Source organism: Semicossyphus pulcher, unplaced genomic scaffold (assembly GCF_022749685.1).
Source record: "Semicossyphus pulcher isolate SPU_LCO1_2020_fin unplaced genomic scaffold, fSemPul1.0.p SCAF_1, whole genome shotgun sequence".
NCBI classification, from domain to species: domain Eukaryota; kingdom Metazoa; phylum Chordata; class Actinopteri; order Labriformes; family Labridae; genus Semicossyphus; species Semicossyphus pulcher.
In genome coordinates, this window is record NW_027211603.1 from 28,029,302 (window position 1) to 28,080,911 (window position 51,610).

The following is a 51,610-nucleotide window of genomic DNA, read 5'->3' on the forward strand; positions in this document are numbered from 1 at the left end:
ACACTTCCTGGGGGCTTCGCTGGAGCTAAAGGACAGTTAGCTTAACATAGCATACAGACCAAAGCCTGGCTCCGTCCAAAGCTAACTAAATCTGCCATACCTGTGCCTCTGAAGCTTCTTTAGAGGTTTTTGTATGAACTAAACACACAAGAAACATTATGTTGGTTAGTAAGTTTTCGCTCTCTCGCCACGAGTAAGACGAACAGATCGATACCAGTGTGAAGCTAACACCAGCAGGTGGTTAGCTTATCTTTAAATTAGCATCAGAAAGGAAAGGGCTACACTCATAATATGTGTAGCTGTATTATATTTCAGCTGTTTGATTTGCAAACTGTAACTGTTTCCACTTTAGATCCTAGGCTTTGCTAACTGGAGGCTAGTGGTGGCTAACAGACAGACATAGTGGTATTTTCTTTCTTTAGTAAACTAGCAGCAAGACAGATAATAACCACATCTCCCAAAAACTGTTTATGGCACCAACTTTTATTTATTTATTTTATTTGGGTTGTTTTCTTTTCTTTTTGATAAAAAGTTTTGATTGTCTGGGCTTGAAACAGACGAATATTTAATACTGCATGTTATTTCTCAGCAGCAGACAACATCAGATCTACTTGATGTCTTACAATCTTTCTTTGATTATATTTTTATGAACATATTAAAGCAGTAGTCTACATGTTTTTTATACTTCAACTTGAGTTGTTTAATTGTACAGTTTAAAAAATACATCAGGCATTTATGTTTTTGTGCAACAGTTAAGGATTGGGTCTGTTACACTCATGTATCTTATGAATTAGTGTCTGAAGACGCCTCAGAGTAGAGGGTAGCTACAGAGATCCGACTGGAGGGCTGGATCCTGCAGACAGGTGCAGGGAAGCTCACAGTGCGGGCCCAGGCTCTTTGTACCAACGGCCTGCAGGCAAACTGTCAGCGGCAGCAGAGCTTCCACGGACAGACTCAGGAACAGGAAGAGATGTAGACGATAAAGTTCATCGTTTGAAGTGGTTCAGCTCAGAGGCACAGCTCAGACATAAAGGCACACGGTGCATCTTTCTCACTCTGTAGCGTGCACACACATCCCTCACACACACCTCGGCTGTGTAAGGCTGCCAGACGGTGCTCACAGTGGTGAAGAGAATCCGTGGTCCAATTTCCGTGATCATAATCCTCGTATCTCTCCGGTTGACTGTCCGTGGCAGTGAGAGAGTGTAATCGAGGCTGCTTTCCCACTACATCCCACACGCAGGGTTAGGAATTATTTACAAGTTGGTTATTGTGTGTGGGAGGTCAAAGGTCAGGTATTGAGCATGAGATCTCCTTGTCCGGAGCCCCACTCCCCTAATTCCACTTCCCCGCTGGAGTGAGGAGGACTGTCCAGAGAGATGCCTCTCCGCTCCCCGAACACCTTCTCCTGCAGTTCAATGATGTCGTTGCGGATGTCGGCCATCATCAGCAACAGGAAGTCGAAGGAGCCGGGCGGTCCCTGAGGACAGAGGACAAAGTGAGGAATTGATTGAGATGCCGTGTGTGTCATTTTTCACTCAGTGTGGCGGTCAATAAACTGGGTTTACCTCTGGGGTTGTGAAGCACGATAAACAATGAAAATAAAAAGCTCTATTATACTGATAGGAAATCGGTATGCACCATCTCTAGTACTATGTCTATGAAAGCAAAAGTCGCTTGTTGATTTGAATGAAAATCTTTCCACACTGTCTCAATTAAAAAGTTCTAAATAAAACTTAGATTACAGATACATGATGCAAATGAAGATCTGTTTCTGGCTTCAACAGATATTTGATAAGGTGGCTAGCTTCTGTAACAAACTGTGTCTGTAACAAAAAGACCAAGTTCAGCTTTCTTTACATGTAAATACAATGTACATCTCGCACTCTCTACAGGTGTTTATTCACCTGCATTGTCATTTACATTATAAGACGAGGACAGATGTGAGACCAGAGAGAGGTTAGCTAAAGTATAACAAGCTCAAGAATTAGTATATGCTTACTGGGCATATGGTATTTAAAAAAATGTGACCGTAGCATATTCAGAGCATTTTAGCGTAAAAGTATTGAAAGAGTTCTTACAGGAATGTGAATTGTATGCGTTTTAATTAGAAATAAACTTACAGGTGGGCCTCTTGGACCTGGAGCTCCTCTGTCGCCCTGCAGATGAGACACAGCAGAAGATATTATCACACTGCAGCTTTAGTGGATTCACTCGGTAAGGCAGGGCAAGTTTATTTATATAGTACATTACAGGTACAAGAAAATTCAAAGTGCTTTACACAAGACAACAAACGCATCATAACAAAGGGCAAAAGAAACATAAAACAAGACATTAAAAAGCAAGGTGAAGATAAAATACTAACAGTTAAAACAGAAGCTAAAATATAATAAGACAGTTTCAAAGTGTCACTGTGTCAGTAGATCACAAATGTATTCTGGCTTTGGACCATTCAGTGCTTTGTGAGTAAAAGGTGTCTTAATTAAATGTAGACACTAGGGGGCAACAATGAAGCAACACACACAAACAAAAAGACATAAATTCAAAGAAAATATCAGGGAAATAAAGAAATGCAATAATGACCTTTAGTCCATCTCGTCCTGGTGCCCCCGGAGGCCCCTGTGTGAATCATTAGACACAGAGATGAGACGGTTTGTCAAGCTAATATAATGAAAATCATTTATGATGCAGACCTGAGGACTATGTTTTTGTTTGCTTCTATGCTTCTATGCTTCTATGAAGAGTATGTTATTAGGATTTTGTTGTAGATTAAATAAACATGCACACCATAAACGCATGCTGTGTTGTTTTAAATGAAGACAGAAGTCCTCCTCCATCTTTTCGCTGTAACTGAAGGTGATGGTTGACAGCTGACTGTGGATAGTGTTTCCAGTGGCACCAAAGCAATATTCTCATGACTTGCTGACCTTCAGATTTTCAGACGCGTACTTGATGTCTTGAAGTCGAGTCTCCAGTAAGAACTAAACTGGAAAACCTAATGTGTGCACACTCTATGTGATATCTCCTCGGTTAAAGAGTAGTGTTATTGTCTTACCACGGCCCCCCTGCGGCCTCTTTTGATGTGCTTCAGGTCAGGCTCTGGACCCATGGGTCCCATGTCTCCCCGTGGACCCCGAGGCCCAGGAGGGCCCCTCTCCCCTGGCTCCCCTCTCTTTCCTGGTTCTCCTGGGTGTCCTGGCACAGATATATGGATATAGTGATCATGACAACTATTCAATTTTTTCAGCTTTTCTATGCCAGTGTCATACAAATTCTTCTTGCAGCACTTAAACATTGGCCATTTTCTGTTGTTGATTCTTTTTCATATCGCCATTACCTGGGACCCCTGGAGCTCCTTGAGGACCGGGTAAACCAGGAAGACAAGGGCTGTCAGGACTTTTTCCCTGCCTCCCCAGAGACGGCTTGTCACTGCTGTTGGCCAGGCCGGGTACCTACACACATGAAGAGGAAAGACTTATTAGGACAAGATGCCTCTTCCTGTCTGGAATCTTGGGAAACATGATCAAGTTCTGGTTCACACTGTTTCATGTTACCTGGTTGGGTGACTGTGTGTTGCCCAGCCTCAGTTTTATCTGCAGCAGACTGTTTTTCATGTTCATAAAATCCTGACAGGTGAACGAGCAGGTACCAGCACTCATCAGGGTGTCTGACTTCCCCGACGAACTCACTGCAGGACAACACATACATTAAATCATTACCTAAAAATATCTAATAAATTCAAATGCATTTTATCCTGCATCTTAACCAATGAACTAAAGGACACTGATTGTGACTTAAAGCTCAGTACAAACACAGAAACTCACAGTTGTGTACGGGGATGCAGGAGCGTTGGTCGGATGCGAGTATGTAGCCACTGTGACAGCGGCACAGGAAGCTGCCCGCTGTGTTCACGCACTCGTGGTCACACATGCTGCTGCCTGCGTGCTCACACTCATCTATGTCTGCATGTGAGTGTGTTTATGCGAGAGAAAGAGGGAGAGAAAAGAAGTTACATTTTAACAAGAAAAATTTAAATCAAACTTTGGAGGTTGTTTTTTTGTCCTTGCTTCTCTGCATGAGTCTTTTAATATTGATTCTCATATTGTGAAAGCTATTAATGATAAGCCTGTTGTGACTCTGGAAGTTTAATTGTGCAACAAGGATGCAGATTCCCTAAAGTCTCCTGAATTGCTCTGTACCAAAGAAGGAAGCTGCTTTGCAACACAAAACAGGAAGAGGGCGCTGTCTCTCCAGTTCACAAAAACCCTTTACAACATGTTGGTACTGTTTAAAGAAGCCATGTGTTTGAAGAACAGGTTGCAGTATACATGTTGGTCAGTGTAAGGGATGAAGGACTATAGTGGGATGATAGAAGACACGACAGTCTAGAGTATTTAACCAGGCGATGAGAGAGGAGTGAACTGACCCAGACAGTAGGGAGATTTGTGGTTGCGGTGTCTCTCCCGGTCGAAGCGATAGCCGGGGTAACACGTGCAGACGACTCGTCCAAAGTTATCAGTGCACTGCTGCTCGCAGGGCGACGCTGCACACACATCCATGCCTAAAGAGAGAGAGAGAGAGGGAGCATCAGAAAAGATGAGCATGTTAGAGTTGTTCATGATGACTGTCTGAAAAAACATCACTGTTATCACACAGGAGCGCTATCATCATTGTCTTATACACATAAGGTCCAAATCCACAACATACATTTTACACACAGGTGCAGGGTCAAACCACACCCTTATTTCTGCATCTTTTAAAAAAGCAACCAATTGCACTATGGGATTCCAGAAGTACATCCATCGAGCATGTAAAAGTGTAGCTTTCAATCTGTGAATTTGGACACTTGGGTCAATACAGTACACTGCATCTGCAGTGAGTATGGCCTAATATGATAACTGAACCTATAATGACCATGTCTAAGACATGGCATTGTCTTCTGATAGATATCTGATCTATCCTTTATTGAAATCCTCTGGCTCTGAATATGTTTAGTGAATAAACACTATATCTTTCTTTCTTTTATATATATATCTGTTAAATACTTGATACTGATTGGTTAATTACAGCATTCTGAGGTCTAATATTTCTCAATAACAGCCCGTTGTTATGAAGAACAGATTGTTGCTATGGACGCGGCTCTAATCACACAATCCAGAGGACTAACTGTAATCATATCAATCGACCGAAAGAAGTCAGTTTACAGAGGGGGATCCATAAAACTGAAGACAGCACATGAAGTAAACATTAGAACACCGTACGGGATACGGCGGTGTTTAACGACGGTGAATGGAAAAGAAGATGTAAACAGACTCTGACAGTGACGAGACAGAAAACATCAATCAGGTGCCCCGCTGTTTCATGCGGAAATGTTCAACTTGTCAACTTACTTGTGAGTAATAACAGCTAGCTTAGCTCATTTTAATGTGAGTAATAACAGCTAGCTTAGCTCATTTTAATGTGAGTAAAAACAGCTAGCTTAGCTCATTTTAATGTGAGTAATAACAGCTAGCCAAGCTGATTTTAATGTGAGTAAAAACAGCTAGCTTAGCTCATTTTAATGTGAGTAATAACAGCTAGCTTAGCTCATTTTAATGTGAGTAAAAACAGCTAGCTTAGCTCATTTTAATGTGAGTAATAACAGCTAGCCAAGCTGATTTTAATGTGAGTAAAAACAGCTAGCTTAGCTACAGATCACATTCACCCATTCACACACACATTTACACACTGATGGCAGAGGCTGCTACGTAAAGTGCCCAACTGTAGGCCTATGCAATTTTTATTTATTGTGATTTGTGGTTCAACAGTGTTTTAATTTTGTTGCATGTAATGTAATTTATAGGTATGTTTTTAAAGCTTTTATATTTATATACATATTTAATATTCACATATATTACCTGACCATAGCAGCCACCATTGCTGAATATGATACAAGTATAAATAAAATCATCTGTTAAATATATATAAATAAAAAATTATACATCAATCTCATAAACAGTGTAACATCAGCCTGTGACGTAAACAGTGTTGATCCTTATATGAGCAGTTTAATGGAACTAACTGGTGTACGGTTACAGATGCATCAGCTAATATTCAGCTTAAAGAAGCTGTTCAGTGAGTTACAGTGTCCTCTAGTGGCTGATGTGAAACACTGCTGTTCTATTGAGACAGGCACTAAACCTGTTTGTCCACACTGTGCACCAGAGGTCAAGATCAGGATTATGCAAGTCCAATTATCAGATTTTTTCTGAACAGATATCAACAAACTGCAGCAGTCGTCTTTGCCAAAAATGGACAGTTTATCTTTTGGCTGTTAAGTTGTTTGTTCCAGTGTGTTGAAATGTGCTGGATGACTCCTTAAACCTAATGAGGCCAAACTAAAAGTCTGTCAACAACAAAATGTGCAAATAAAGGAATGTGATCTCCAGGTTCTGTGCTGTCATTGCTTTAAATGATCAACTGTATTAAAGCACATGAGTCAGATATGAGAGCATATAAGGATAGTCTGAATGGTTTACCTACTTTCAGGTATGCACTGGCCCATCACAAACCTGAACCCTTCACAGCATTTCCTCCTGGAAAACAAACAAGAAATCAAGTCAGTGTCAACATTTTAACATCCCCAGCTCTTCAGCTACCTGTAATCTGAGTTATCATTAAGACGTCATTGCAGAGGTTTAGTGTGATGGACAAAACTGGACCAAAACACCATCATCCAGGATTAAAGGGATAGCTCAGATTTTTTCGAAGTAGGGTTGTATGAGGTACTTATCAATAGTAAGTGTACGACATACAGTTGATAACAGTCAGCACGGCCCCTGTGAGGAGAAGCCGGCCGGAGTTCCTACACGGAAGCTAAGCTAAGCACCGCTGCAGACAGGGTCCCGAGTACCACATAATTTAGCCACTTAAAGAGTCCTACATATAAACAAACATGTCAGCTTAAGTGTTCGCTGTATTTTAGTTTTGTGTCACCACTTCACATGTACGTCAGGCAGCTCTTTCCCTCGGCACTATGTCTCATTCTGCACAACGGCCCTAATACTTGTATCACAACACCTGACAGCAAGTAAAAGAAAATACAACATTATAGTACCATAGTACCAAATGCTTCTACATTATTTCCAGTGTAATGTGGTGATGAATGTAAACATCCAGCAAACTGGTTGATTGACACCTGTGTTCACTTCAGCTGTGGATTTAAGTGTGGAAATCAATGCGCAGCAACTCAACAAACTATTCAGAGGCATGTGTGCAGCTGAAAGCATGAAAATACAGATCAGAGAGATGCAACAAAGTGCAACGATCACACTTATAGTAAGCCCAGGTAGCATTTATTCATTACTACCCTAGATTACGGGATAGTAATTACAGGGTTAAATAGCATTATTTCCTTTTGGATTCTGATATTAATTTCTAGACTTTAGTTTTAATGGATACCGAGTAGCATATCATAAGTATATTAATCTCAGTGTGACGTGACGTGGATTTCAGGGAAGGCAAGTGTTTTGATTTCCGTTTGTAGTCTGAGTAATATTGTCCAATCACATATCAGCAGGCTGCTGCTTATGCAGGAAAAACAGTGCGTGTGGAGAGCAAAAGCAGGTGCAACATAACGCGCCGTAATGACATCCCGGCTCCCATCAGCGGCCATCTGGCATCTCTGTTCTAGATCTAAAACTCAACTTGAGACAAATTCCCTTGATGCTGTGTCGCAAAAGCCGTTCAGCCTTCAGATCAGAATCATCAGAAATGGTCGATCCGACCTCCGTTCAACAAAGGAGCATTTTTAAAGTTGTTAACTAAACCGGGCATGCCTGACATGTTCACCGTTGACCCCAGAGACTCTATCATCGTCAGAAATAGCCGATGGGTCCAGAGATTGCTAGAATATTAAATAAATATAGCCTACATTATATTTATGGAGAGAAAAGAACGGATTAGTAACATTTTGCTTGCTTTGACTGATATTGCATTCTGCTATCACCAAACTTGATCAATTGTAACACGATCATTTCCTATGCAGGTTTGAACCCTGCTTGCACTGTTGATGTTTACTGCATGTTGATGTCTCAGTACTTGCCCTCAGTAACAAGAAGCCAAATGTGAACTAATTGCAGCAAGTTAATACAATCAAAAGCAGATTTCAACTCTGGCTCTCTGAGGGCTCCTGCTCTGCTCTCCTGTTTGTCTCCACAGTAAAAGAGCCCTCTGCCACATCTCAACAAATGTGACAGAGATGCTGCCTGTTGTTCCCTTGCCTGCACTTATAGCATGACCAGATAAACACCTACAAACTATTACTTTCACACTAGTTTACAGTCTCTCTGCTTTTGTGATGTAACAGTTCGGTGCACGATGAGTTTTTGCAACACAGCGTTGTGCAACGATTATTGAGAAACTATTTCTCCTGAAATTGATTTATGGTGTTTGGCGATGACACTCGTCCAGCCATCATGCAACAATCCACCACATGTTACAGACATTACAGTTGGAAAAAACAGAGAGGAAATGGCTCAGAAACTGGAGCAGCACAGCCACGCTACAGATATCACACACACAAACACATGTCAGAAGAAAATGCTAAAGAATACAAGACTCCTGTGCTAAAAGCTGCACGCTGTTACCGGAGGGGTTCAGCATGCTGCGTCCTTCACTTCCCCCTCAAGACAACAAGTTGCTTTTATTCTCCTCCAGCCTCCATGCAGTGTAACTCTAAATCACTCTGAAATCCCCCCACCTCCTCCTGAATGAAAAATAACCTATAAAACTGTGAGGCCGGCCTAAACTGATGAGATCCAGATGAGAGCAGCTTTAATCTGCAGCCTGTAGCTGAGAGTGTTGAGAGGGATGAGGCCGAGCATGGAGCCGAGGTGGAGACAGGAGAGTGAATGCTGTGATGAACATTGTCACACATTCAGTCGGTCGGTCAATCCATCAATCAGTCATCTACGTCGGGTTTATGCACTGCAGATGTAAGACTGTCGAACGGCGGACTTTATACCCTTTGAATGAAAGTCACTAAAAAGTTAATTTGACCTAAAGATTAAAGTGGATCTGGTTCTGATCTGACAGTCACTATTTCTATTAAATGTGAGCCTCTTTATTCAGTGTTTCCTCTTTATTCTCTGGCCACCCTAAACTTCAGGGATTGATAATATGATCAAAGAAAAATGCAAGTTTGAAGCAGAACAGACATCAGAGAGCTGCACCCCTGAGCTTATCACAACTAAATAATTTTTCAACAGTTAGAAAACAAGGGATCCTCTTGTCTGATGATTCACCAGATCACTATCGGTGCGGATATTGACCTTATCATTATTTGTGACGGATCAGCGTTAAATATGGTTTCTTTCATTCTGATTATTTCCGTGCCTCCAGCGTCTCTGGCCTCGTATCACCTCACATCAAAATGATTCAAGTGAGATCTCATGACACGTTAGCCTGACTAAGTGTTCTGAACAAAGCTAATTGATTTCATAGCAGTCTCTATAAAGGAAACAACTGATAAGTGCTGCTAAACTCAGAATTGGGAACTGAAGTGGGATCAAGCAATATTTGTTAATAAAATGCACTCTGTTCTCTTAGTTTAATATGTGCAGGTGAGTAAACAGGACATCATTTGGATTTTCACTTATTTTTGAAGCTTTTCTTTGTTTGTTCAGCCATAGTAGATTACTGTTTACTCGCAACACTTGCAGAGACCGGAAAAGCAGCCGCTTAGCTCCGCCTACCCTCTCTGGCAGACCAACCACTGCTGGGTGATGGACAACGCGTCACTAACTGGGCGCCACTTGTGATTTTTTCCCATGAAAGTCGCCACAGACACCCAGTCTGTAATACTGCAAATGCAAAGGCTTTCATCAGTGGGCCATAGGCTCAGTCACCATTGTGTTACCTCATTCGGCGATAGATAGTGACTTAACAGACATTTATTTAAATGAAAATCTTCCAGATTATTACTTTAAACGGGGTCATTCCCCTACCAATTTCATTCAATGCAAGGGTCCTTTCTGTCTTGATATTGTTAGTCCTGCGTGAATCAACATCTCTGTGATTTAGGGTCAAGTCTTTTGTTTTCTTTAGCCTTTCGTCTGACTTCCCAGTTAAGAATTAAGGAGGCTGTGTTGGCAATTATACACGTTTTGACAGCTCACACACCATGGAGACTAATTCTCAGAAATACAAGATTAAATCCATCAGAGGCTCAGAAGCTCAAAAGAAGATGAGATGGAAGATGGTAGCCTGCAGAACATGTATCTATCTGTTAACATAACTTGATAATGTGTAAGATGCCAGTTTTGTGTCCAAAACTGCAGGCATGAGGGTAATACTAGCTTTCTGCTAATAAGGCTACAAGAGAGGCTACAGCTTTGCTAGCTGCTCTGTGGAGCGCTACACTTAGTAAGCACAGCAGTGGTTTGAGGAAATGCTAGCGTTAGCATGCTAACATGTTGACAATGACATTGTTATCATAATAAGAAATACAGCATAAGAAATAATTTTTATCATGGTTGTCTTTGGAATTCAACGTGTGTAAGAATGCTACGCTCTGCTTATTAGCTCTTAACAAACAACACAGCTGATGCACAGTCGTGTCACAGATGTGTCAACTTGTTAGTGGTTTATGGTCGGGGGTTTCCAAAAGTAAACAAGATTTTTTTATGAAGCTGTAATGAATGTTTGTACAAAATATCAAGAAAAGTGTTGGAAAGTTTGTAAGGAATAGCTCAAATGATTGAAGACATTGCCTCTTGAGCTGCACCGCTAACTTGGCTATAAAACCCAATAGTAGCCCACTTATAGCAAAAACCAAAACATATCAACGATCCACACAGCAGCAAAGAGCTGACCTCACACACATACACATACATCGACAGGCCGCCCCTCAGTCAGACATGCAGCAGCCTCAGCAGCTCTCCCCTGGGTGCTCGTGATGGACAGGACGGGGAGGTGGGGGGCGTCTGGACGAGCAGAGGAGGGCGGAGGGAGAGGTGACCCGTGTGTTTTTGTTTGGGGATGTGAAAGTATGTTGGTCAGTCAGGCAGCAGGCCCAGTCACCATGACACAACCTCTAAAACACACACCATTACACTCAGAGGAATCTGACTTATGTGTGGAGAAGTTTTTCTGCTGGGAATACAAGAGTGTGTCTTTTATCAGTATAGAAGTTGTGGTGGTATTTTCTGGCATGAAAGTGGAGAAAAAATGTAACATGGGAACAAAATATTGGTAACCTACCATCAGAAAAACCATGCACCAGAACAACCTGGGCGTGTGTGTGTTTATGTCTGTGGGAACACATCTGTACATGTGTGTGTGAGTCTGTGTGAGGGCTGGTAAACCATCCAGTAATTGGGCACAGCCTTTTAATGTCAGTCAGGGTTTATTAGTGAAAGCGATCCATGACGCTAGCAAGCTTCCTCTCCGCTTTCATGTCCTCTCTGTGCACTTTACTTCACTCGCCCTGCATCCACTCTGTGATCTGAAACATGTCGATCTATACTCGAGCCTTGCTATCGGCCTCCTGCTTGACAGTGCTCTCCATCGGTTCACTAGTTGTTGACATAATCTCTGTCTCCCTCTCTTCCCTCTTCAGGCTGACATGTTGTTGGCCTCCTCTTGCCCTCTGTCCTTGAAACCTGATGAGGTGTCTGCCTTTTCCATCTTTATTTCATTCAGAGGAATATTTCTCTGTCCTCTGAAGACTTGCCGAGGCCAGGAGGATTATTTCAAGCCATAACTGCAGCACCAAACAGGACTCTGGCAGCAAGTTCTTTACAACCGCTTAAACACAGTTCTCCACTTTTTCTCCTTTTTTAAAACTCTCCATGCTGCATTTGTTGAATCTAAATTGCACTAACGTAACCAAAACACACACAACCTCACCATAAAGGTGCTTTTAGCAGCAGTGGCTGCTGTCTCCATTGTTTGCAATGTAAACAAAGCAACAGCTGTTTTGCTAAGGATGGTGGTAGTGTCAAGGACAGGGAGGGCTACAGCTAGTTTTCTGCACCATTACTTTGCTGCTCCAAGTAATCTTCAGCCCGATCCCAGCTTTCAAATGTAGGCAGTCACGTCAGGGTACTACGATAGAAAACCAAATACATGTTATCTCTTAAACGTTTAAATACCATATTTTTGGCTGACTGTCGGGGTCAACCCTACACACGGGTCTGTATGTGACTGACTGACTGAGTGAGTGAGTGAGTGAGTGACGGTACTTTCACAGCCGTAGAGAGAGAGAGTTGCGACATCAAAATGGTCGGATCATGGAGCATATTGGACCTCCATTGACGGGACTCTCTGTCTATACGGCTCTGGAAACTTTGTTCGGGGAGTAGGCTGCTCCGCTGCTGCTCACCTGCTGTCAAACACGTTGTCATCGGCCTCATAAGGACCGTCCTTTTAACACATTGCCCACAGTGACCTGACGCGGTCAGCCACATACTAGGTTTTGACCTAGTCTTGTTCATACTTAAACCATGACAGAATAATGCATCTACCAACACTTGAAGAAAAATGGTTTAATTGTTTCTATCAGAGATGATTTTATAAAGTCAGTGTCCTTTAGCATATACATCTGCACTGGAGCTGAGTTTAGTGTGAGGAGAATCTAACATTCTTTACAACACTGTGGATGTCTTAAAGGGTCTGGATCTCACACATGTCCACTTCAATACTAGCACAATACATACGCCCAGATTCATGTTTTTCCATTGATCTGATGATGCTCGAGCCCCAGCAAGGAAGAAGATGCTGTCCATGACTGCTACTTAATACAATGCAAACAATGCAGGAATCAAACTTTAATAAAAAACTATCTGTGAATACACAAGGAGTTTTTGTGAGTGGTTGACATGCATTAAGCATTTACTGTATCTCTTAAAGCGCAGGGTGCCTCGACCAACTTGCCACTCCTGCTGCACACAGGCGTTCACCAGTACAGCCACATGAGAGAGTGGATACTGGGAACACTAACTAACTTGCGGGTGTGTTATCATTAACTTCAGTTTGTTATGGGGTGTCCTGTTTGATGCTGCAAAAAATTAGGAGCACCAGACAATGTGCTTGTAGACATTTTTACTTTATTACTTTAAACTTATCATTTCTAAGACTCAAACTGGCACTGTTTGGCCTTAATATGGGGCCAATATGTGATCTGTAAAAGTGTCCACATAATCTGGTGTCTGTGCATCCAGACTTGTAAGTGTGCTAAGTGAGTGAATATGTACATAAATATCTACATGTGGATGAGATTTATAAAAGCACAGTCATCTGAGAGGTGGACCTCTACTGAAGACATTTCTGTTTTTCATCTCTTAATGACCTCAAACTCGTTACCTGAAGGCCTTTTACAGGGAGATGTTTGTACACATGCAGGGATTGAGATTTAGTTTCACCATCCCTATCCAACAATTGCAAAAAAAAAAGACTACAAGATTGGCCCTATAGTGATCCACTTCTTTACAATTATCATAATGTACTTAAAGCCTTGTATGAAACTTAAGACATGAAACAGGTGTTGTGTTGTTGGCAGTTTATCTGATCTGAATTGTCCCTGTGGTCAGTCTATGTGAGGTTAACTCTCAGCCTGTTGCAGATTGTATCTACATCCCTGCATAGGTTAAGCATCAGTGTGGTTCGTCTGGCTTGGGGAGCCTGCATTGAAATTTATAGACTTCGTAATCAGAAGCAGTTTGCACATGTTTCACAGCTGATTGGCTCTGCATTAAGAAAACATGGACGATAGAAAGGTTTTCGACATCCCCTCCTGGCTTCTGTCGAGGATATCATTAACTGTGACAGCTGGCTGCTGTTTCTGACCGTTTGTGTACATAAAGTGTGATAATTTCCAATAAACAGAGAAATGGACTGGACATGGATAGCTCACATGCTCTATTGGCCTGCAGAGGGACAGCATCTGTAGCAAGCAGCGAAACGGTTCTTGATTGTTTTTGGAGGAAATCAGAGGAAAAGGTGAGAAATAGCTGTTTGAGATCCAGACAATCTCCAGACAACCAGGTCCTTATTGTCCGGAGCTTTAACACATGTAGCACGAAGTGGGAGATAGTCTATGTGAGACGCATCCTCAACAGGAAACATCATGTCACGGCATGGTCATGTAGACCTTAAAACAAACTCCTACACGTTGTAGCATCAGAGACTCCCTGATGTGAGAGGTTGATGCTGTGGCAATAAAGCCATTTGAACTGTGTCTTGGAGTTTTTCTTGTGTTTTACCCCAGTGAGAACCAACCAGGATTTCAACGTTGAAATTTAGTTGAAAACAGGGTGAAGTCAGGTCTGAACTTCTAAGAACTGACTAAAATACGACATTACAACATCAACGTGTCAGTTAATTTGTTCATTTGAGCGCTGAAAGGGTGACGAAAGTGATGACTGTACCCAGCGAGCACTTTGCCGTTGACAAGACGTTCAAAACTGGTTCAGAAGTGAACGTTTTTTCACCAACTATTTGAAGATGTTGATCAAATGTTTATGTTTTAGCCTGCTTCTGTCACATCGCACATTCACACACATGTTAAAGGCTATTTTTAAGTCTCATAGCGGCTAAAATGATTATATAAGTGAGCAGTGCTTCACAGTCATCAACGAAAACTTTGCATTCGATTCCACAACAGCTGCATTCAAGCCGAGCACTCAGCCCTGTCGCTACAGCGTTCCCTCGTGAAATGTGTAACCGTCAGGTGTTAATGAACTACGTCAGCCTCCAGGGGTTGTTCTGCCTTCACAGTCAGAGCTGCACAGCCTAATCTCCACCACTGTACTCCCCTGTTGGTACCAGCCCAGAAAGCGCTGTGTTTGATTTTTGTATAAAAATAAAATGTGTTAAAATTACGTCTTTGTGTAGACAGGATTTCACCAACCGCTCGTCAACCTTTCAACGCTAAAATGAACAAACGAACAAACTCTAAACAAAAATGTGCTTCTGACACGTTCGGCACAGCCGTTTTTTTTTTAAAAAGTGTTGAAATTTGGTCTTAGAGGTTCAGACCTGATTTCACCCTGTTTTTCAACCAAATTTCAACACTGAAATCCTGGTTGGTGCTCACTGGGAATGACTAAATCCAAGAGCACCTTAAACAAACATTTCCAGGAAGTGCTCCCTTGTCTGTATTACAAGACAGACTCAATTTGGTTAAGCCAACAGGAAGTGCCTAGAGCGTGCAGGAGGAGGAGGAATCTTCCATAAAGGTAAATGGGTTATCATCACTTCAACATGTATGAGGACCATCTGCTTTACAAAAGCAAGAGTGGAGAACAACATATAGGCAACTGAAAGGAGCAGAAAAGAGTATGAAGTGGAGAAACTCTGCACAATGTGAGTGAGGTCGTGCTCTTGCTCACTGTGAATGTTCCAGCCTGACAGCTGACTCCGACAAGCGGTCTTACTACAAGGGAACTGGCAGGTTAAAGTCTGTTTAAAGTCAGGGTCAACTGATGCAGACATTCACGTCCTCCCATGCTGCCCCGCCAGGCGATGTTGGGACATTTTCCTGGCTGCATTGCTTGTGTGAAAACGGGCTAATGATAGTCACACTTGATGGGCCTCCGACATGGCTCAGTGGTGTGTCTTCAGGATGGCTGATGGTCTATGAACTTCAAACATGTTATAACTACTCCATATTGAGTAAATGAATGGTAAATGGACTGCACTTATATAGTACTTTTCTCATCTTCCAACCACTCAAAGCGCTTTTACATTGCATGTCACATTCACCCCTTCACACACACATTCATACACTGATGTCAAAGGCCTAAGTGCCAATCTCCAGGAGATATAGACATTAATTCACGCTATGCCTTCAGGAGCAATTTGGGGTTTAGTGTCTTGCCCAAGGACACTTCGACATGTGGCTGTAGCCGTCAGGGATCGAACCACCAACGTTCCGATTGAGAGACGGCCAACTCTACCGCTGAGACCCACTGTCACAGCCCATCCAAAGCTTCCAAACTTCCACCCCTGTCCTCCCCTGTTGGTACCAGCTTTCTCCCACCTTGTGTAGATGGCAGCTGACCCAGCAGCAGCGTGCAGGCAGGCTCATGTACGACCTCAGTCTGCTGCTGCTGCAGCTGCTGCCAAAATCAGCACGGCGGCAGGGGAAGAAACACCAGGACAGGATCCAGAGGCAGGCCTGGGCCCGGATCACTTTACACTGAAGATGATGTACTTTAGCAAGGGGGTCTCCTTCCAGGGGGGGAATGCTTGCTGTTTTGGTTTCCCATCCAGCGTTACCGTGATATATGTCTGCATTTGCAGGCCAGAACAGAGCTACAAGGTCGGGATATTCATTACAGCACCCAAAGAAAACCTCAGTACCTCCCCAGGTCCCTGGCCCAGACAGTGCAGGAGTCCTGCGATCAGGGGATAGTATGGATGATGCTTTCCTTGGAAGATGCTGTCATCATGTATTATGAGCTCCACTCACATTACAGTGTTTTCTGCTGGTTCGTAAGTAGAGTTATAAGAGACTTCGGTGTCCCTCTCCTCTGGTGTCCTCTGAAATAAATCCCATCTCCTGCGTGTCGCCTCGGACTGCAAAGATGGGTGGGAGGATGATGAGGGAGGAAATGCCATAAGAAAGAAATGAGGGTGGAGGACACTGGGAGGAGGAGGAGGATGGTTAAAAGACAGGGATGAAGGTTGTTGTCAGCTCAGACTTTCCCTCCTGGGACTGTGGAGGGAGGAACACAGGAAGTGGAGGTCAACGGCCTCTTGACACGCAAGGACAGCAGACCAGCCATGTGTGTGTGTATATGTGTGTGTGTGTACGTCTTGTCATTGTAATGGATGTCTCTTACTGATGTGGCTTAGACGTGTTACAATTACAGCATGCTGAATTCATCAGCCGTGCTGTAACTGATGTATTTGCTCTGAAACCCACACAGTCGCACGCAGTTCAGGAAGTTGGCCGGTCGTGTTGCTTACGATGATGTGATGATGGATCAGGCTGAAACACATTAGGAGACCAACAATAAAACACATTCTTGGAGGGCAGCCATTTTTTATATATATTCTTTGGGAGTCTGAAATGGAGCCTTTTGTTTCTGTATTTCAATGGGTTGCTAATTTTCTGCTGCTGCTCTTAAATGGTGGGAATTTAAGAGACTTTTTTTACAAGGTGTTCTTTCTTTAATCCCTTTGTTTTTTAACTCCCAAGCGAAAGCACATTCGACTTTATAAGAAGGCTAAACTAATAAGTTATGCTCCACCCATTTGTCTCACAAAACAACCAAGAAGTGGAGACTTTTTAAGGTTCGAAACTCCAAAAATTCTCCCATGTTCTCAGAGGTTTCGTCTCCAATTTAAACAAAACCAGCCTCTACGTCAGCCTCCTCCTAAAGGTGTGAAGGTGTTGCACTAAGCCGCACGTACAGCTCTTTAAGTGTTGGCGTGTAATTGCGCGTATTCTTTTGAAACTGGTGTGAGTATACATATGTGGAGGTGTTAGTGTGGCGAGCGTGAGGACCGCCTCTATGTTTATTTGCTCTGCCAGCCCACTTCCAGGGCCCGGGCCTCAGGGGAAACATCAGGACTCGGGCCTAACAGAGGAAGCTTTGACTGGGAGCACAGGAGGTCTGAACCACTTCCACCAGACTAGAAGCTGACCTGCACTCCTCCTCCGCCTCCCCTCTGTTATGCCTCACCTCTCCCACCTCTTGCCTCATCTTTCCATCCTTCTCCTGCCACTCTCCCATCCCGACCTCCCCCTCTTTAAAAACACACTTTAACCTTAGGAGCACAGGATTGTTTTGATACCACAAATGGACATCTGAAGAGCCACACTGCGCTCTTTTATTTCTCTATGACATAACGAATGAACAATTGCTAATTGTGTCTTAAATGCTACCGTAAATGCCCAACGTCCTCCATCCACTGACCCCTTAAAGCCTTTAGGCCTGAAGCTAATGACTGCTGAGGTTTTAGTGTTCTTAGCTTAGCCTAGCATAAATAGTGTAAGTAGTTAGGAACAGCAGGCATGGTGCAATCCAAAGATAAAAATATTTGCGTGTCAGAACTGTTAAGATCACTAATTTACACCTTACTTCTCCTCTGTTAAGTCTGTACACCAAAAGGAACAATTACCGTGAATAATGTTTAGATACTATTTCGACAGATCGGCTGCAAGAGCCGTATTTGTCAACAGAGCTGTCAATCATCCTTGTCTGTGGTTGAGACCTTAACGGATGGAGGCATCCCTTGTTCAAGTCTGGCCAGGGTCCTTCATTGCATCTCTCGCTCCTTCCTGTCATCCTTTTACAGGTGTCATCAAACGAAGGTGTAAAATGCCCTGAAAATAATTTTAAGAAAGTGTTTGGTGGTCAAAAAACACCTTGAGCATCATGACCCTGTGTTACATGTTACTCTTTCCGCACATCCTGTTGAAGGTATATTTTCAAAGTAAAAGTCACTTAAAAATAGGAACAAGAAATACACCTATCTTATCGGGATTCTCATGCTATGGCTACACATTATATCCATATGCCAAGCACTTCATGATGCTAGTATGCAGGTACTGTTTTTTTTTTTTATTGCTGTCAAAATTGGCCAAAAATGACGTTCGATTATTCCTTCTAAAAAAAACCACATAGCTTCACACTATTGTAATATCTATTTTTGCGCAATATGTCCCCAAGAGGGCACACCAATATAACAAGAGTACTGAAATAAAGTGACTACTTCTTTAAAAGAGACCACATCCCTCCCGTGCCTGTTTGTTCATTGTTCCATTATAACAAAACCTCAGACACCACAGACCTGATGGTTGAGAATGATGCAGCATGTCCCCACCTCATAGGGACAATTTGTAAATTACCCTACATCGTTCCTTCATGCATAATTTCCAGCAAACACTGACCAGATGTAACCATACATAGACGAATGATTCATTTTCACACATCATGCCAGAATGTTAAATTGGCTCCTAAGTACTGCGGTCGAAACCAGATGGGTTTGTACGTGCTGTGCCATCTAAAGACTGGAACATTTATGGGTCAACATGTTTATTGTGGCCTCATTTTCTTTTGTTTCAAGAAGATTGAACAAAGAATTTCATGACGGTCTTAATTTGTGTCTCACTGCAGGGATATAATGGCCTGACAGCAAAGAACGGTCAGGTAACACATCGATTCATGGTGAGTTTCCGGCTATATTTCTATGCAGACAAACGGAGTAAATGTTTGAAATGTTGGCAGAAATCAAATATAAATCAGATTACTTTCCACCAGCCGTCTTAACTGATCAGTATTGATCTTACATGTCAGCTAAACACATTTATTTTCCCTCAAATATTTAGCAGATGACATTTTTATGTGCGCAATGTTTCAGGCCAAACATACACATTGATTTACTCCCGACCTACTGATACCAGATGTTAAAGCCTCCTGCCCATATTGTTAGAGTATCTAACCAGACGCCTGAGTTTCCATCTTTATTCACTGCATGATTTTTTGGCATAAATATAAGTGTATGAAAACCCAGCTGTGGACTGGTTGACAACATCAGAATGTGTGAGTGACAGAGAGAGAAGCCGTCAGAAGTAACACTTTACTTGGATGCTTTAAGAGTTGACTATATTCACATAGCAGACACTTTCCTCAGACATCACGCTCAGGATGGGAAGCCGAAATGATGTTAAAATGTCATACTGCAGTGTACCAGGTTTGAAAATCATATAAACATAAGGAATCTGACAGCTGTTTTAATTCCATCGCTGTCCAATTGATCAGTATCTGAAAAGACAATACATTTTGGTGGGAAATAATTATTATATATATTAATTGTATATTTTTAAGGTAAAACAACATGTTTGACAACCCATTAGCTACCATAAGACAGCCTCTTATGACACCGTTTAACCCTTTATACCCTTTAATTACATTAAAGTTTGATGGTTTCACACATGATACAATAGAAAAGGCAAATATTCCTTGCTAACGGTAATGCTAACGAGCTAACATTACTGTTTGATATTGTCACATAATACAATAGGAAAGGCATATATTCCTAGCTAACAGTAATGTTAGCTAGCTTACTGTTTGATAGTTATACACAATAGAAAAGGCAAATATTCCTTGCTGACGGTAATGCTAGCGAGCTAACATTGCTGTTTGATAGTGTCATATAATACAATAGGAAAGGCATAGCTAATGGTTATGCTAGCTAGCTTACTGTTTGATAGTTTAACACAATACAATAGAAAAAGGTTTGTACTCCTATCTAAAACATAGTTAAGAATTTAGCATAGCCTACCTTGTTAGTAGTGGACTCACTAACCTTGCTGTATGTTTCTAAAGGTAATGTTAGCTAGGAATGTACATCTTTCCTTGGGTACATAATATTAATAATGAATAAATAATAATTCAAAAAATTTTACACTGCCAAACCTTAATGTTAGCCAGGAAATGGTTGAATGCTAACATTAGCTTGTCTTATGGTAGTAAATGGGTTGTTATATATGTTGTTTTACCTTGAAAAATGGCTCGATATCCTTCTGGATTTTTAATATTCATTGTCTTTTCTGTTGCTGATCAATTTGGAAGCAGTGAAATGATAACGTGTCAGATTCCGAACTTTTAAATACAACTTGCAAGCTGGCACACAGCAGTACTAACATAACAACATTTGAGCTTCCCACCCTAGGCTTGACATAAGAGGAAAACATGCGTACATGTAAATGGCAATAAAACAAACTTCAACTGAATAACTGTGTAAGAGAAGTAAGTAAGTGATGGTCTGGTGCAGAGATAAGTGAACACAGAGAGGAGGGGAATCAGTCACCATAGTGGGATGGGTATGCACAAGATAAGAGTGAGTGAGAGCAGTGAAGCAGTGAGGTCACAACAGATCGCACATAAATGATGTGTGAGGATGAGTTTTCATGCCAGACAGGAAGGCTGTTTAAAAGAGTGCGTTTTACTAAAGATCCCACCAGAGACTGTAACTGAGGCACAAAGTGATGGCCTGATAAGACTGAGGAGGTCATCCAAGTCTTACAAATGGCCTTGTGATTGCCTTGGGTGATGAAAAATCCTGCAGCAATTGAGAGATTTATATCTGGTGTAAATCTCCAGCTGTTACACTCCACACCTCCTCTAGTCTCCTTTGTTACATGAGACAGAGCATGCAGGGATATGCCCCCCCATATGCTAGGCTTGTCCACTTTAAACAATACTGTTACAACAATGCGGTTACAGTCTGTTATCAATTGGCTTGTGATTTGTTTAGTTGAGGTATTGACAGTGACAGGGCGGCCATGAAAGCGCAGCAAAGAGCTAATCTAGAACAGACTACACAAAAAGAAAAAAACAGCATAGCGCTTGTCTAGAGGGCCGTTCAGGTGCGCACTAATTAGAAAAAGATGGACGCTTTTTTTGGGAGGTTTGACTGTGGCTTTACATCTCTACGAAGACAATTAAACCTCCATTAAACACAGGAAGCGTAACTCAAAGGCCTCGTAAAGGTTTTCTCTGAGAAAATGAAGACAGAGGAGAGCGGTAAGTGCCTCTCAGTGTAATGAAACAGCAAAACTAAACAAAAAAATCTTGTGTCAACTCCAAGTGTGAGAAAAATGAACAGGTTACTGTTCCCACAGCTGGGGGGTTTGTTGATCACCGTCCAAAACATACAAGGAGAAAACGGCAAAGGGAGAAAAGAGAGTGATAGTTTGAATAGGATGTCCCCGTGGACCTCCTGCATGCAGTGCAAACAATCCGTTAGCGGATCGTGTTCGGTCTGAATGAGTTGCCCTAATGTGTAAGTCGGCTATTTGTTTCCACTTGGCGAGAGCTGAGATTTCATCAAGCATTTTAACAGTTTTAGATTAAGGCAAAGAATAACTTTATCCTCCGTGTCAATGATGAGGACTGAGCTGAAGACAGGGCTGTCAGTGCCTCACTTAAATCCTCGGGATGATAAACAGTAGACGGCTGCTAGAGGGAATTTCCTCACCAGAACACACTCACACGCACACACCCTTACTTATATAGCCTACATATCATATATTCACACACATATGTTTACAGTTTACCAAGTGTTGTCCCGCTCAATAAAGTCGGCCTGCATACCTATCACACAAAGCATGATCTCATTTACACACGCAAAAACACACATAAAAGTATACATTGCATGATATTCAATCCAAACGTCTAACAGCATACACATGCGCCCACGCACCAGCATATCCACGTGGATTACTCATACACTTACGTCCAGACAAACCTAGTGATGAAGGCATCTGGTCCCTGTTACCTGCAAAATCTCATCACCTCCTTCTAGTGTTCAGTCAGAGGTCTCCTGCTTTTGACTAAACTGACTTTAGCACTAAATAACACAGTTTATTGTTTGTCCATTTTGTATATATCCAATCACTGGAAGACAAATCACTGGAGCTGCTGTCGAAATGTCAAGCGTTGGAGATATTATTGAGCGATGATGACATGTACAAACATTTTATGGTAAGAGGAAATACCAATAAATATTTTAAGTGAGAAAAACTAGAAAATCCTACTTGCAGTAGGTTTTTTCCTCAGCGACAGCAGCAGTGTTAAAGCTTGTTTTATGGCTTTTAAGAGGGAGACCTCTGACTGCAGATCCCAGAAGGCCCTGTGAACATTCAGTGTAAAGTTCGAGCCACACACCAACATACACACAGAAGAGAGAACATGTGGACCCGCGTACACATGCCTGCTTCTCATCACCTGCTACAGAAAGCAGCCGTCTGTCTTTACAACCAGATACAGATGAATAGCACTGCACTGATGTGATACATTCTGCCTGTCTCTCTGCATCTGTCTATCAGACACAGAGAGAGGAAGAGGCACCGCCTGTTTCCACACCATTTCAATGACCTAAATATAGGCTAACCAGCATGGTAAAACACTTAAATACTGCTGAACAAACATCAAGTTAGCACCCAGCCATTTTTTCGTAGGAATGCACATCTTTGCTAATGTTATTAGTGCTAATGTTAGCTGGTTGTGCCATGGGCTAAAGGCAGTGGGAAATGCTAAATAAAAGCACCCCAAAACTGGGTTACTTACAAATTGAGAGGAATTTGTCTTTTCAAACTGTTTTGTCAGGGTCAGATTCTGTTTATGTTGGAGCCATGCTAACATTGTACTGTTGCTAGCGTAACAATCTGAAAATGTTCTACTAGCTGCCAAACAAAAAAAACAGACAACACAGAAAACAGACACGCTGTTTTAACACAGATATTTTGACATTTTACAATTTTACAATTTAATTTAGCAGACGCCTTTGTCCAAAGCGACGTTTAGTTAATACAACACAAGCAACAATCAAGACAGGAGGGGACAGAGTCAGTAAGAGCCAACAAACAGCTTCATGTGTGATCGGACACTGGTGCTAACAGGAAGTGCACAGGGCCTTTCTTTTTCTTTTTCAACATCATCAACAACATCAACACGGTCGATATAGTCATCATCATCATTATGAATATCCTAATCCAAGTAACAACATCCTCAAGGTCATCATCATCATCAATAGCATCAATATCATTAAGTGCAGAGGTGTTCATGACATGTCAAAGTGAAGTGTAAATATTAAGATTAAATATGGCTGAATTAATCTGCTTCAGTTTCAGGACCCTGTGAGCTAATTGTGCTTGCTAGCTTACGAGATACCACACAGTCACAGCTTAGCCTACTGTCCTTATTTTGTACATAGGCCTACTACAAACTGTACAACATCTATAGGATATTATTTTTGAATGTCAAAAGCCTTATTAATTTTATTTCCTATGCCCTATAGTGCCTTCAAAAATTCCTACAATGGAACGAAAGCAGGATGCTGCTGTTCATTACTTCGGTTAACAATCTGACGATAATGCTCAACATTTAATAGATTATACATTTAAAATTACACAAAATTAGGATAATTAGTAGGTGTTCAAAATCTTAATTTACCCTTAATACAATGTAAACTAGAGACTACAGGTAGGCCTGATGATACAGCCTGAGCAGAGCGCAGCAATAAATGTAATTAGGAACACCTGTGTGATTCCTGCTGTGACATCCCAATCTAAACAAAAGTACAGATGTACTTACAGCTGAAATTCCACAAATATAATTATTCCTCCCTCTGTTATGTTATATTTTTCTCCTGTCTGTCTGAATGCAGCTGTTTTATCTCCCATGTGAGTCTGTGTGTTCCTGTGCGCTGTATACATGCACAGTTATATCAGACTATACAGGCAGCATGTTAGACTAAACAGCCATGCTACACCAGAGGAGAGTCAGAGGCTCTGTATTTCGTTTGCAGGAACATTTCTTGATAGGTGCAAAGACACACTGAAATGACAGATGTGTCTGATTGAAAGAGGACAACAAAGACGGAGAGGAGGTGAGAGAGAAAAGAAGACTGATGAATGAGAAGAGTCACAGGGCGAGTAAAAGAGAGAGAGAGAGAGAGAGGAAACACAGCAGAGGGAAAAGAGAAAAATGCAGGAAAGATGAGCAGGTTGGAAAAAAGAGAAACAGGGAAAGTGACGGTAGTTGATGCAAAAAGACCAGAATGGGGGTTATAATTGTGAGGAGGGAGCGTTAAGTGAAAGTAATGCAGATGTCGACAGAGCAGAGCTGCTGTTCTCCTGCTGGATGTCTGATTCACTGACAGCGGCCCTCAGCCTCTGGCAGCAGTCCGCCACATGTCCTCCTCGAGGTGGGAAGCCAATTACAGGAGAGAGAAAACAGTCAGCAGCTTCCCTCTCTGCTCTGATTTCCCTTCTCGCTCTTTGTAAAGACCTTTACGTGGTTTTCCAGTCAATTCCCCCGCTGAGGAGAGCGCTCGGCCTGCCAGCGTGCAGCTTTATTTCGTTTGGATCAAAAAATACCTCCGCTTCCAAACCACCCCCCTCCTTTACTACAATCCTACATCTTCCACCGTCCTGTGGCTTTCTCTGCTGTGCAAATCAGATATATCCTCAATGATCCTTCACACACGCGTTAGCACTGATTATTCAAATTGAAAAAGAGGGCTCGTCACACACGACAGATAATCAGACAGAATGATTTCAATTTCTCCACAGCAGCACACATTAAAGAAACCTGTCAACATCTGCTCTCCCCCTTTTCTATGAGATTTAGCTAACACAGGGTGAACTTTAAATTAGCTTAAATAGTTAACAATAATTACAAAAACATGGCTTTAATTTAGGAAAAGGCTTTGTGATAAAATACTGATAAATCCCTGTCAACTAAAAAGTAACAAAATCCATCCATTATCTATACCGCTTCTCCTGTTCAGGGTCATGGGGGAGCTGGAGCCTATCCCAGCTGTCATTGGACGAGAGGTGGGGTACACACTGGACTGATCGCCAGTCAATCACAGGACTGACACATAGAGAGAGACTACCTTTCACACTCACACCTACGAGCAATTTTAGGGTGCTTTCAAACCTGACAGCTATGGTCCGGACTTTCGGACTATCTTTGAAAGTCCAGTTCGTTTGGACAGGTGAGAACACACATTCGAACTCTTGTGCAGACCAAAGACCCAGACCATGGTCCCCCTGAAAAGACGGGACTCGGCCCGTTTCTGCATCAAAACTTTTGGTCTGCTGGCAAAAGCTGCCGTGTGAACACAAACCAATCGAGGCAAAATGTAGCATTGTAACAATTTGGTCTTTGATTCGGGCCATGCAAACGGACTTTAGGTGTGTCACCTAACAAGCACGTCTTTGGACTGTGGGAAAATGAAATAAGCGATTTTAGGAATATATATATTATGACCTTATTTAACTTAAGTGTATACATACATGAAAGATGCACCAGCTTTTGAAATGTGACGTGTTTTATATAGTTGTAGTATTGGAAATTGGATGACGTCATGGCATTCATCATGACAGAGAGCGAAGAACAGTTCACAGCATCATTCTCTTTTTCTCTTTTATCTGCTCTGCTTCCTCTGTGAGTGTCTTGTTATTCTCAGTGCTGTCATGTCAGAGTCTGGTTAGCTGGATAACTTATTAGCTCAGTTTACTTTATGTCTAATCTGCTGGACTGTTGCTCAGTTTTAAACTGATGATGAATCTTGTGTTTATGCGCTTTATTATGAAAGAGTCCTGCTTTTAATTTGCCTGTTTTGTAACATTTTTTTCTCAAACTTAATAAGAAGTTTGCAGCTTAGTCATGCATCGCTACTACTAACAAAAAGAGATGAGAGTGTGTTTATATGTTTGGAACTGTTTAAAGCATGTGCAAAGACCTTCGAGGATCCAGAATTGAGGTGAAGGCTGATGCTGAAATCCAGGAGGAAGCAAGGAGGTGAGAGGGGGCTTAAAACTCTGAGATAACGCTGCTTAATCCTTGGTCTTGCATGTCAAGGAGCAAAGTTCCCACTCTTGCATCACATGCAAGCTTGGATCAGCTGAAATCTGTCTGTGTGTTAATCAATCATCCCAACAAGTCAGTCAGCAAACATGGTCAGTCAGTGAGACGTTCAATCATCAGGATATCACTCATCCTGTAAGCCGACTCTGCTCCGACTCATGCTTCTCTGTTCTGTGTTTTTTCACAGGTTTAACAGCTGAAACTCGACACATCCTCGTCTCTCTGAGGGACCAGAGATCCTCCCCCGTCCTACCCCATCCGTAGGCACCGTCATCCCAAAGAGGTTGAATTCACAGGACACAAAAAGAGGCTGCTGGCGCTCAGCTTAAGTTGATCCTGTCATACTCATTTCTTTAACCCTCAAACAATCAAACATGATCATTTCTGACAGGGACCAGGACAGGATCAATTTCTTAACGTTCACCCCGTTGACCCTGTCTGGTTAGTACAAAACTTAAAGAACTGTCATTACGCGCCCTTAAAAACAACACTAAGCATGTACGGAACATGTTGTTTGTTTCCTTTGACCTGAACTCAACCCGAGCTTTAATACTCAGGCTACTAGTTGAAGGCCTGGCTTCTGTCTCTCTGCAACAAAACACAGAATCTGAGGCCAACAAGAGAGAGAAGCTGAAGAGAGGAGATGGAGTCCAGGCTGGGAGTCGGGTCTCATTAATGAACACTTTAAAGGTTTCTGTGTGACACAAGGGGCAGCTGTGGGTGAGGGGTATGTGCATGGGAAAGAAAGTACGCCTGTTTCACACAACATACATGTTAACTTTTTCCTTCTTTTTCTAACCAAGAAAACAAAAGCAACATGTTCAACTTTTGTGTGGCAGGATGTCAGAATGAAGCTATAAACATACACTGTGGCATGACCTCCAAAACCACTGGTATCCACTCTGCAGGCATGTCGTGACAGGCCCTCATGTCCAAGGCCCTGTATGATTACGTGAGCCGGCCTGGCCTGTTTAAGGAGCCATGATGCTGAGCCTTTAAGTGAACATCAGCAAACAAATACCTAATCTTTAAAAGCCCTTTAAGGAAGTCATACAGCAGATTGCATAAAACACAAAGCAAAGTCTAAAACTGTGGCCCAGTAACTTAACAAAACAAACACACGCATTGTGGTTCACTCGGCGATACAATGAAAAGACAACTGAGTAAGTAAAACCAGCAGAGACTTGAACTCACTTCTGGGTCTGTCACAATCAAATCAAGCACTTTAAAGCTTCAGATGCAGGCTGATTTGTATTAATTAGACACCATTAAACACATAAATCTAAGACTTGAAAACTGCAGGCGTCAATATAACCCACAATTGAGGATCCCACAATCAAAATCACCAGTACAGGTGGTCAGAGACACACCTGAAAGCTAACTGCCTCTCTTTGGTTATACTGTAGAACTATTAACGACTTTGGTTAGGCTTTGATAGGATGACACGTCTACAGCAGTGCTAGCTTCTTTGTGAGGTTATACTGAGGGACAGCAATGTCTTGAGCTAAATGCTTGCCAACATTGGCATTGCTTACTCACTGATTTACCATAGTGTATATACACCGATCAGCCATAACATTATGTGCAGGTGTGCTGAGGTATTTGGCACCAAGACGTTAGCAGCAGATCTTTTAAATCCCGTAAGCTGCGAGGTGGGGCCTCCGTGGATCGGAGCTGTTTGTCCAGCACATCCCACAGATGCTCGATTGGATTGGAATTTCCAGGCTGAGTCAACACCTTGATCTTGTTGTCGTGTTCCTTAAACCATTCCTGAACCATGTTTGCAGTGTGGCAGGGCGCATTATCCTGCTGAAAGAGGCCACTGTAATTAGGGAATACGGTTTCCATGAAGGGGTGTACTCTGCGACATACGTCATAATGTTATGGCTGATCAGTGTATTAACCATCTTAGCTAACGTTTTACCAAGCTAGCATTTAGTTTATTAGCACTGAACACAAAGCAGAGCTGAGACTGATGGGAGTGTTGTCGAAGTGTAGATATTTAGCTGAAAGTCACACATTTAGACTTCATTGTGGCACAAGGGGAAAGGTCAGGGGTCAGGGCCGTGAATGTTTGTACTAAATTTCACAGCAATCCAGACAGTAGGTTTTGGACCATCTGATGGACTGACCGCCCAAGGGACAGCCAACATCGTGGCTTCTCTTGACTGCAGAATGGGATGTTACTTTGTTTTTATGTAATAATTTGGGACATTTGAAAATGTTGCAAGGCTGACACTAAAAAACTGTGGGAAGTTGTGTTACACAAAGCTTGTTAGGGGGGAGGTACACAGTGTGGGGGTGAAAGTTTGCCAGTAAAGACCACTTTGGTTTTGTACAAAATTGGATAATTCTGGTAGAATTGTGGTTTGCTCTGCTTTGGCCTGTAAAAGTGGTTCTGAATTAGATTTCTTTATGTGGAAAAAACTGCAAATATTCTTAAAATTTGACCATTTAGGTATGACTGGGACGTGTAAAATTAGATATCTTGAAAATACAGCAGCAATTCAGTCATTATGCTCTCATCCCCAGAGGGAGTGATAGAGTTTTTAAGCCACAAAAATATGTGGACAGAAAGACAACCTTTTATACTCGTCCAACAAGGAAACTAGGAAAATAGTTGGACAGAACATCCTTTGATATAATGGATTTTCAGGATACATGTGCATTGTTTTAAACTGTGGAAATCCTAGAGTCGTCCAAACTGAACTTTGGCAACAAACAGAGGAAACAGAATGCAGCTCCAGCATATATCTGATGTGGATACAGTCCACATAAGAGCTGGCATGAGTTGTAAAGAAGCCTTCCTGCCGTCTGACCAACAGTCAGCACGCAATCGCATGTTCACAGAGGCCAAGCAGCATGAGTTAATAATGAGTCAGGACAGGAAGTGGTTGTGGTTGAAATCTAAGGGTGACTTAGATTTATATGTCACATTATTGAAGCTTGCATTATGTCTTTGACCAGGGGAGCTTTTTGGTGAAGAAGGTATAAAAGGCTCAAACCATCAGACACTGATGAACAGTTTAGATCCCGGATGTCTCATGATGCTGGTTAAGATGTATTTAGGTGGAGCACAGCTGTATGTGCATGAGGTGATGAATAAGCACCTCATCTGTAACAAATAACAAGTATATTTAAAAGCAAACGTGTGGAAGTGGCCAAAAGTAAAGTGATATCAGACCCCTGCAAAGAAGCTTCACAGGCAACAATGCAGCCAAACTTATCAAACCCCGTGTGACTCAGCCTTCAGATATTCATGCAGGCAACATGACAAGAAACACTGATTATACGCGTTTCTCTTCTTCTAACCTCGACTCTTTCTTTCTCAGACTCAGCCTGAGCTGGACTGTTTTCATCCCACCACATGCGCTGCACTTTGTGACACTGTAGGAATGAGTTTGTTTATTTGAGAAAAGCAGGAAAGAAAGTAAAATGGGAGAAGTAGGAAGTTTATGGAGACGCGATCCACCAGTGGCCTTTTCATTGGATAGATCCCCACATATACGGTGTGAAACATGCGAGGGAAGAAGAGTCAAGGAAACAGAAGCAGTAATACTAAATGTGTTATGAGATGTCCTTCTCTCTTAAGTATCATCTGATGTACCTGTGAGTATTTTCATTATTGATGAATCTGCAGATTATTGTCTTCCTACGTCAATCAATCTTTGGAGTATAATAGATGATGGCATTGTGTCAACTGTCAAGGAGTTATTTAATTTAATCAATCAGTTTCATGTTATGTGCTGTGTTAGCAGCAGCACAAGATGTTCGCACTGATGCGTTTTATGAAGATGCTTACACCGTGCTGTCTGGACTTCCATCCATCCATCCATCCGCTTATCCTGTTCAGGGTCACAGGGTGCTGGAGCCTATCCCAGCTGTCATTGGGCGAGAGGCAGGGTACACCAGTCAATCACAGGGCTGACACAGAGACAGACAACCTTTCACGCTCACACTCACACCTACGGGCAATTTCAGAGTCACCAATGAACCTAACGAGCATGTCTTTGGACTGTGGGAGGAAGCCGGAGTACCCGGAGAGAGCCCACGCATGCACGGGGAGAACATGCAAACTCCACACAGAAAGGCCCACTACTACCAAACCAATGACTGTGTATATAGATGACAACGCGTCTCCATCTGCTCCCATTGTACGAAAGTGATGCCAAAATAGCCCCCGCGATAGGCGCTGCCATCTTGCGATGGTGACGTCATTTGGAGCCAGAGACTGCGCAGTAGAGATTGGCGGGTGGCGCCACCGTAGCCACTTCCGCTAACCAAAGCACACACTTAACTTACTGAAAAAACAGCAAGGATCAGCAGCACTGTGACGGGTTTTGGCTTCACTTTTAGGGAGCTGTCATGTCATCTATCTTTTTATACAGTCTATAGTCCGAACAGGGATTTGAACCAGGAACCTTAACCGCTAAAATCTATAAATCTATAAAATGGAGCTCTTCACTCACATCGAGCAGAGCATCACATGTCCATTACATACAGGAGAAACAAAAATTTGAAACAGGTGTCCATTAACTTGAATGTAGCCAGCTTTAGCTAACGTTAGCCACCATGAGCTAATGGTCAAACCAGACCAAGCAAGGCTGCAAATGTCTTGAACTGTGTGATGGGGCGTTTTGAGGCTTATGAAGTCAATTTTTCATATTCAAAAATAGAGATCGAGCGTTCTAGTTCCTCTAACTTTAAACTTTTACATAATCTCACTAGCTTTGAAATCTCAATTAATTTTCAGAATCAAAATCAGGTTTATTGCCTGGTAGGTTAACACATACAACGACTCTGTCTTGGTGTTTTGGTGCAAAAACAACAAACACAGAAGTGGAATAAAAACTAGTAAAAAGCTAGTGAACAGCAGAACTCCTACTGTCAGGGAGCTTAAATACAATAAGATTACAACAGGTTTAATGTAAAGTTACTATCCATTTTGATCATTCTCACTGTAAATCACCTCCACACATCTGTTTGTGTTGTTCCTCTAAAGAATTTGAACCCAGGAACCTGCACTTTTACTTCCAATCAAGGTCAGATGTGCAGTGAAGGTGGATTGCATAGCCAACATTTGATTGGCAGAACTAAGCCGTCATCTATCAGCCTCTCATGACATCTATTCAAATGTAATAAAGCTTCTTGGATGGCATTTAGCATTGATGTGTGACTTTTATGCTGAAGAGTCAAACTTGACTTGACTTGGCAGAGGCTGAAAATCAGCATGATTGTTCCTGTGTAAATAATGTTTCTCAGCTCCAGCCATTACTCACTTGTCTCCCTCCTTACTAAGCGGTACTTCAGATAATAAAATACTCAGTCGTCAATGAGATGAAACTGTACAAACACAAGAAGACTGCTGCTTATGAACTTACCAGAATATAAAACCATGATGTAACAAAAGTATGGAAACACTAACAATCAGTCACCTCTTACATAATGTTTGGTAAGCTCACACACTGTAGCATAATACCACGAGTGTTATCTCCTGCAGTAAGAAGCCCTGCAGGGTCATTTAAACCCACATGCCAATCAAGTGAAGGATGGATTGTAGTTCAGCGGAGCCGTCAGTCGTGTCAGAGTTAAAATGCGTTTCCAGAGAGCAGCAGAAAACTAACTCTCATCATCATAAACCTGCTCCAACCGACAATATAAACAGACTGGTGCATAAACATGCAAGCTCACACACTCACATCACTCAAAGTCTGGGTACTAAACCATGCACTGTATATTTGGCTTGGCACGGCAGAAATCTGACCTCCGGCATAGACAGGATAAGTATATAAAATGTCCAGAACAATAGAAACGTAGAAATAAAGCTGATTCACGCTGCGAAGCCACAGAGGAGGAGGAGGAGGAGGAGGAGGAGGAGGAGGAGGAGGAGGAGGAGGAGGAGGAGACCTGCGGCCAGCGAGGTCTTTGTTTAGATGGAGCGAGCACGAAGGGTTTACTTCTGCACACGACCACAAAACCCTCTGAGACATTTACAATTCAGGCTTTTAGGCAAAACAACACACGAGTGCAGCAGGAGAAGATGATGAGGAGATCGGCAGCAACAAAAGAAACCCTCCTTCATATAAAATCTTATGGCTGATATTACATATCACCACCTAAGTACCATAAGTACCATCGTTTACTTCACTGCTTTCATAGCAGCTAAGCCCACTTTCTTTGGAAGGTGTGAATTTTTCCACATGGCTTGCATGTCATCTTCAATCAAAACACTAGAAAACTTTTCCCCCAGATTATTACGATACGAGGAGTGCCAGGTGGAGAAACAAGAGAAGAAAACCAGAGACTATTGGAAAATGTCCAGCCTGTCTTTAGGTGCAGATTAGACTGTTAGACTGACCGGGTCTGGGTCAGATATAGTTTAAGAACTTCAATTGTCCAATCATACTTTGGCAACGGTAACTACTTATGGCCCGGCCTGTCAAATCTGGGATTTCTCCACATGTGTTGGAGTGCGTGTTGCAGTGTTGGCTGTAGTAAAAACAATACTCAAGACCTAAAGAGATTGGAATGTAGCGCTGCTTTAAATCGCCTCTTCAAAACTGAAAACACAAAAGCAAAAGGGTGGTAAAGCTTGTTTATGTGCCTTTAAAGAAGGTGCAATTGTTAGCATGTCAAGCTAACTCAAAGCTCTACTTCCAACACCAAGGGGCATGTCACCAACTATCTGGTTACGGTAAAAGAGGCCCCAACTCACGTCTACTGAGTACCCACATTTGTTACTCCACACTGTGGACGGTGGCCATGGATAACTGCAGAGTTGATGTGAGCGTTAGCAGCTCCTTATTGGATTTGGGGAAGTTTACACTCTGCAACTCTGCAAACATATTAAGAAATAGTTCATTACATCAGTTCATCCTCATCCTTCAAGAATTTTCTCTTCAGGTTAGCAGCCAAACTGGGTCGTCTCAGAACATTATAACAGTTTGGTTCTCCTTTTTCTATATAAGAACGTGGCTGATGGTGAAGCTTCTTTTTTCACTGATTTTTAGCCTGAAACATTTAGAATGACATCATGTATGTATGTGGCCAATCTTTTCACAGTTTTAAACCTATTTTCCAGTCAAAGCAGAAGGCCATCCACCTTGTGTCTGGTTCTGTTTAATGTTCCTGCCTGTAAAACGAGGTTTGTTCTTCGCAGCTGTTGCCAAGAGCTTTTGTTTCTGTAAATAATAATATAAACAGTACAGTCTAGACCTGCTGCAGTGTCTTCAGATAACCTTTGTCTTCATTTGTCATTGAGTTAATTAGTTGCAGGTTCTTGTTTTAAAATGAGGTCGCCATAAATATAAAAAAGAAGCTAAGGTTAGCTTATTCAGCTAGCTTGCTTTAGCAGCTAAAATCTGCTATCATTTTAGCTGGCAATACCATTCGTCACCAACGAGACATTGGAAGCTGACTTTTACAACCTTTGCCTTAAATCAAGGACACATTGAGAGGTTTATCTGCTCCTTTTATTGCAGCTTGACAGGCATTAAAATGACATCACACTCATGTGGGGATCAAATAGGTTGCATCTGGTCTGATCTGGGATACCAAACTGGGTCCCGGTGGATTTTGTCGCCAGCATTACTGGAGGCTCCACATGGGTTGGCTCAGATGGGTTGATGACGGGCCCATGGGCTCCATACAGGGCCAGTAATGTATGAATGTGCAACATACCTTGGACAAATCTGATACCCATGTGTGCCGTTCATTAGCCCATGTCTAATCGTCTGGGTTGAACATGCGGGCCCTAAAGCGACTCACATAGAAGCCCAATCTGACTCATGTCCAGTTTAGACCTAATCTCTATTTAGAGAGGGATGGCAAGTGTTCTCGTTTCTGTTTGTACTACACTTAGCCCGAGTAATATTGGCCATCACTTATCAGCAGGCTTCAGCGTATGCAGGGAGGACAGTCCATGTGGAGAGCAAAAGCAGGCAAACGTAATGCACCGTGATGACATCCTGGATCCCATCAGCAGCAATCTGACGATGATTTAGCTTCTTATTAATCTCTAGAAACAGACATCTGCGTGCAAGTTCAGCTAACAATCCAATTAATTAAGGTGGTGATACACGTATCAACTTTTACATCAACAGACAATGTAAACAAGAGGTGACACAGGGCAATAAGGCTCTCTGTACTCCTCCATTCCAGTCACAACTACAGCGTTACCATAGCAACTACTAGTACCACCGCAATTGAAGCTAGCTGAAACGATCTAACAGAAATCCGCTCACTAACAAATTTCCTGGCAATAAAGCATCTCAAATGTGTTTTTAGTTTAAATTCAATGTTTTTTACCTGACATGTTCTCCACACATGTTCTCCACACATTCACGTCCCAGAGTCGTGTTTTAATAATTAAAGTTCCTTCTCCTCGGCCCACTGCTTGGATTGCCAACATTGTTCAGAAAAAAATTCAGGCCAGAGAGATCACATGACCCAGAATCTGGGCTGTGATTGGAGCATTTCTGATGTAATTCTGCACGTTGACCACAATGAGGTTGCTGCTGATCATGCTGACATTTCCAGATCAGAGGAGGTTGACTTTCTCAATAGAAAAGTGTACAGTCAACATTGAACATGTTGTTGATGTTGATGTAAAAGCTGATATGTGTACCATCACCTTTAGATCTAAAATTCAACTTGAGATAAATTCCCTCGACGTTGTGTCACGAAAGCCGTTCAGCATTCAGATTTCCCGACTTCCTTGAATGCATCAGAAAAGATCGATCCGACCTCCATTCAACAAACAAGCATTTTAAAAGTAGTTTTCTTCCCCTCTTGAGGACAGACCTGACACAGCTTCATTTTTACTGCATCATCATGTTGAAATTTCGACAAAGGTAAGACCCGTTAATTAAAGTCAATCACAAGAAAAACTTTTCTGTAAACACTGCCGCAAAAGGAAGTCTTGACTGGAAGTCATTTATCACTAACCGCTGGCTACACGCCCGGCATGTTCACCGTTGTCCCCAGAGGCTGTATTGTCGTCAGACTGTAGCAGATGGGATCCGAGATTGGTTTAGACCTAACCCAGATAAACCCAGATGAAGCCCTTGTGGGCCCAAATTGGACTTGTTGTTGGGTAAGAGGACTTCGAGAACTTCTTTGAGTTACACTCAGAACCTCCTTAGATGTGAAATATGGACAATCAAAAACACTGTTATTAAGATAACTCGGTAAGCCTCCTTTGTAAAACTGGCCTCAGATCTGCAGTGAGAAGTAAACATCCATCCAGACAAACTTTGCATGTGTCTGAAAGATGGAAATCTAAAATCATCGCTTCCTCTGCCCTGTCTGAACAACACACTGCTATCACTGAAAACTGAACTCAAAGTAATATTCCTCTACAGACAGAATGGACCAATCTGTTCGCCCCTGAAGTTATTTGCTAACTCAATGTGATCCAGGTCTGCTCTGCACTGCCGTAAGACACATGGCAAGGAAAATACAACCTCATCTAATCCACCTCCTGAAGCACGCCACATCTCTCATTTAGAGCCAGAAATTAAACGCGACACAGAGCCTGCTACAGTCCAACCTTGACAGTGAACAGATCAGATGGTCTGGCCTCACACCAGACCTGGTGCCTCATTTATTACAGGATCTCCTTACGACGGCGGCAGCGGCGAATACGAGCCAGAGTTCGTCTGTAAGAGAAACTTATCTAAACGTCAGAATGAGTGATTTACACAGATTTTCTCCTGTTGTGTGTGATGTATCATGAGCTAAAGGTCTTACAACGGGCTGTAACGTCTGCACTGAATTCATTTATTTCATTGAACCTATGTTTCAAGACGATCATGTGGTATAATATGAAAGGATGTTTTCACAATTTATGAGTGTATGTAGAGAAAGGAGCAAGAAAACAACCCATTTCATCAGGACATATATCATACTCTTTCTTGTATTTGACCATGTTTAAATTCAAGAAAACACACATCTCCTCAATGATGATTAAATAGTTAAACCAAATTTGGTGTGGGTAATCACCATCAGCAGACTGTAGTCCCTGTTTTCCTCTTAATAGACACAGTGCAATAAAAATAACTGATCCCATCCTCTCCTGTCAGACCTCTTCTACTTTTTAGGTTATAAGCAGGCCCAACTCCCCGAGGGGGATGTTTCCTTAAATGATTTAATTTTCGAGCCAAAAGTTCAAGTTCACGTAGAGTCTCGCTGTCACAGAGCCAGGCTGGTGGACCTTAGAGCAGTGCGCATGAATGTTATAGTACGAAGTGAGTGTCAATCACTCATCCCGCCTTCTTAAAGGGAAGCTGCTGCTGACAAATGATGAAACTTTTATAAAATACATCTTCAGAGAGGATCATGATTCAGTCACTGAGTGATGACGCTCAGGAAATTAGTATGATTTTCTCCCCCAAGTGGATTTAAAGTTGCCAAAAGGAGGATATGCTGTGCAGAGTTGTGTAAATGACGTGGCAAGGTGGTTTAGTGGTTTTACAGACGGTGCCACAGCCGCAGAAAGTTTCAGGTTCATGTCAGCAGCAGGGCTTGTTCTGTCAAAGTGTCCTTGAAGTTCACTGTTCTGGGAAAAGTCAGCTGAAATGTCTAATGTAAAGTAACCTCCTTGTTGTCTCATTGGTGGTTAAAGCTTATCAGACTGGAGGAGACGCAGTGGGAGTGAGTCTTACCTGAAACAGGTGCTGTTCTTCCCCCCAGCTCTGACACAGGGATACTCCACAGTCAAGATCTTATTATCTGGACACTCCCCTCTGAGAAGAGAAGCACATGTGTGTCACTTTTTACACTGTTTTTCAGCAGTTGTACCTTACACATCATGAAACAGGGAGCAGAGACCTGCAACAAAGTTCTAGTGCTGGACATAACCCATGTTCCCTTTACCTCGAGGCCCGCAGGCCTCCCCATATTCAAACATTTAAACAGTTACACCCGGCAGCTGCCCAGCTCATCAAAGGCTTAATCCTCAGCAGTACTTTGACGTGTGTTGTCCCTCTTTTCTGCATACATTTTACAATATCATACATAGATGCATTACTCTAGGGCACAGCTGATTCTAGACTTTGAGGCTGATATCAACACTGATATTTTAGAGAACAAAAATCTGATTACAATATACAAGATACATATTTCTAACTACAAGTTTGAGTTGAGGGGGCCGTTAGAAGCCATGTGGTAGGGTTGTTCGTATCAGCTTCTGGTTAGGTTAGGTTAGGTTATCCCCTACTCTAGCCTTAACCCCTCTCTCCTCTCTTCCCTCATGAAAATGAGGGAGTAGTGGGAGGCAGAGCGTACAGCTCGGACCAGCAGGGGTGAGTGCTAGCCCCAAACAGGGCGCCTCACCCTGGCTCTTTCTCCTTCGCTCTATATTTTCCTCTTTTGTGCTTAATTCAAAAACATAAGCACTCATGGCGGAGCCTGGGTCTGCTGAAGCTGGCAATGCTGCTTTGGTTGTGGTGACCACTGAGGGTCATGAGGTAGGTTAATTATAAGTATTGTGATGAGGGAACGAGGGGAGGGGGTTCTTCACTGAGCGCTAATCCTCATCTTTAGGGCACAAGTATCTTGTGTTTAATTCAAACACTTTTTTCTTACATTTTACAGGCTAAACAATTTATCTAGAAAATGATTGGCAGATTGGCCAAAAGTGAAAATAAATTGTTAGATGCAGCCTTAAAACACATTAAATGTACATAAATGTTCATTAAGCCAAGATGCACTCAGCAGGATATTAACAGTTGAAACATGTCAGTGCACTCTGCTGTGGAAATGAGCCGCTGTCACTAATTTACCTCCAACTTTTACTGACGTTGCTAAAATTGACAGACACATTGGCTTTGCTCTCCTGTGATTATACAGCAAGACATACCGATGGAAATGGAGTTTAAAGACTCTTGAGGAGATTAACAGCTACGACACACGTTTAAGTGCAGGAGGTCCATCATTCCCAGTGGTAGATGTTTGTATCTCATTGTAACAGAACATGATGAGTTTATATCTGTACAGAATGAATCTGAGGAGGTGTCATTCCTTGTAAAAAGTGAAGAGGAAGTTTTTTTTGCCTAAATAAATTAAAATGTTTATTTTCTGGGGTCTAACCTGCTGAGGAAATGTTTCCTCCTCCTCTCCACTGAACACTGCGTGCGTGCTCCCCTCACCTCCTGACCTACTGTCTCCGGGCACCTTCACAGCATCTGTCATGTTATGTCTGAGCACAAGTAACATTTGGCTCTTTGCACCGCGACCGATTCCAACCATTTGGAGTTCCCCTTTGCCTTTTACATTTCCCTGATAATCACATTAGATTAGACGCGCTGCAGCGGTTCATCCAGGGGTCTCCTCTTTGAAAGCTGCTCACACAGAATGCCTTACAGAGCAGAGAGCAATAAAGCATGGCCCAAACTGTAATGTGACATTTGGCACCGGGTGCTCAGTTATCAAATTAAATGCTGGTACAATCTGCTAATCTGAGTGGAAGAGTTACCAATAAATTCACAGAGCTTTCCTCTCACGTTAATCTGTAAAACCACTTCAGATTATCAGTAAATGTGATTCAGATTCTGTGGGTGAAGTTGAAAGAAATCTGTTTGTCTGCTTTTCTTGCGTCACGATGACAGAAAACCTGACATTTGTAAACCACTACATCCCCGATTAAACTTTTTATGGATGCGTTTGGCACGGCATCTCCAGCACACTGCCGTCCATTCACTCAAGATGTTTATAGGCTGCTCGAATCTTGTCCATGTAACTTACCTCGAAGTGTCCACTGCGAGCGTCGTCCTGATAGAGCTGGCACCAGATTCCCACAGGAAAACAACACAAATAGCGCCAAATGGTAAAAGAGTCGCACCATAAAGTTGACCCATGTCCCCTCTGCGCTCCGGGACAGACGATCTGTTCCAGTGAAAACGCCTTCACATCAGCAAAACGCCGATGTTTTCACATGTCAGTCACCCGCGCGGGCAGTGGGTTTAAAATATCAGTAATCCTCGTCAAGTATCCCGCAGAGGTGACGCACATGGAGCCTGTGCTGTAAGAAGTGCTGCGCTGTGCGTCCGGAGCCCCGTCCCAACTTTACGCACTGAGGCAGAGACCCCTTGGAGAGCTACTGAAGGGTTTACAGCCCAGTGTGTTCGCACTAATCCCTCTGGATTTACATTCCTGCCTTTAAGGAAGAGACTCAGAGCTACTGAGTATCCAGCCGCTCTGCCCAGTGCTGCTGATGACGTAAATAGTATCTAATTACGCAATTTGTAAAATGACAACCTTAACCTCAAAATTACCTCCAAGCTCATTGCTGACATTTTAAAAGTCAACATATTTTATGATTGAGTTTCACAACATCGCTGTCAGTATGTTTTGGTGGCGCTATTGAGGTTATGTGAGAACTGGTGACGTTAAAAATGTAGCTCACGAGATTGAAATGTTTAATATGGTAAAAACAGACATTAAAAATAGGCTGCAGTGACTAATGACAAGTGCACAGAATGCCACAAAGGCTGAATGAATAGAAGAAATTGTTTAACTTTAAATGTAGTGACTCTAAAAGAAGAGAGTAAATGAGAAATTAGAATTAAAGTTAGAATCTGGACTGAGGTAACACAATGGTGATTGAGCCTCTGACCCACTGATGAAAGCCTTTACATTTGCAGTATATTGTATTATTATGGACTGGGTGTCTGTGGCAACTTTAGTGGAAAAAATCACAAGCGGCGCCCAGTTAGTGACACGTTTTCCATCAGCCAGCAGTGGTTGGTCTGCCAGAGAGGGTAGGTGGATTTAAGATACAACTTCAAAAATGAAATCGAGAGAAAAAGAAACAAATTCGACACTCAGATGAAGGCAAACAGTCTAAAAAGGAAAGCGACCATCAGTGAGGAAAATCAAGAGTTACAGCCGGGACAAAGGGAGCCAGGATGAGGTTATCTTGGATGTGTGCGCCTGTGACAGCCTTTTATTGCCATAAGGTGCCGCCAAAGAGAACGAAACTGAGAACTTCGAGATTATATCTTTAATATGCAAACAAAATGAACAAATGACACGATCCATCCATTATCTATACCGCTAACCCTGTTCAGGGTCATGTGGGGGTGGGGGCTTGTCGCCAGTCAATCACAGGGCTGACACATAGAGACCCTTTCCTTCATGCTCACATTCACACCTACGGGCGATTTTAGAGTCTGGACTGTGGACTGTTGGAGGAAGCCAGAGTACCAGGAGGGAACCCACACGTGCCCACACAGAAAGGCCCTCTTCGTCCGAACTGGGGTTCCAACCAGGAACCTTCTAGCTGTGAGGCGCTAACCACTTTACCACTGTGCAGCCCTAATGAAACTAAATGAACAAAAAACAATGAAGTTCTATTCTATTCTAAAATACCAAATAATTAAATAAGAGCGTGTCTAAAATGTGCCCAGAATTGAGTACAGATCTTCGGCAAACAGCAGCTTTTCCTCTTTAAAGTAAAGAAAAGAAATGTTGGGCCGAGTCCCACGCCGTCTAAAAGTTCTAAATATGAACAGCAGGGCAGCTGATTAGGTTTGAACTTGTTTGTATTTGACTTGATGCTCTGGTTATGTGAATATTTCATTCTCACTAACCTCCATGTTTAGCGTGTCATCACAGCAGCAGATCAAAGATGTACTCTGGTCCCAAACCACTTCAGGATTTATGAATTAGCAGCAATTTGAAGTCAGTTGACTGATTGGAATTCAGTGCAGAGATCTGGCTGTTGTTATGATGTTGTGTTGTAGGATTTCAGCTGTCAGAGAGACTTTTATTAAGACCAGAGAGAAGCTCATTACAAGCTCTGAAAATAAAGACATAGATTAACTCTTCTTGATCTTATTTCAACATGAAATATGACAGCAGTATAATTTATACGATTCCATTATGATTCAGTGAGATAAAGCTCAGAGGAGCGCCAACTTTCAGTCTGGTTACATGATATGTTACAGTAATGTAAATGTGTGTGTCATCTGTATAATTATGAGATGATGAAAATGTATTTTTTGTTGCTTTTTGTTGAAACAGAAATCAAAAGCAGCCGCAGACCCATAATGCACTTCAGATCTGAGGTCCAGACTGCTTCCAATATCGGAATATCGGAACAGTTTGTCTCTTGGCAGAAGTTTGAAGGCTGTCAGCACAATAACAAATACGTTGCGTCAGAGGAGACACACTTTGGTGTACAGTCGGCTTGTTGGCAAAATGCTTCTGGAAGCACATCAAACTGAAAGATGTCATAATCCTCGGCTCACCCTCACAGCATGTGGTTCCAAACTGACAGCCAAATAAATAACAGAGGGTTTACTGGGTGTTGCTGAGAGTTTATACTTTCTTCAATTAAACTGCACTTCTAATTTAAGTTACTTTTTACATTTGCATCCAAGTATGTAAGATGTTTCCGTGATTGTGTTTAACCATATCCTAACACACGCATCTGTCAGCTTTGGTTTGCCTGATGCGGAGGATGGAGGACTTCAAAATGTTCAATCAGGAGAAACGAAGATGAAGTAAGGAAGAACATTTATTTAACAATGATGTGGTTAAAGTTCTTACCAGTTTCGTTCTCTTTGGCGACACCTATGGTGATAAACGGTAATTGCAGGAGCACATTTCCCAGATATCCAGACAGTGTTGCATGTGTGACGTCCACAGTTAGCTACAGTTGTAACCCTTGATTTTCCTCGCGACCTCGGTCGCTTTCCTTTTTAGACTGTTTGCCTTCATCTTAGCATCGAGTTTGTTTCTTTTTCTATGGATTGTCACTTATTGTTGAAGTTGTATCTGTAGTCATCCATCTTTTCTTTGTTTATTCAGCCATAGTAGATTACTGTTTACTTGCAACACTTGCAGAGACCGGAAAAGCAGCCGCCTAACTCCGACTACCCTCTCTGGCAGACCAACCACTGCTGGCTGATGGAAAACGCGTCACTAACTGGGCACTTGTGATATATTCTGTGAAAGTCGCCACAGACACCCAGTCTGTGATACTGCAAATGAAAAGGCTTTCATCAGTGGGCCATCATTGTGTTACCTCATTTGCTGATGGATCGTGACTTAACAGACATTTATTTACATGAAAATCCTCCAGATTATTACTACAATGAATCATGGTCAGAAGTCTTTGGACTCTACAGGAAGATGTGGTGATCAAAGGGTGTCTTCCCTGAGCAGCCGCAAGATATATCCCCCCATGGAGTCCAGACACTGGTGGTGGTGGTGTTGGCTGGTGAGATGATGAAGACTGGCCGGTGATGGGCGTGTGGAGGGTCGTGCATGAGGAGCTAGAGGCAGAGAAAAGCCATATTTAAAAAGACAGCAACAATATGATAGGCTAACAATGAGGGAGCGTTGCAGTGCTATTGGACAAATGGTGATGAGAACAGCTGGTGAATGCAGGAAAATAGTAGTGAGCGTGCGTGAGGGGAGTGTGAGCAGAATGGTATGAGACATAAAGAATAGAACCAGCATGCACAATATAGTCTTCTTGACCAGTGGTGGACAAAGTACAACAACTTCATGACTTGAGTCAAAGAAAAGATACTCCTGGTCAAATATTACTACAATACAAGTGAACATTGCTCATTAACTTTCAGATGTACGTTACTTTGGACAAAAGCGTCTGCTTAATGAAAATGTAAAATTGTATTGTAACAAAAATACCTGATGACCAGGGAAAGATCTATCCCCCCATGGTTGTTGTTGGCTGATGATGTCATCTGAGGCTGATTAGAAGATGAGCTGATGATAAAGACTGGGGCGGTGATGGGGAGGTGGAGGGTCGCACATAAGGACCGGTATGAATGAACTGGAGGCAGAGAAGAGCCTTATTTTATGATAGGCTAACGATGAGGGTGTGCTGCAGAGCTATTGCACAGATGTGACCAGGTGAGGAGGACAGCTGATGAGTGCGGGAAAATAAGAGTGAGCATGTGCGAGGGCGAGCAGAAAGGTATGAGACATGAACAATATAACCAGCATGCACACTATGGTATTCCTGACTGAACTTACACTAGAGCTTGATTAAATGAAGCGCCTGATCTGAGTGACGTTTGCTTTGAGTTTACTCTACGTTCATGGAGACGCTCAAGGTACGGCAACACCACTTAGACAAACCACACGCAGAACTACACAAACAGTTTATTGTCTTTGGGATTTTAGTAAAGAAAATTCATCAGCTGACTTCAGAGCAAAAGTAGCGAGAACATTCATAGAGATGTAGTGGAGTCAAAAGTACGATGTTTGTGTTTCAAATGTAGAGAAGTAAAAGTAAAAGTTTCACCCAAAAATGAATACTCAAGTAAAGCACAGATAGTCAAAAAACACTCCAGTACTCAAGTACATTTACTTTGTTACTGTCCACCCGTGTTCCTGACTGAACTTACGCTAGGGCTTCATAAGAAGGAAAGGATTTAAGGAATAGCCTCCGTGTAGAGGTCATTTTTCTGCATAATAATTACCTGCTCGTTATTCATGTTTTTTTAATCACACATGCAATCACGGCCTGATTACTCGGGCTGTAATTGGCTCTCATGCTTCTAAAGTTGGACTGCACACACTACTATCTGATTGACCCCACACACTAATTACAGGGTTTATATTTTCACATTGTTATGATGAATTGCAGCACGCACATTAACATCAAGAATCAAGGGTATAATGAAGTCATGCGTGCCTGCTAATTGTATCCTTTTAGTTTTCTTCACAGGTCTTTTATATCGCCGTCAAATGCTGGTATAAATGATGGATGCTTCATATAAAAGAACAAATTAGAGCCTCCCTTACGTGATTAATTGGATGAAATCAGAGCCAAATTATGCTACAGTAACCCTGCAGTCCATTTAAGTGTCATATAACACATACAATCCTGTACCAAGCAGTAAGTAGGACTACCAGATGAGCTTAAAACATGGTATTAGGTAGATTAAACACACACAACATAAGTCCTGATCTTATGATATCACAGTTGCAGTGAGATTTGATTCAGAAGGACTTGGTTTTAACACTCGACTCTTTGCAGGATGTTTCTGACGACTGCAGGATGATTAAGGGTTATTCCATTGTTGTGAGAGCAGATCTGACCAACAGTCACCGCAGTGGTCAGTGCTCGGTCAGGCGATGTTAGGTAACCCTGTACTCCGTGGTCTCTTACACCGTGGTCTATTCCCCCTGGTGCAAGGGGTTCTTGGCCACTGTTCAATAGAAACAGCTGGTTTTATTCACCACAAATGAATCATGTAAGAAATACACATGCACTCACTTACACACATACTGTATACATGCAGGCCTAACTGGGCCTAGCATGTCAAATTAAACGGCACCGTCTCCTTTGGCACGGTTCCCTCTGGAATCAAATAAATTCATAAAACATATAAAGCAACATTATTAAAGAACCGCAGCGAAAGCAGCTGTTGAAACGGCCGACTCGGCTTCATTATTACGACCACACAGGCCACGGTTTCTCTTGTTCCCACGAAAGGAGAGCCTCCTTTCCCGGTTTACTTTGGTTGTGGTTTTTATTTGGTGTTTGTCTATCTGAGTACGAGCGGCCGGGAAGAAATGTGTTTTTCATCGAGTGCATGGCCCACTTTCTGCATTGTTACAAACTTTTCGTCATTCATTGGTAAAAGTGGCCAGTGGTGAAACACAAGAAAGAGAAAACATTCATCCCTAACTTATCCAAGGAGTTAGAGTCAGTTAGCGAGGGCTTTAAACTTGTGGCAGGGATTTAGTGTGTTTTTGTTGTTCATCACCTTCAGCTGTGAATCTGAAGCTGAGTTCACTGTGAATAATTTACAATAACAACTAAGTCCTTTGCTTTGCTTGAAAGTTATTACTAACAATTACATTTACATGTACAGCAATTAATTAATTACCAGTGAGGTGCAGTCAGGGCAGGCCGACCCTGGCTCCCTTCTTAATCACATATTCTTAGATTATAAACCTTATAGTGTTTCATAAAAACATTTCTGTGTGGAGTTTGCATGTTCTCCCCGTGCATGTGTGGGTTCCCTCCAGGTGCTCCTACCTCCAACAGTCCAAACACATGCTCGTTAGGTTCATTGGTAACTCTTAATTGCCCGCACGTGTGAATGTGAGCGTGAAGGGATGTCTTATGGCTGTGTTCGAAATGCCATACTTTACACAACATACTACATACTATATACAATATGCTATATACTGCGTGCTATATCCTGCATACAGTGTTCAGCGGTAGTATTTAGTATGGAGGAGCATTTCAAGTTCATTTTGCAGTATGCTACGCCAGGCGGAAGTAAACAATAACCGCCACTTCTTTAGCTACAGCGCCCCCTGCTGGAGTGCTGCTGCTGTCCATCATTTCAACTGCGGCTGTGACATTCCAGCGCTTTGCATTGTGGGATACAGTAGGCGAGGTAGACTGGTCCGATGCTTACTGGAGATTTTCTCCGAATCAGTACGACATCCGGGTATTTTTGGCATACTGCACATTTTGCTTTAGTTTACATACTACAAACTACATTTTGACCAAATCAGTACGTACTGCTAGTATAGTAATGCATTTTGAACACAGCAAATGTGTCTATGTGTGATTGACTGGCAATCTCGCCCCAATGACAGCTGGGATAGGCTCCAGTCCCCCCGTGACCCTGAACAGGGTAAGCGGTATAGATAAAGGATGGATGGATTGTTTTTTTATTCTTTATTCCTCTGATTTCTGTGTTTAATTTGTCAATAACATGAATCGATTAGACTTTAGTTCGACAAATGAAGCATTTACAGTACAAGGCACTGAATGGAAATAATCGTGTGAAAGGGCTTTTACTGATTCTGCATTAAAGCATGTGCACATGGAAAGTCTTCTTTTTTACCTGAAAAGCAAAATGTTCTCCAAATTATTTCCAACTAGTGAAAGTCTTCTGCAAAGCACGGTTAGCTTTTCAGGCTGAACGATACCACAAAAAAAGGACGAGAAAATGTACGAGGAAATTTTCCTTCTGACTCCATAGTATTGCTAAAAGTGATGCAGTGGTGGGTCAGGCTTTTAAGCGAATGATCATGGATGCACAATCATCCTTTGAAAAGCTTCTCTTCTCATTTTCATCCATTTTAACAGAGAGAAACGTTCTCCTTCTCAGCTGTGCTTTGTGTGAGGTTCAACTTTGTGGCGAAATCGCAGCCTTAACCAACAGCAGAGAAGAGTGTGTGGTTGAGCCCACTTGGCACAGAGTACAATCAGCACGTTTGCCTTCATTATTGCATGTAACTATGTCCTTTAGTTTACCTGCTGTTTGTACTGTATGTCTGAGAAGAGGATAACTACTATTGTTTCTGGGATCCTTCTTTTGAATACGCGCCTTGCCTCCAAATATAGACACAAACAGAGTCACATTAAACATTAGTCTTGGCTGCTCATTGAGATATTAAATGAAAGCACTGACACACCCACATTTGAGTGGATCTTCATGCTAAGAAGACAAACTGATTAGAACAGTGGTAATATGATTCCTACACCAAATGAACAAAAATCAGTCCAGATCCAGAAATGTGACAACCCACAGATTAGCTCTGCCACATCCGTCCTGATCAGATCCTGCGTGCGGGGTAAATGGAAAAGCTGCCCATTCGTTTCTGATATAATCTCAGACTTTCATGTGGCTTCACTCCCGGAACCTTTTGGTTTTCCGCAGAAACAAACCGTCATCAGGGCTCAAGTGACATTAGGATTAGTTGAAGGATGTGCGTTGTCTTTCTTGTTTCTGCCTACATCAGTTGATGCTATCTGTGTTGTGTGTGGATAATGTTCGCCTCTCGGGAAGCCTCGTCTCTTTACTCTCTTTTTCCAGACAAGTCCATGCAAGTAGAGGTTTAGCATCTGAACATGTGTAATGGTCTGACCTTGAATGGCAGGGGGAGGTAGGAGTTAAAAATTCCATTGTATCTGTGTGGAGAGGTCGGATTTATGGCTCAAGTTGCTCGTTATTCTTGCTGGCAAACAGACACAACTCCTTCTTACTAATATCAGAGTCCTGACCTACACGAGAATGTTAGGGGATGACATGCTGTTGATTTGGTGCATGTTTAGATCATCTAACAGGGTACTGCTCCAAAGTTAGGAGCTGCATCCTCTCAGCTGAAGGACAGCATACACACTGCATGACCTCCACAAAGTATTCTCCCCACCAGGACAAAGCATGCCCTGCTGTCTTTTTTAAACTCTGCAGCCTTCTATATTTAACTCTGATGTACTTGAAATATGTGGGCCTTTTGCTATTTAAAAAACTGCATGGCTTTATTCTTTCGTTACCCTAAGATTGTCTGGTAGGCCTAAACTGCAAAAGCTCAGTCTCTTAAAAACCCACTCAGACAACTAGTACCGTAAAAGCCGGAATATAAGTCGCAGTGTGTTTTGGGGGGCATCGCAGAGGGAGAAAGGTTTTCTATAGCTATTTATTAATAAAACATGTATACAAGTTATTTCAACACTTTTTCCATTTATTTTCATTCAAAACACACACAAGTTACAGCCAACCATCTGTTTTCGCCATGTCGGGTTTGCAATCCTGCTAGCCGTAGCCGGTACCGGTGCGGTAACTAGCGTTAGACTGGCAGCCTACGGAAACGTTGATTGTTGTGAGTGTGGCGGCTGTACTGGCGATCAAGACGGTGCACGTCCATGATGAAGCATTAGCGAGAATCGTCTTGGACCCAGAAACAGTTTAAAGCGGAGATGTGACATCACCACTTTACTACAGGATAGCGCCATCATCTGTGTAAAATACCACAACACAACAATGCTAATATTTACACTTTTGTACCACTATTATTGGCATCTCAACCATAAGTCTGTATTATCTGTTGTTGTTGATGTAACAAGAGCATATGTTGTTGTTGCTCTGTCTGCCCGTCTCTATCCTGCATCTCCTTCTATTCCACTTTCCGGCCCATCCAGTCGAGGCAGATGGCTGTTCAACAAAATGTCAAATGTCTTCAGATAATTTTGGTAATGATTTGGCGCTATACAAATAAAATTTGATTGAGTGAACATACCTCTCTCTGCATTTGATACTGGACGCAGCCCACTTTTAAGATGAAAAAAAAAAGTATAAAAAGTGCATCTTATACACCAAATTTTATACAGTACTAGTTCTGTGCTTTCAATCAGTTTAAGAGTCAATTTACCCTTACTTAAAGTAAGACAAGGGCTGCATGGTGGTGCAGTGGTTAGCGATGTTGCCTCACAGCTTGAAGAATTGCCTGTAGGTGTGAATGTGAGCGTGAAAGGTTGTCTGTCTCTATGTGTCGGCCTGTGATTGACCACCACCACCACCACCCCGCAACCCTGAACAGGACAAGCGGTAGAGATGATGGATGGATAAAGCAAAAAAATAAAGTCTTAAACTGTGCATAAATGTTAACCAATCTTAACCAATGTTTAGAGACGTGATTCTGCACACACTTTTGTAATATTCGGCATGTATTGGTTTTGGTCCGGTGAAACATCTGCATAACAGAACAAGTCAAACAAACATCAAAGAAATCTTAATAAAAAACTGTAACTATGTTCTAGTCCTCACTGTTCATCTTGATATGCATGCCAGACAAGTTACATTTTCCAGAGTCTTTGTTGGCAGAACATTCAGATCTCCCTTTCCTGATAAACGTAACACGAGCATTAAGATCTCACAGAGGTAACTTATTATTACAACTGTTCTCAGAAGACAAACAGATCTCTGTAACTTCATCTGTGTGATTTATTCATGTTGCAGTCGTCCACACTCAGCAACACTAAAACCGCACGCTGCTTGTCAATGAAATACTGAGCAGGACAAGATTTCATGTCTTCCAGTTGGATCCATTTCTGCAGTTCTGTTTTATTGTAGTTGTGTTGCTTGGAAACCCAGAGGGTTGCATGCTGCTCTTATCACAGTAAACACCTGACTCTTAAAGCCAAATAACACAGAAACGATCCATCAGCGTCAGAGCGGATGCTGTGCAAGAAAAACCTCTTTTGAAATACGACTTATGTTGCACAACTCGTGTTTTGGTTTGGGTTTATGTTTAGCAGAGACATGAGTTAATAAACTGACATTTGACTGACCTTTGGACAAAAGCTTTGGCTTCCTTTTTAGTGTCTCTCATTCATCATTCTGATTTTTGAATTTCTTGGAGTTTTTTTCTTTTTGCAACAGTGTTTGGAAGATTAGCAGGACCCAGTATTTTGTTACCTTCTACTTTTAAATGTCTTTCTCTGCTTTTATTTTGGCAGGATTGGAGTTAAAGGTGTCTCACACTGACTTGCATGTGGGGCCTTCGCTCCCCTGGGACTCAGTATGAAAACACAGCAGCATCACCTCTTGTTGTTTCATGAAATTCTAACTGGAGAAAGTAAACTTCCCTGTGTATAAAAAGCTCTGGAGATGAGGCCCGGCCGATGGAGAATGATTTTTAGTTTACTTTAATTCCAACTCTGACGTTCAGAGAATCAGGCCTCTTTTGGAAAACGTTATGTTTAATACTTTCACTACAGTACACTACAGTATAAATCATTTATACAAATTTGCCAGAAGTGTCAACCTACTTTAATTTCCCACTTTCCCATTTGTCAAGCTCAGCGACACATAAAATCCTGTCTCTGTCTGTCGTCTGCAGACCCTCGTGGATGTCCACAGGGGGTTGAAAAGTGAGTGACTGTGAGCTCCGGGGGAGATTAACATAAAAAGTTGTCTTTGTGCTTTAAAAGTGCTCTCACATAAAAGTGATGGGTGGAAAATACTTAAGAGGGAAACTCTTCTGTTGGTTCAGTCACAGCACTGTAGCTCTGAGCATCATGTGGTCAGAGACATGAATTATAATGAGTTAGTGGAAGAAATGTGTGTTCTATTGTAAGGGAGCTCACACTGCTACATAAGCAATATCACAGTCGAGGTTGTGATGTTGTACTGAACATCATCACGGCTGTGATTCTGTCGCATTTGCACATTAGCTAAATATTTAGATTTTATCAAGCACATTTATATATAACATTCTAAATATTATATCTAAATCTAAATGTTAAATTTAACATTTACTATTTAACTAAATATTTTAGCTAAACTATAATAATATGCAAATTCACACTGCCGGTTAACTGAAGTACACAAAATTAAAAGCTTGAGCGCAAGCCTCCTCTAACCAACAATGACTTAAGCCTGTGTGACTCTGTGCGCTCCTTCATCTGTTGCCAGCTAATTAAAATACATAGGCTAACCCATCAAAGCTTACAGTGGGTTAACATTAGCTAGGTTTACATGCCAATATTGGATAGCATGTTAGAAAAAGTGCAAGTTAGAAAACAAACTTAGCAAGTTCTGTCTGTGGTGGATGCTGTTGCGTTGCTCACTAAAAGGGAGTATTTGCTAATTGAGTTCATCATTACTAAATCCTCACTTCACACGAGGTCCCCATTACTTCCTTGACTTGTGTCCCCCCCAACTAAAGTGACGTTGTAATACTCATTTGTAAATGGCCGCATATCAATAAATGTATGAAGTAACTGTGAATTAACTTCCCTTAATTGATGATCTGTTAAGTGTAAACTCATGATATAAAGACTTCATCAGTTCTTAATGGTGAGCAACAGGAATTCATGACACATCCTGCATTAAATCATCATGAGTCATGCATTATTTAAGCATTACTTAAGCATTACTTCAGTATATAAAGTGGACCCTTAATGTAAAGTGTTACCAGTTATACAAGCAACAAATAGTGAAAAGTAAAGATCAACAACAGATTAGTTTTTGCTCCACCAACTCAACTAGTTCCACAACTTAACTTAAACTGAACTGTTGTTTCCAAGCAACCCAAACATTCTCCTGCACTCTGTAGCTGTGTCCCAATCCACGGGCTGCAGCCTTCGAAGGACGCAGTCCACAGAGGAGGGCCTTCAAATACGGACTTCGAAGGCTGCAGCCGATTGGGACACAGCTTGTGTCTACAGGTTACCACAGATCAGCGGTTTTTATCATGTACATTTATCTGTTTGTTTGAATTTATCATCATCCAGTGAAATAAGAGTGTGCTTTGTGATTGAAAGTCAAAAACAACAACAAATCAAAGGGGCAGGCAAAAAGGCAGAGTTAAAAAGCCAGGGGCAATGGTCAATACACAAAAACACTACCGAGCACAAGGGGAACAAAGACTGGAGCAGGACTTGGTGTAGCCTCAGCTAGCATTATCAGTGCCGCTGCCATTTCTCACTGGAAATTGATGTTTTA

At 42.1% G+C, this 51,610-nt stretch overlaps 1 protein-coding gene across 1 annotated transcript; it reads right to left on the reverse strand.

Moving 5' to 3' along the window:
- Nucleotides 1–509: 509 nt before the first annotated feature.
- Nucleotides 510–39,554, reverse strand: LOC138591394 (collagen and calcium-binding EGF domain-containing protein 1-like). Its single transcript, XM_069661985.1, has 11 exons — nucleotides 39,120–39,554; nucleotides 37,040–37,120; nucleotides 6,523–6,575; nucleotides 4,427–4,561; nucleotides 3,825–3,962; nucleotides 3,555–3,688; nucleotides 3,338–3,452; nucleotides 3,056–3,195; nucleotides 2,584–2,619; nucleotides 2,124–2,159; nucleotides 510–1,480 (listed from the first exon to the last, which is right to left on the reverse strand). Exons 1-11 carry the CDS (start codon nucleotides 39,230–39,232, stop codon nucleotides 1,292–1,294), a joined length of 1,170 nt encoding a protein of 389 aa, XP_069518086.1. The 5' UTR covers nucleotides 39,233–39,554; the 3' UTR covers nucleotides 510–1,291.
- Between the last annotated feature and the right edge of the window lie 12,056 nt (nucleotides 39,555–51,610).

What these genes read in the sequence shown, in the direction of transcription:
- LOC138591394 (XM_069661985.1), bottom strand. Translation starts at nt 39,232, where the DNA reads ATGGGTCAACTTTATGGTGCGACTCTTTTACCATTTGGCGCTATTTGT. An exon ending in GGGCCAGTGCATACCTGAAA is followed by an intron (nt 4,562 to 6,522) that starts GTAGGTAAACCA and finishes CTCTCTCTTTAG; the next exon opens with GCATGGATGTGTGTGCAGCG. An exon ending in GAGGCCGCAGGGGGGCCGTG is followed by an intron (nt 2,620 to 3,055) that starts GTAAGACAATAA and finishes TGATTCACACAG; the next exon opens with GGGCCTCCGGGGGCACCAGG.